Source organism: Camellia sinensis, chromosome 12, assembly GCF_055761805.1.
Source record: "Camellia sinensis isolate YWXY chromosome 12, ASM5576180v1, whole genome shotgun sequence".
In the NCBI taxonomy this organism is placed as follows: Eukaryota; Viridiplantae; Streptophyta; class Magnoliopsida; order Ericales; family Theaceae; genus Camellia; species Camellia sinensis.
In genome coordinates, this window is record NC_138972.1 from 57,352,158 (window position 1) to 57,424,246 (window position 72,089).

At 36.0% G+C, this 72,089-nt stretch overlaps 3 protein-coding genes across 18 annotated transcripts; 2 read left to right on the top strand and 1 right to left on the bottom strand.

Annotated features, from left to right (window-relative positions):
- Window positions 1-7,626: 7,626 nt before the first annotated feature.
- LOC114289906 (putative disease resistance protein At5g63020) lies at window positions 7,627-29,818 on the top strand. 2 transcript variants are annotated; one of them, XM_082898668.1, is made up of 3 exons: window positions 7,627-7,906; window positions 25,796-25,896; window positions 27,055-29,818. In XM_082898668.1, the coding sequence occupies exon 3, from the start codon at window positions 28,397-28,399 to the stop codon at window positions 29,525-29,527; it is 1,131 nt and encodes a 376-aa protein (XP_082754794.1). In that variant the 5' UTR covers window positions 7,627-7,906; window positions 25,796-25,896; window positions 27,055-28,396; the 3' UTR covers window positions 29,528-29,818. The 2 variants fall into 2 exon arrangements, with proteins under 2 accessions (XP_082754794.1, XP_028089539.2); XM_028233738.2 differs by having other exon boundaries at window positions 27,055-29,521.
- Window positions 29,819-31,777: 1,959 nt separating this feature from the next.
- On the top strand, window positions 31,778-46,124 carry LOC145803587 (uncharacterized). Its single transcript, XM_082896898.1, has 5 exons — window positions 31,778-31,831; window positions 35,040-35,177; window positions 41,133-41,580; window positions 45,679-45,750; window positions 45,889-46,124. Exons 1-4 carry the CDS (start codon window positions 31,778-31,780, stop codon window positions 45,699-45,701), a joined length of 663 nt encoding a protein of 220 aa, XP_082753024.1. The 3' UTR covers window positions 45,702-45,750; window positions 45,889-46,124.
- An 838-nt stretch (window positions 46,125-46,962) lies between these two features.
- Window positions 46,963-55,446, bottom strand: LOC114317827 (uncharacterized). 15 transcript variants are annotated; one of them, XR_014346450.1, is made up of 12 exons: window positions 54,849-55,446; window positions 54,712-54,761; window positions 54,325-54,369; window positions 51,906-52,449; window positions 50,928-51,118; window positions 50,178-50,353; window positions 49,497-49,566; window positions 49,361-49,400; window positions 48,984-49,043; window positions 48,347-48,545; window positions 48,161-48,232; window positions 46,963-47,428 (listed from the first exon to the last, which is right to left on the bottom strand). XR_014346450.1 is itself a non-coding variant. In XM_082898675.1 (9 exons), exons 4-9 carry the CDS (start codon window positions 52,021-52,023, stop codon window positions 47,329-47,331), a joined length of 552 nt encoding a protein of 183 aa, XP_082754801.1. In that variant the 5' UTR covers window positions 52,024-52,449; window positions 54,325-54,369; window positions 54,712-54,761; window positions 54,849-55,446; the 3' UTR covers window positions 46,963-47,328. The 15 variants fall into 15 exon arrangements, 10 of the variants coding, with proteins under 10 accessions (XP_082754801.1, XP_082754798.1, XP_082754797.1 ...); XR_014346449.1 differs by lacking the exon at window positions 48,347-48,545; XR_014346448.1 differs by lacking the exons at window positions 49,361-49,400; window positions 49,497-49,566.
- Between the last annotated feature and the right edge of the window lie 16,643 nt (window positions 55,447-72,089).

Below are 72,089 nucleotides of genomic sequence, written 5' to 3' on the forward strand. Positions count from 1 at the left end.
TACAAGCCTTTTTTATGTTATGCACAAAAACTAAATCAGCAAGTAAGATAGGTAAAAGACTAGTGCAAGTTTGGGGAAACTAAAGTAAAATGCTCACCCTTGAAGCACACTTCAAGAACAGCCAAGGAAGCCCCCTTCTTTTGATCAAAAATAGCCCAAAAACTCAAGAATCAACCCTCAAAGTCCTCAATCTCGGAGCAAGGTGTAATAGTGTGTGTATTGGTGCAAAAGTAAGGTAAAATCACACTTTTAGGCCAAGAAACACACACAAAGGAGGAGAGAGAGGGAAATATAGAGATAGGGTGTATCTATATGTGTAAGCTCTGGTTTTGCCTTCAAAGTCTCTAACCTAGAGCAAAGAGAAGGCCTCTCCTCTTATAGAACTCCCTCTTGCAAAGCTTATACAACAAGCTTGCTTAGAGGGAAATCCCTCCATACACGTGTATGGAGGGAAGCAGAGTTGGTGCCAGCTATCACAGCTGGCACAAAATATCTACATAAAGTAGATGAACAGTGGTCGGCTGCCCAAAAATGTCATTTTGACAAAATTTAGTGCCGACTGGCAACAAACAATGCCGACCGGCAACAAAAAGTGCCGATGGCATCAAAAACCAGCCGGTGACCTCTAGCCACTGCCGGTGGTGTGTGGGGATGCCTCACAAGGCATTCCCTGCCCCCTCCAAGGCAAAACACAAGTGTTTGGTGCAAAACCAGACACAAAACGGTCGAGTTCGGAGATCCTGAGGCAGGGCGCGTAGCCGAGACCTCCGGGAACTCCAAACGAACACAAACAAGGGTAATCACCGAGTGTTCAAACGGTGACGTCCAAGTCTTGAGGACGGTCAAAAATGGGGTGTCTACATCATGAAATTCAAACTTTTAAAACATGGACAAATGAGATGTTTAATTATGAAATCATGGTGATCTCTCAAGTCTTAGCAAATATATACACTTTCATGAGTGAATTCTTAGAAAATAAACTCAAAACTTGCATGCATGTGGAAATCTTTTCTAAAATTCTTTGTTAAACTTCAAAAACATAGAAATCACTTTCAAAACTTCATGACTCATGCATGCATATAACTTATAGCTTCAAATTCATCTCCAATGACATGTACGATGCTAAAAAATGAGAGTTCATGACAAATTCATGCATGCATGTATGAAATTGACCTCAATTCACACAATGTTAGCTTAATTATCTTATTATTCACATACTCTTCTTGAATTCACAACTTTATGACTCAATATCATGAATACAACTCTAAAAATCATTTTCAAGAATTGAAAGGTAAATACTCACCTAGAGGCTTCAAACCTACTAGTTCTTGTACAATCTTGATGAATTCAAGCTATGTCTTCAAGTTCACCTTCAAACACACACTTTCTCACTCTACATTGAGCTCACTCTCTCTCTAAACTTAATTTTCAGATTTTTGCACTCTCAAATGATGAAATTGAGCTCACAGATGAGAGAGAGTCTCTATATATATAGCTAAAGTGGCATAATATAATAATTAGAACATTAGGTCAATTAAATACAACTTAATTTGTCAAACTAAATCAATTTTTAATTAGACTTACCAAAGTGTTTTAAATATTCCAAATAACATATTGATGTACCCAATTCCTATTTTGAATGTCGATAAGGCTTTTAATTTCTAGATCAAAGCAGAATTCCAAACAGATACGTATACGAGGAATAGATAGAAGGTCAAATAGCATACAAAACACACAATGAACACATAGTTTATTTTAATTTCTTAATTAACATTCTTAATTAACATCCTTAATTACTAATTAAGAGCATATTACGGATTGTGGTCATTACAATATCATATGCCATTTTGTAAGGTGCACATTGTAAACTTTTCCTAAACATGGTACTCTCTTCTGCAGTAATCAATACTACCATTGCACTCTTATATTATCATTATTTGGTAGAATATTTTAAAATTTTGCAGCTTCACCTCTTAAAGTAGTTTTTATAAAAAAAGATAGAGACCTCTTGCATCTATAGCTTTTCCTTCTACAACAATTCTTACTACTTAAGCAAAATTTTTAGGGGGATTTACGTGTAGGTTCTAATAAGTGAATTTATTGTCCAATAGGTCCTATGATAATTGATGACATTTTTTATTAGACACTATTAAAAAATGTCACTAATTGTTAATTTTTAGCAACAATATAAAAATTTTGTCATAAAAAATGTCACTAATTATAAGTTTTAGCGACAGTTTAAAAAAATCGTCACAAAAAGTGTCATTAATTCACAACTTTTAGCAACAATTTAAAATTTTGGTTACGGAAAAACGTCACTAATTGTAAGTTTTAACGACAATTTATAAAAATCATGACAACAAAAAGTTACTAATTGTCAATTTTTAGCGATATATATAAAAAATCATCATAAAAAATTATTTTTAACGACGATTTTACCAAGACTTATTTTAATAGGACTTGATGAGAGTTAAGTTTATCTATTAGGACCTATTGATAGTTTACCCAAATTTTTATATCTTCTTCTATGTTAGTTACACAAGATTTAGACTTCTTCTTCTTCTACTTCTTCTTCCTTTTTTTTTTTTTTTTTTTTTTAAGAATAAAGAAATAATTTTACATGAATTTTGAATGATGTTTTTTTTTTTTTTAAACTTTATTTCATTCTTAGAATGTTTTTCTTCTTGATCTCCAAAGATATTTATAAAATCAGAATTTTTTGAAAAATTGAAATCTCCAAATGTTATATTTCGAATATTTCTGTTTTCTTTCTGATTGATAGCTTTAATTCTTTCAACTCTGTTGGATCAATAGAAATAATTATTGATTTTTTTAGCGCTTTCTCCTTTTTATATTTATCCATATATAAATTTAAATATTTTTGAATATCATTCAAGATAATCCTTCTAAAGGATTTTTTGGTTCAGATGTATTACTTTTTCATCTTTTGCAGTTTTTACAGTTTGTTTAATGAACTATAAAAGAAGTTCTAAATTTTTTAATAATTTTTTTATTTTTATTTTTAAGGAATTTTTAAAAATTTCTTTTAATTTTTTAGATATTTCAATAATCATAATATTTTGATTTCTGGAAATATTTAGAGTTTCTTTATTGGCATCTATTAGATTATTGAAAAATGCTTCGGACCCCCACTGGGGGTCGACCCCTAGTGAGGTGGCGCGCCCTAGTGAGGTGGCGCGCTGTAATTGGACAAAAAAAAAATCTGTTTTATTTATTTATTTTGAGTTTCAGCCAGTAGGGGCTCGCCACCTCACTGGGGTCTGCAGCATAGTTGAACCCATAGTCCTGTAATTTCAGGCTTACTATTTTCATAATCAAGATATATAAAAAAAAAATCTACATTTATTATCTCATGCATTAAATATTGAATTTTCATATTTAAAATTTTTCCTAAATTTAATTTGTAGGCTCTAATATCAAGATTGATGATCTCCTAGAGTTTTATAAATGATAGTTAAATATTCCGAAATTATACTAAAGTTTAACTACACAAAATATTAACTATAAAATTATATTAAAATTTTGTCATTAATTTGTAATTTATGATGACCTATTGATGTTGGTGATGCAGTTTGCCACGTATGTCGAGGTCTTTTTGAGTTTGCCAATTTCGTGGATGAATCTTTACTTTATTTTTATATGGTTGTTGGCCAAGTGGGAGTTACATTATTAACAGTATTATTTTATATTATATTTTTTATTTTAAAATTTTTTGGTGATGTTCATACTGAAGGCAACTAATTTTTAAATGGGCTAATTTTACTTTTTGTCCCCTAAATTATTACTAGTTTTTTTATTTTATCTTTAAACTATTGATTTCGTCTATTTAATTTCTAAAATTTGTGATTTTTGTCTGTGTATTAGCAAAATTTTAATTTAATAACTTGGACAACTTAAATTATATCCAACTCCAATTAAATTGGATATGGGACATAATTTGTTCAAAATAATAATGTTTTGTTATATGATTTAAATTGTTTAAATTTTGAAATAACTTTTTTATTATTATTATTATTATTATTATTATTATTATTATTATTAAATTTGGTTTCAATAGTTATTGATTTATATAGTGGTCTCTAATTAGAAATACATAGACAGAAATCACAAACTTTAGGAACACAATTGATATAATTGAGAGATGAAATAGAAATGAGAATAGTTTTGGAGATAAAAGTGAAATTAATTCAAGATATATCTCTCTATATATAATTTTTTTTTTAAAGAAAAGAAAAAAAAAAAAGGCAGGATGTGTTTAACATAGTTGACTAATTTTAAAATTACAAATTTTTTTTTATCTGGTTGTTGTGCAAGTGGGAAATATTTCCTATTTTTAAAATTTTTGGTGATGATTCTACATACGACAACTAAATTATAAATTGGATAATGTGTGGTTTGTTTGTGGGAGCAATGCAATCTGCAGTCACCGTGATCGCTAAGGAGCTTAAAATCCAAGAAGGCTAATTTCTAGTGAAGAGACTGTTGGAGCTTTGAAAGTTCTTGAAAAAAAAAAAAAAATCAATATGATAAGAATAGGAGGATGTAGAGTAGTAGGTAAGAAGAGAACATAATCTTAAGAATAATGATATTATATCGAAGATAATATGAGTTTGTGAGTTTAATTGGTTCAACTTGTTCATAATCATTTTGTTAGGGTGTTTACGATTCAATTAGTATTAAAGTTGTTCATAATCATTTTGTTAGGGTGTTTAAACTTTAAACTTTAAACTTTAAAATTATAAATTTTATAATTATAGCGGAGCGGTTCGGTTTGGTTGGCGGACTAAAAATAGATTTTTCGTCGTTGAAAGTAGCAGAATTGGCGACTAAAATTCAATTAGTCACCAAAAGTGAACACTTTTGGCGACTAAAACAGTTTAGTAGCCGAATGCAGGGGTTTTAGCGACTAAAAGTAGGTTTAGTCGCCGAATGTAGGGGTTTTAGCAACTAAAAAAATTTTAGTAGCCAAAAGTATACGTTTTGGCGACTAAAAAATAGTTTGGTTGCCGATTATACGTGTTTTACCGACAAAAATCAATTTCGTAGCCAAAAGTGAACCTTTTTGGCTACTAAAAAAAAATTAGTAGCTAAAAGTCAAGAATTGCCGACTAAAATGCAGTTTAGTCGCCCAAAGTACAGGTTTTGGCGACTAAAATTCAGTTTAGTCGCCAAAAGTGTTACCCTTAGGCGGGATTCAATTCTTTTAGCGACAAAACAGAAATTAGTAGCCAAAAAATATAGAATTCGCGACTAAAATTCAGATTTAGTCGCCAAAAGTGCTATCCTATTTTTTTTAGTAAATAATTTATTTTTTACATAAAATATATTAAATAAAAATAATTATTTATATATATATATAATTTTGTATTAATACCGGTCAATATAGTATATAAATAATATATGTTGCATTCATATTCATGTGATGTTGTAGTGGCGTAGTGGGGAGAGAGTGTTGGTAAAGGTTGAGAATGTTGGGAGGTTGGTGGTTCAAAACTTGGGAACAATAGAGGCAAATTTTTTTTTTTTTTTTTTTTTTTTTCTGAAAATGGCTTTTGGCAACTAAAGTCTGTGGTCGCCGAAAGATTGGCTATTGGCGACGAAAAGTTTAGTCGGGAAATGTATAAATAAAAAAAAAATTCACTATTGGCGACTAAAAGTTTAGTCGCTAAATGTATAATTTCCAAAAATGGAATTGACTATTGGCGACAAATTCTTTAGTCGTTGAAGACCTGTACATTGCCGACTAACAGTTTTTTAGTCGCCAAAGGTATTCGCGACAAAACCGGCGACTAAAATATTTAGTCGGGGAAAGTGAAAATTCGACATTTGGCGACTAAAAAAGGACTTTTGGCGACTAAAAATTTAGTCGCCAAAGGTGTGTTTTCTTGTAGTGGTTAGCGGTTAGAGCGGTGCGAATTGATATGGATCAATGCGATTTTAACGGATTGGCCGATATTTTACACATGTTCTATTGTTGTAAGGGTGCCATATTTTAAGTGGGGATTGTCTCCCTGTGGTTTTGTTTTCTTTTTGTTTGCTTGGTGTCTTACCAACCTTGTTTGCTTGGGATGTAATTATTCGATTATCATCAATGAAGTTTTTTTTTGGCTGATTAAACAAAAAGAAAAAAGAAAAAAAGAGCAGTATGTGTTATACTTTTAGGTATGAAATTGTGAAGTTAATCAATTCAGTAAGTTAATCTTAACAAACTCGATGATTATTTTCTATTAAAAACCTTAACGGCCTTATCAATTAAATCAAATTGACACAAAATTTAAAATTAAAAGTTAAAATTGAGCCAATTAAAAATGTAAGAACCTAAATAATACAAACGATAAAATATAAGGATCATCAATCTAATTTTCTCTTAATATTAATACCATCAAAGTATTGAGTATTGCACTATTTTCAATTTGGGTAAAGTTTAATTTAGATAGCCTCATCAAATTTATCTTATTTTTTTAAGACAAATAAATTGTATGATATCAAATATTAATTAAATACTACCACATAACTTCTCTTATATTTACGTAATTAAAATTTTAATTTGTTTCATTATTACTTTTGTCATAACAAGTTATTTAAGAATACACATCATCTTATGTGTACTATATACAAATTATAATATTTGTGGTATTGAGATTCCTAACAATTACACTAACCTCTTTTCATTTTTCTGAAATTATACTGATCCTCCTTATGAGTAACTCTCCCATTATTTACAGGAGAAGTTAGTGTAATGTCAGAAAAAAAGAGAGGCCAATATAATTGTTAAGAACCTTAGGGAGGTGACTGTAATTTGTCTAATAAAATATAGTGCCAGTTTCGATGCAATCAAAGTTCAGATACAAAAGGGATGGGTGGATCGACTTTGGTCATTTCTACTTTATAAAAGAAGCTAAAGTGGTGTTTGGTTTGTAAATTTGAAGATGGATTTGAATTATTATTATTTTTTTTAAATTACTTTTTAAATTCATAAACTAAAGTGGAACATTATATTAGTTACTTGATTGAAAGACCACAAAATAATTATATTAAAATTGTATTTGAATTATGAATTTGTGTAAGAATTTATAAAACAAAAAAGAAGAAAATAAGTGAAATATAAATAAAATATAATTTTTTTTAGAAATTAAAATCCGAACACAATATAAAAATAATTACTTCATAAAGTGTATCTAAAGTGGAACATTATCTTTAGTCTTACAAATTTAAAATAATTATACTCATTCATTAAGATTTTAATTTTGATAAAACTTTTTCATATATTTATTAGTTATTCGTTAGGCTTATGAATTAAAAATTAATGTTATAATAATCGCTTTTACACAAAATGATGTTATGATTTCTGTCTTTACAACGATTGAGTGCCGAACATCTCAATTGAGAGTGTTAATTGGACAACTGAGCTAGTACAATTCGTTAATCCTCTGTTGTATTACAAAATGAATAAAATGAATCATCTAAATAGAACTCGTGATGGGTCCAATTAAGTTGTCCAATCCCATAGTAGAGTAAAAACAAGTTCTGAACTCTTGTTTTAAGCCAATACACCATGACTCATCAAAAGAATATTGATCACCTTTTATACATCACAACCAAAGTGGGAAGGACAAAATTGGTCACAACTCACAAGTAAAGCATTCAATATTCTTTTTTTTTCTTTTTTCTTTTTTTGAACATGACAATTGACAAGTAAAGCAATAAATATTCGAAAACTGAAATCTCTTTCAACAAATTCAATTTTTCAATTCAAATTCTCAATTTCCTTGTTGGAGGTGAAGACTGAAGAAGAGGCTGGTGGATAGCTTTGCTCATATTCTTCACTACTGGGCGGGTTTCTAAGCTGTGCTTGCTCTTTCTCATCTATACAAGAGAGACGCAGGTAAACACTACAATAACTTTTCTTTCTTCATTTCTTCTTCAAAACTGCATTGCAGCTGTTTTCATCATATAACCTTGCTTATCCACACACACTCGCCCACACACAAGGTAAATTACATTGACCTATGAGATTTGGAGAAAATATACAATTCTGTAGTTTTGATATAATTATACCGACCTCACTTTCAGTAAGGTTAAAGGGACCGAATCTAATACAAATAGTGTGAAAGCACAAGGATAAATTGATCAACATAGTGTGATCCCTATAGTTTGATCCAAATTTCAGTTTAGTCCGTAGAATTTTAAATTGAACAATTTTGTCCCTACACTTTAAGTTTAGTTTCAATTTAATTCTTCAGTCCAAATTTGGCGTTAAATTAACAAAGGCAAATTACATTGCTAATCCATGTATTTTGACCCTTTGCCATTTTGGTAATTGTAATTTCAATTGGCTCAATTTTGGCTTAAATTTTTTTCCTTTATCTTAAATTGGTTCAATGATTCCTATTATTAGTATTTTTCTTATGGACAATGTGCACATAAGCAGGATGTGTCACTACAACATTTTCTTAGTTCAATAACACTTGAAAGTGCCACAAAATTACTCCTCTAATAATATTTTTTAGTCTTGTGACATTTTAAACAAGTGTCATTTATACCCATGTCACAGTGATATTAGTGGCACCACAGTGACACTTGCAAGTGTCATTACACCATCATGACTAAAGACTTTTAATGAGACTTTGATGTCATGATAGACATTATTCGTGACACTACCAAACGCCATTAACAAAAGACTTAGTGGCACTTCAGTAACACTTGTAAGTGCCATTATACCATCAAAGCTAAAGATTTTCAATGACACTTTAATGTCATGGTAGACACTATTCGTGACGCTATAAAGTGCCATTAAAAAAAAACTTACAACCTAAAAAATGTCACTATATGCTTTTTTAATGGCACTTCTTTATTGAAATGCCACTAGAGTTTTTATGTTTGTGGCTTTTTGACATTTTTTTAAAACATGCAACCAAATATTGTTTTTGTCACATTTTCTAAAAACATGGCACTGTTATAGTGCTACTAAAGTGTGTTTTTGTTGTAATGTGTCATGCTTTTAGGGGCGAAATTATAAATTTGATCAATTCAGTGACTTAACCTCAACCAACTCAATAATCATGTTTTGTCAAAAATCCCAATTACATTACCAATTGGATCAAATTAAATGTTAAAAGTTGTGCAATTTTAGGACACTTGTCAATTTTCTAAGATGGCAAACAGAAAAAGTTAATAGAAATTTAGATGTAAGGGCCACATTGAAACTAGATTTAAAATGTAGGAACCAAATTGTTCAATTTGAAACTATAGGGACTAAAGTTAAATTTGGATCAAAGTACATGGATAAAAAGTGTAATCCATGTAAAAGAGAAAACAACATCATTTTTCATCCATTTGACGTATTGAACTATTGTTGGAAATTAGGTTAAGTATTATGTAAATTAAAATCTTAAGGAAGTCTAATGTAATTATGCTAAAATTGTAAAGTTTACTGTATTTTTATCCAAGCTTCAGGGACCCAAAAGAAAATTTTAAATCAATTATATTAGAGTTAAATACACAAATGATCCCCAAAGTATGCATCTTGTGTCATTTTGATCTCCAATGTTTCAAATTTGTCGATTTGGTCTCCAATCTTTTAATTTTGTCACTAAATGCTCTCTACCTCCATGTCTATCTAGAATTGATTACAGAAGACATTTTGTCAAACCACATTTACATATTAGTAAAATGAGAAACAATAGTCTCCAAAGTATATGATTTGTTTCAATTAGGTTTACAATGTTTTAATTGTATCAATTTAGTCCCTAACTTATTCATTGTTGAGAGGGGAATTTGTGCCGCGATATTTGTGCCGGGCTAAACCAGACCCTTGTTGTTGGCCGGGCTATGGATTGGAAGACTACATAGTTTGGGCCGTGCAAAGTTCGAACCGGTCAAAGATGTTACTTGGTTTGGCCAGGCAAACTAGGTCCAAATTGCGCGTGGACCGAGCTACGTTTCAGTGGACTGAGGATTTGGGTCAAGGTTGGGCTAGCTTGGTTGTCCTCCAATGGTACTCTGAAGGGTGGACTTGACCAAACTATCATTTGAAGACAGGCCAAGCACAATTGGGCACGTGGTGTTGATTGGGCTATCTAGAGTGTCGCACAGCGCTAGCCTGGCAGCATGCCACGCTAGGTTTGCCCGGTGCTACGCATTGCTCAGTTGTCTCAAAGAACTAGCAAGGTTAAAGTAGTACATTTGCTCGGTTGAGAGTCGCACAAAGAGTTATGCCATATCACCTGATTTGCAGTGATCAAGGTGTAAAGGATAAATGTTATCCTGTAGGAAGATGATTCTTAGTGGGACTTTAGGAATAGGAATTAGAGTTCTACTAGGAGTCTCCCTGCAAAACTTATAAAAGCTTAATCCTAACCTAATTTTAGGTGTTGCAATTTTAGTACTGAATTCATAGAGTTTTTCCTTCTTGTTGATCCTATTTGCATAAGAGGGGTTTCTGGTACACATCCGTCGACTACCTCATGTTTCTGTGGTTTTAGGCCAAACAACGATGTTTGGAGGAGCGCAAATTCGATCAACAGGATTACACAAGTACTAAATATTTTGTGCTCGTACAATTGACGCCGTCTGTGGGAACAATCCTAGAACAAACCTTTTGATCAAGCTCTCTTCGACGATTTTAATGGCAAACAACAAAGATCTACCTGTTTCCACCATCGACGACCAAATGTCAGAGGCCAACAGGAGGCTTTAAGATTTTCCTCCTACTCCTTCAATGGATTATTTGGACACACAATAAAAGAAACCCCCATAGGGGTGCGCGAGAAAAGCATGGTTTGAGCCCTCGCCACTCCCCAAGCCCAAAAGGGAAAAAACGACATACTAATTCTCAAGTTTTGGAAGATCAAGTGAGAGAGCAAGAAGAAATAATCAAGAAGATGGTGGTGGATATGGAGATTTTGAAGTGCCAAGTGAAGGGCAAATGTGTCACTAGGATGGAAACTTGCTGAAAGCGCACTGGATCTTATCATTCTGGAGGCCAAGATGAGCATGCCATGTCTGAACCTTCTGAGAGTAGAAGCCTCAAGATAGGCAGCTCTCAATCAAAGACGTTGAGATCTTGTCACTCTAGGTTTGAAAGGATGAGGACAGAAAAATCATATTCCGAGGGGAGTAGACATTGACTCTTGTGCACTCACTAGAAGTCTTCTCATTATACAGAGTTGCCTAGATTAGAGGACTTGCAGACTATTCTTAATGAAAGGGCACAAAGGAGAAAAGTCGCTCACGCGCATGACTTCCATAAGGTGTTAACTTTGTAGAGATTGGCTCCTAGGATGCATGAAAGTGTCAAGGTTGCAATGCCAATGCCACATCTTACTTACGAACTAGCAGACATAGCATTGGCGAGGTTGTAAAGTACATCATTATCGCCAGAGATCAAGAACGCACCTCTCCTAGCAGACTTTAACCAGCCAAAGTTCATAATCTACGACGGGAAGTCTGATCCTTATATGCATCTTAGAAACTTCTAACAAGTTATGGCTGTGCACAGGAGGAAGGATGCCTTAATGTGCATCATGTTTCCATGAAGCCTATGGGATTTGGGCTTGACATGGTTTGATTAGTTGCCTAAAGGTAGCATAGCTTCGTAGGCGCAGCTTGCAAAGGCATTTGTTACTCGATTCAAAATAAACACCAGGATGCTTATGGAGGTTGATCAATTGTTAGCCATTGACATGGGGGAGCAGGAGTCGTTGAAGTCATACAACAATAAATATTGGAAGACATTCAATCAAATTGGTGAATGTCTTACCAATCTAGTAAGCACTCTGTACAGGTATGGACTACCAATCGGGCATAAACTAATAGATTTAACGACCATGATGCCACCCCTAGCCACAGAAGCTCTAATGTAAATGGTTCACCAACGTATAAGGGTAGAAGAAGATGTTGCCTGAGAAAAGGCGAAGTCTAGCACAACAGAGATGCCATAAAAAAAGCCTCAGCCTAAGTTAACATGGTTGGCAAGAATGGAAAGCCAAGCTACAAGAGCCGCGATAACAACCAGGGTGGCCCACCCTTGAGTAGTGAAGAGAACAAGGCAAGGAAGTTTGAGGTTTGCATCACCATCTCTACGATGTTCAATAAGCCCATATATCGTATCCTAAGCGAAATCCGTGATGAGCCATTTATTCGATGGCCAACTAAGTTCAGCGAGGCATAGAAGGGATACGACAAAAGGTACCGATGTCCTTACCAAGATGAGAAGGGGAACCAAATTGAGGACTACATGTCGTTGAAACAGCACTTGGAGGAGTTGGTACTACGAGCTACTTGGACCATTATATTGAGGGTGGAGCTCGGCCAGTTCCCTTCAAGATAAGAACATGCCGGATGGAACACCACTTGCTGGTCCACTTCAAGGTGTAATTAATGTGTTTCATGGGATCATTGAGCCCAAGTGAGTTTATGAGCTTAAAAGAATGATAAAGAAGGCTAAGCACATAAGGAATGCACTCAGTGTTTAGCTAACTTTCAAGAAAGGAAAGACAGAGGGAAGGAATGTGGTTTTTTTTTCGGTGATAGAGATTTGGCAAGATTATAGAATCCCCATAACGACGCGCTAGTGGTTACCTTGCACATCAAGAATTTTGACATCAAGAGGATCTTGATCGACTAGAGTAGCTCATATGAGATCATGTACTATGACATGTTTAAGCAGTTGAAGTTGGATAAAAGAGACTTGGCTCCCACCATGCCTCTTTTGGTGGGTTTTAACTCTATGCCTAAATGGCTGGTTGGCAAGATCATTTTACTAGTTAGAGCGGGCTCAGTGGTCAAGCAAGTGGAGTTCTAGATTTTGAAGTCCCTTCCGCTTATAATATCATTCTTGGGAGAGCATAGTTGTACACTATGCAAGCCGTAACATCAATATACCATCAGGTAGCATGGTTTCGAAATAAAGTTGGGGTAATTGAAGAGGTCTTAGGAGATCAAATCATATCGAAGTAGTGCTTTGTCACAGTGAATGGCAGCCGCATTGCCAAGGGATTTGTTCAGATGGTAGAAGAGTCGAGGAACAAGGAGATGTTTGAGGACGTTAGCAAGGAGGCTAGGAAAAAGGTCGTAGAGGAGCTGGTGAAAGTAAGGATCGATGAAAATGACCCAAAAAAGTTCTTTTTACCAGGCTCATCTTTGTCCAACACTAAAAAAAAGGAAATCATAGATTTCTTGATCTCAAATATTGAGGTGCTTGCTTAGACACCATATGATATGCCTGGCACTAATCCCAACTTCATCTGCCATCAACTCAATGTCAACCCCCATGCCTGGCCAGTCATACAGAGAACTCGTAGGTCGGCTATACACCACGCGAAAGTGGTGGCCAAAGAGGTGGGGAACCTATTGGAAGTAGGTTCGATTAGAAGTTCATGATCCAAAGTGGATCTCAAATACTATTGTTGTGCCAAAGAAAAATGGTAAGTGGAGCGTTTGTGTTGATTACAAGATATTCAACAAATCGTGCCCATAGAGCAACTTTCCTTTGCCAAGGATTGATTATTTAGTAGACCTAACGTGGGGCACAACTGACTTAGCTTTCTAGATGCATGTCGTGGATATCATCAGATCGCTAGTATGAACTGGATTAGGAGATCACTTCCTTTATAACTCCAAGGGGGTTATACTATTACAAGGTCATGTCCTTTGGCCTGAAGAATGCAAGGGCAACGTTTCAAAGAATGGTCACCAAAATGTTTGCTCCACCGGTAAACAAAACAATGGAGGCATACATTGATGACATGGTGATCAAGAGCAAAAATAAGTTTGACCATTTCAGCGACCTTGCAGAGATTATCCAAATTTTAAAGACTCACAAGTTGTATTTGAATGCATCTAAGTGGGCATTTGGTGTGGGATCAGGCAAATTCTTAGGTTTTTTAGTGAACAACAACGGAATAGAAGTAGATCATTCCCAAATTAAAGCCATTCAAGAACTGGAGAGACCAAATACTATAAAGGAATTGCAACAGCTGACAAGATTAGCGGTAACGCTAAACAGATTTATAAGCCGGTTTTCAAACCATTGCAAACCATTATTCCAGGCATTAAAATCAAAGTTTATATGGAATGAAAAGTGTGACAGCGCTCTAGAAGATTTGAATACCTGGAGAGGAACTATACTTGTACCTTGTAGTCTCTCAGCATGCCATTAGTGTAGTACTAGTGTGCAGAAGAAATACAACACTTTTCAATCTTTTATGTGAGCAAGACTATGTTAGGCGTTGAAATAAGATACCTTCCATTGGAGAAGCTTGCATTGGCTTTAATGATGGCATCTAGAAAGTTGTTGCACCATTTTCACATGCATACAATTATAGTCCTGACTGAATTCCCATTGAAAGCTTTGTTTGAAAGGATGGACTTTTCTGGAAAAACATTTAAAATGGGTAGTGAAGTTGAGACAATTTGATATCAAGTTTTAGCCTAGAATAACTATAAAGGCCCAGGCATTGGCAAACTTTGTCGTAGAGTTCTTTCCAGGAAGTCATTTTGTTTGCCCGGTTGATTTGACTGAAGAAATTGAACGTGAGGGGTAAATGTCGTGAGAATAGCGCAGCCCTTTGCTGTCTTCCAACTGGTTGAAGCTTTACCTCAAATGGATGAACCGTACACAACACCATTGAGTTTGGCAATAGTGGCACAGTCTATTGAATCCAATGATGCACTGGGGGGGAGGGTGAAGAGGTAAATTGAGCAAGAGAGAGCACAATTTGCAATGACGTGCTTGGAAAGGAAATGATAGGGCAACCAAGCAAAGAAATTGGCGAACAAATAGCATTGTCGTGATCAGATGACACGATTGAAAAAATAATTGTAGTACTAGATCCAAAAACATTTTCAGATCAAATTGTTTGTTGGAGAAATGTAAAACTATTTGTAGATGGAGCTTCTAATAAACATGGAGCTAGGTTTGGAATTGTACTTCTCTCTTCGAATGGTTTGACTGTTGAGCAAGCGATCAGACTTGGATTTTAGCATCTAATAATGAAATAGAGCACGAAGCATTTTTTGTCAGTTTGAAATCCGCCTTTTGCTTAAATGCTACCGAGCTAAAAATGTACAGTGACTCCCAGTTAGTAGTCAACCAAATATCTAGTGATTACGAGGCCAAGAACGACATAATGGCCAAGTATCAAAAGTTGATCAGAACAGAGATCAAGAAGTTTGACGTTGTAAGAATAGAACAAATTGGTAGAGAAGAAAACAGTAAGGCAAATGAGTTAGCTGGTTTTGCAACCATGTCAGACACATCCATTCCCAACCCTTTGCTAATTGATTTTTTTACCAAGGCTAAGCATTAAAGAACCTAAAATAGCATAAATATTTTGTGCCGAGCAAGGCCTTTCATAGATGGGCCCCATTATCATTTTTCTAAAGGACTGGATTTTGCCCAACGACAAGAAGGAATCAAATAAAATCTGAGCAAAATCACAATGGTTTTGCTTTTCCCATTAGGAACGCTTTACAAGAAGTCTTTTACCGGTTCATATTTGAAGTGTGTCCATCATAGCAAGGTTGAAGCTTTCTTATTTTAAATTCATGAAGGAACGTGTGGAAGCCATCAAAGTGGGAGATCATTGGCCTACCAAGTTATTTCTCAAGGATATTGGTGGCCATACACGCAAGTAGAGGCAGAGAAGTATGTCAAAAAATGCAAAAAATGTTAGAAATTTACATATCAAATTTTCTAATCGGCCAGAGAACTTCTACCTTTAACTAGCCCTTGGACTTTCGCCATGTGGGGTTTGGATATTATGAGACTGTTTCCAACTACACTAGGGAACATAAAGTTCTTCATCACAGCAACATACTACTTCACTAAATAGGTTGAAGCAAAAGCACTTACATCCATCAAGGAGAAAAATGTGTAGAGATTTGTCTAGTAGAACATAATTACTTGGTTTGGAATCCCTAAAGCTCTGATATCAAACGATGGTACCCAATTTGATGGAAAGATCTTCAAAGGTTTTTGTGAAGAGCACGAGATTGAGTTTTACAACTCCACGTTGGCCTATCCTTAGTGCAATGGTCAAGCAGAAGCTTCAAACAAGGTAATCCTGGATGGCCTGAAGAAAATATTAGAGAAAGCAAAAGGAAAATGGGTTAAAAAACTACCCCATGTCTTTTGGGCCTACCGAACAACCCCGAGACAATCGATTGGAGAAACTTCATTTGCCTTGGCTTATAGCATGAATGTTGTCATTCCTTTAGAGATTGGTTTGTCTACCATCATAAGTGAGAACTTTCATTCAGACTTGAATAGAGAAGCAATAGCCTTGGAATTTAACCTTATAGAGGAAAGAATGAAGAAAGCTCTTATTCAAATTGTGGCATATCAACAAAAGCTATCTAGAAAGTATAACAAAATCGTGCATCCAAGGCAATTCAAGATGGGAGACGAGGTTCTACACAAAGTTATGGGCAACACTTTGGTACATGGTGATGATAAGTTAGGACCAAACTATGAAGGGCCTTACATGATTGTGGGGTTAGTTGGAAAAAAGGCATACAACTTAGAAAACATGGATGGCCGAGCTGTTCCAAGCCCATGGAATACTGTCAATTTGAAGTTGTTCTATTTTTAGCTTTTACCCTTTTAATTTTTTAACTTTTCATCAATAAAATAAGTCGACAACTTTTTATTTACTACTTTGTCATTTTTAGCATGATGTACTTAGATAGAATTACCGAGCAGTTTTAGAATGGTCCAGGGGCAACCAATTTTGTTGTACAATTGATAATCTTTGCCAAGCAACTTCTGCTCCGCAAAGTAGATTGGGATGTTTGTCCAACTTTGAAAATTTTTGTTGGGCGGCTTTTGCTTGGCAAAGTAGGTTGGAGGGTTTTTCTAACTTTGAGAATCTTTGTCGAGTGACTTTTGCTTGGCAAAGTAGGTTAGAGGGTTTTTATAACTTTGAGAACCTTTGTCGAGCGGCTTTTGCTTAGCAAAGTAGGTTTGAGGGTTTTTCCAACTTTAAAATTTTTTTCCAGGCGGCTTTTGCTCGACAAAGTAGGTTGGGAGGTTTGTCCAATTTTGAAAATCCTTGTCGAGCAGCTTTTGCTCAGTAAAGTAGGTTGGAAGGTTTGTCTAACATTGAGAATTCAGACCAGGCAATTATGCTTGTTATACCAAAAAAGCAGACAAGTGATTTAGCAATACTTGCAAAAAAATTATTTCATTCATGTAAATTGAGGTTATAAAAGATGGGACCATCAACCTGGTTACAAAATTTCATTGCCAAAAAAAAAAAAAAAAACCGAACAAACAAACAAAAGTAAAAAAATATGATCAATTTCTTCATCAGCCATGTTCTCCTGACCAGCCGCAACATTCTCTTGGTTACTGAACTTGAACTAGTTTTGCACGACATCTACTTCCTCTTCCTCATCATTCTTTAGTGCCAAAGCTTTGAAGATCTTGTTGGTTAGTCTGGAAAGAAATAGAGGGTGAAGTGGTGAATATCTCAGCATCACAGCTATGTTCCAGCTTTTTGCACGCTACCTTCCAGCTGGACTGGAAGAAGATATCCTTGGTGGCATCGATTTGCTTGGTGTAGCTTTCCTCGGCCTCGTTGAAGCCCTTATCTTTTGTACATAACAACCTTTTTGCTATTTTAGCTTCTCAAACTCCGTCAATGCAGCATTCCTTGTCTTCTCGGCATTGGCCACTTTGTTAAGAAGCTATGCATTGTCAACATTGGCTATCTCCAAGGAGGACTGGGATCGCCCTAGCTCGATTTCAAGAATTTTTATGTGCTTAATGTTGTCATGAACTTTCTACCTCAGTTTCACCAGGTGCTCCATAGCCACATGGGATTTTTGAATGGCATGCAATAGAAACAAGAGTTGGTGAAGGAGGTTGAGCAAAAAAGTAAAAATATGATCAATTGAGGAATTACATGGACTTCACCACGAATTTGATACCTCGGGTGTTAGGGACATGGTTGCACTTTTGCATGTCAGCAAACAAGAGCAAGGCATTTGAAAGATTATAGCCGAGCAAAAGCTCATTGTCCTCGGCAATGAAGTTCGCTTTGGTAATAACTTTACATCATTGTATCAAGGCTGGTTTCTAGGCTAGGGTAGGGGTGACTTCAAAAACTAACTGATAGGTGCTTAGTTCGGATGTGAGATTCACAGATAGATCAGATACACATGCCCTTTCACTAGCCCGATGTGATTCTATGCTGATTGATTGGATTGCGGTTGATGCCAAAGCTAACACGGTTCCTGCACCTTGCCCGGTGGCTTGGGCTAGTAAAACAGTTGAAGTGGTGGATTTTTCCTTGGAAGAAGCAAGCATTAGATTCTTGATTTTGTTTCGCTTGGCCATGTTTTCTTTCTCGATCAGGCATATTAAGGGGACGTTTGAGAGAGCTGGGTCTAGAGAAGGAGAAGGCTCAGATAAGAAATTTGTTACTTTGCTTTTGCAGAGTGCAGAATAATATAGTTCAGCTCATAACCTAGGAGGTTTTGACAGTCACGCTATTTGCACTTCAGCATGACCCTGATTGCGTTTTCATTTGGATATGAATATTGAACTTGGTGTTGGTTCAAATCTACAAAAAGAGACAACAGTTAGCTCAGTGCAATGAATGCAATAGGTGATTTGCCCGGTCACTGAACTGTTCGTCTTACCCATTTTGCCTTTGTTATGGTGTATGTACCAACCGAGCACATTAGTGGTTTCATAGTTTCCGATTACCCAGAGGAAGTTGTCATCGTGTAAGCCCTTGTTCAAAGTGCTTATCTGTAAACGTTCATGACCCCTTTTGATTTTAAGGTACCAGCAGAACCTATCATTTTGGTGGTCGATGGTGTATTGCTGAAAAATCTTGACCAGATCGAGGTTTAAGTAACCTATGATTCAGCTCGGCTACTCCGTTTATTATTCTACAAGTGTTTGTGGAGACTTATGTGGGGAAAATTCTACTTTGCCTTAAGAATTCACAAATTAAAGGTTGAACTGGGAAGCAAAGACTCCCATCAACAATAGATAGCACAGTGAAGGGGCGTCTCTTGGACGCTCCAAGGTAGGATTCTTTCTTTGCTCAATTCGAAATGGACATCAGAGAGAATGTTGTAGTCTTTGTTATTGCTCCCAGCTTAGATACCAAGAAGCAATATGGACCCATGGAGCTTGGTTAATTTATTAACTTAAGAGTGGTGATTCGTGTTCTTGTAGCTTGGTTGCATGAGATTTCCCTAGGTATGAATGAAGTTTGCACGGTCTTTGAGAGCCGCTCAGCATGTTGGTTTGCTTGGTCAGGCCTAAGATTCTGTGAGTTAAGAAATTAAGATGTTATTGGTTGATGTGTTATCTCGGTTAAGTACACGATCAAGGTTTTAGCTCGGCCGAATGCTTGGGCAAGGTTTTGGCTTGGCCAAATGCCTGAGCAGGGTTTTAACTCAATCATACGTTCAAGCAAGCTTGTTAGCTTGGTCTAGTATACAATGAACAGGTTATAGCTTGGTTTAGGATTTGAGCTAGGTTGTAGCTTGGTTCTCTCTTGACGTGTCACCTTAGCATGGTGACGTGTGAAGTTAGTTCGTAGCTTGGTTTATTTCTCAAATGCTACAAACACGAAGTTTGCCTGGTTTATTTTTTTATTTTGGATTAAAAATAATCTTTTTGCCGGGTTTTGCCTAAATTCTTTGGTATTTATCTAAGAAATTAGATTGTGTGCTGAGAAACGTACGATCATGGGTTGCTTAGACCCTTAATTCAATTTAAGGCCTTGTTTTAAATAGAATTTCAATCGGTAAAAATGCTCCAACAATGATGGTGATCCTATTGCTACAAGAAAAATGCCTTGATATGGGTCTGAAATCCAAGAAGTTTGGAGCTCTAGTTCTTAGGGTTTATACCTGAGAAGAAGATGAACAGTCAGAAATTTGAATCTGTATATATGGCTTATATGTATAAGAGATGAAAGGGCTTAAGGATTCAAATTTTTGGGAGTCGTGCGTGACGGCTGCGCCAATTGCATGGAACCAATGGATGTATGCCACGTGTCGTAGGCGTGACGTGATGTTAGTAAAGCTAGTTGTATGGAGCACCAAAATGATTTAGACCGAACAGATAATAGGATCAAAGTAAGAACAGATAATAAGATCAAAGTAAAATTTATCTTGGTTGGACCAGGTAATCTCAGTCATGCTTTCATAGATGGAATTAAAGAGCAATTGAGAGGGGAATTTGTGCTGCGATATTTATTCCGGCTAAATCAGACCCTTGTTGTTAGCCGGGCTATGGATTGGAAGAGAGCATGGTTTAGGCCATGCAGAGTTCGTACTGGTCAAAGATGTTGCTTGGTTTGACTGAGCAAACTAGGTCTAGATTACACATGGACCAAGCTACACTTTAGTGGACTTAGGATTTGGGCTGAGGTTGGGCTAGCTTGATTATCCTCTAATGGTGCTCTGAAAGGTGGACTTGACTGAACTATCATAAGAAGACCGGTCAAGCACAGTTGGGCGCGTGGTGTTGACTGGGCTATCTAGACTATCGTGCAACGTTAGCATGGTAGCGTGCCACGCTGGGTTTGTGCGGTGCTACACATTGCTTGGTTGATTCAAAGAACTAACAAGGTTAAAGCAGTACATATACTCAGTTGAGAGCCGTGCAGAGAGTTGTGTCATATCACTTGGTTTGCAGTGATCAGGGTGTAGAGGATAGGCATTATCCTTTAGGAAGATAATTCCTAGTGGGACTGTAGAAATGTGAATTAGAGTTCTATTAGGAGTCTGTCATGCGAAACTTATAAAAGTTCAAGCTTAACCTAATTACAGGTATTGCAATTTTAGTAGTCGAATTCATAGAGTTTTTCTTCCTTGTTGATCCTATTTCATAACTTAGGCATCAGGAGGTCTTTGGCACACACCTGCCGACTAGCTCGCGTTTCTAAGCTTTTAGGCCATGCGACGATGTTTGTAAGAGTACAAACTTGATTAATAGGATTATACAAGTACCAAATATTTTGTGCTCGTACAAGTGTTATATGTGATTTGATAAAAATACCCTTACTTCTATTATCAATTCTAAAAAATATGGAGGTAGGGATCATTTAGTGACAAATCTAATAAATTATGGCACAAATCAGTGCATCTAAAATATCATAGATCAAAATGAGACATAATAATTTGATTATATTATCGAGTACGTAATACTATCAAATAACTTCTATTTTCAATTTGGGTATAGGTTAATCGGTCAGAGCGTTTCAAATTGATTTAAAATAATAAAAATAAAAGTTACATTAAAACTCAAAAACAATTAGAAATCCAAGCTAAACAACTACTACAAAGGATCAAAATAAAATAAAAATTGTAAAATAAAATAGGGTAAATTACAATCACCTTTCTTGAGGTTTCTGACAATTACATTGGCATTCCTTACTTTTTTTGAAATTATACTGACCTCTCTTGAGATTTACTTTCGATTTGCATATTCTCCCTTTTCGTCAATTGACCGTTAGTTTGATTAATGGTATTTTTTATTTTTTTGTGCGAAAGTCAGTGATTAATTGTTAAATTAGCACGTATAGAGATTTAAGTTTAGTTTGTATAACATTTGAAGTGATTATCTTTAAATTAATAATAAAAAAAATCAATTAATCGTTTTTTAGGTAAACAAATTAGTATGACTTATTGAAATCAAATGAGAAACACAAGAACTTATATGTATGTAATGCAATAATATATATATATATATATAGTCAAATCATGTGAGTATTTAGTTTAATACTACTCAAATAAATACATATGGTGTCTCAATTTGATTTTTATTAATTTAGATAGTGAGACTCATCAATGTATATTATTTTTTTTAAAGACAATTGAACCGTATAAAATCAACTATTGATTAAAAACTATGAAATAACTTCTATTTTATTTATGTAATTAATTTTTTAATTGTTTAATTGTTTAATCATTACTTTTGTGGTGATCAAACCCACAAATATCATAACTTGATAGTATTACCCTATATATATTTACAGTCAAACAATGTGAGTATTTAGAAATAATTTATTTAATACTCCTCAAATAAATACATGTGGTGTCTCAATTTAATTTTCATTAATTTAGATGGTGAGACTCATCAAATTTATCTTCTTTTTTTTTTTTTTTTTGAAGATAATTGAACTTTATGATGTCAAATAATGATTAAATACTGCCACATCACTTCTCTTATATTTACGTAATTAAAATTTTAATTTGTTTCATTATCACTTTTGTCATAACAATAAATTATTTAAGAGTGCATACCATTTTATGTGTACTATATATAAATTATAACATTTGTGATCTGGAAATTCCTAACAATTATACTAGCTTCTTTTCATTTTTCTAAAATTACACTGATCTCTTCCGTGGCTAACTCTCCGTCACAGGAGAATTCAGTGTGATTTTAAAAAACGAAGAGACCATTGTAATTGTTAACAACCTGGCATCTCCAACCAACTAGGCATATGATACTTGTTAGTCAAAATGCCTAATGTGACTCAGTTTTTTCAACTCCAATGCACTAGGCATATGATTAGGCATTTTGGCTCAGCTCACATTCACTAGCTACATGTAGCTAGCCTTCAAGGTTAGGCAAAATGTATTTAATCATTAGGATTATTTCCCTCTATCTTTGTTGCTGATGTGGCATTCTATGAAGTTAATAGTATTTGGATGAATAGCTAAAATAAAGAGTATGGTTGGAGTAGAAACATGAAACAGTTGACAGGCAAAATAAAATGTATACTTTATAGTAATATTTAAGCATCTCCAACGGTAGTAGGCATTTTACCTATCTAAATATTACTATAAAGTATATATTTTATTTTGCCTATCAACTGTTTTATGTTTTTACTCCAACCATGCTCTTTATTTTAGCTATTTATCCAAATACTATTAATTTTATAGAATGCCACGTCAACAACAAAGATGGAGGGAAATGATCGTAATGATTGAATACATTTTGCCTAGCGTTGAAGGCTAGCTACATGTAGCTAGTGAATATGAGTTGAGCCAAAATGCCTAATCATATGCCTAGTGCATTGGAATTGAAAAAAGTGAATCACACTAGGCATTTTAACTAACAAGTATTATATGCCTAGTGCATTGGAGATTAGATAGATAAAATGCCTACTACGGTTGGAGATGCTCTTAAAGGTGACTATAATTTATCTAATAAAATATAGTGCCCGTTTGGATGCAAGCAAAGTTTAGAATACAAAAGGGATGGGTGGGTCACTTTGGTCATTTCCACTTTGTAAAAGAAGTTAAGGTTGTGTTTGATTCATAAATTTAATGAGGAATTTAAAATGGAAAATGAAGGTTCCGTTCGGTAAGCCTCTCAAAATATAATTCTACCCATTGATTTGAGTGTGTTGTTTGTTTAGAGTTTTCAAATCATAATTCTACATCCATTTCTCAAAACTCAATTCAAAACATAATCATTACTTTTCAAAATTCATAACCAAATATATAATTCAAAACTTTTTTCAAAACTCAATTCAAATCAATATTTAAATTTTGTTAAGATTTTAAATATTTTAATATTTAAATATCTTACAATTTTTTTAATTTTTTAATTTTTTTTGAATATTTTTAAATATTTTAATTTCAAAATATTACGATTTTAATTTTTTAAATTTTAAAATATTTTATAAAAATAAATTCAAGCTCTATTTTATAAAAATATTTTTAAATATTTTAATTTTTTTGTTATGTATTTGGTTATGATTTGAGTGTAGAGTTATGAAAGTAGTATGGAGTTTCGAATTATGTGTTTGGTTATGATTTTTAAAAATAATTTAATAATTGAGTTTTATTTTATGTGTTTGGTTACAATTTGAGTGTAGAGTTGTTTTTAAATTTAAAATATTAACATTTTAAATTATTTAAAAATTTTGAATATTTAAATTTTTACGATTTAAATTTTTTGAATATTTATTTTAATTTTTTACTTATTAAATTTTTTAGATTATTTAAATTATTTAAATATTTATGATTTAAAATTTTTGAATATTTATTTTGAAAAAAAATTATTTCCTTTGTAGTATTTTCAATTAAAAAATTGATTAATGTTATTTTCTGTTAATAATAATTTTTTTTTAATTGAATTTTAAAAAGAGTTTGGTTATGAGTGTTGATTAAAATTTTCAATAGTGTGAAAGTAGTGTGTTTTGTTATGAGTTATAATAATATGAATTAAGTTTTGAAAACTCTTTCGAAAATTCATAACCAAACAAATTTTCTTACTTCACATGTCAAATCAAACTTTTAAAACTCAATTCAATACTCAATTCAACACTCTATTCAAAAACCATAACCAAACAAATTTTCTACACTCAAATCATAATTCTACAACTTACAAACTCAAAATACAACTCATACTCTCAAATCATATTTACAAAACTCTACCAAACGCAACCGAAATTTTTTTAAATTCATAAACTAAACACAATCTAAAGCGGTACATTATATTAGCTATTTGATTGAAAGACCACAAAATAATTATATTAAACGTGTATTTGAATTATGAATTTTGATAAGAATTTATAAAATGAAAAAGAAAAAAATAAATAAAATATGAATAAAATATAATTTAAAAAAAAAATTAAATCCAAAATCCGAACACACTATGGGCATGTTTGATTGGGTGGATTAGAGCATGAGATTGGGATTATTAATCCGTGGACCCAATTATCCTATGTTTGTTTTAATATTTTGGTTTAGGATTATTAATCCAATGGATAATTAATCCAACAAATTTGTAAGATTATTAGTAATAGAGTTTCGGCCATGTTTGTTTGGGTGGACATGAGCTTGGAAATTGGACTAATAGTCCAATAAAATTATTAATCCGATGTTTGGTTAAACAATTGAAGTAGGGACTAATTATTTTAAACTTGACTATTAGTTAAGATATGATACATAATTCAACGGATTCGTAGTCCTAAGACTATTAGTCATGGGAATGTTAATCCAGTCCGTCCAAACAAACATGGCCTAGGGGTGTAATTATTAATCCAATGGATATTAATACAACTGGATAGTGAATACCACACTAATTTAATAGGATTATTAATATTTCACTATAAATCTTGTGAATCAAACATGACCTATAAAAATAATTACTTTATAAAGTGTATCTAAACTTTAGTCTCACAAATTTAAAATAATTATACTCATTCTTTAAGATTTTAATTTAGATAATACTTTTTCATATATTTATTAGTTATTCGTTAGGTTTATGAATTAAAAATAATGTTATAATTATCTTTTTTACACAAAATGATGTTATGATTTCTGTCTTTAACAATGATTGAGTGCCTAACATCTCAATTGAGAGTGTTAATTGGACAATTGAGCTAGTAAAATTGTTAATTTGTTGTTGTATTGAGTTCACAAAAGGAATAAAATATATTATCGAATTATCGAAATAAAATGAATGTATTAAGTTGTCCAATCCAGTATATAGTAGAGTGAAAAACTAGTTCTGAACTCTTGTTCTAAGCCAATAAACCATGACACATCAAAAGAATGCTGATCACCTTTTATATATCACAAGCAAAGTAAATTGTGAGGACAGAATTGATCACAACTCACAAGCAAAGCTATCAATGTTCTTTTTTCTTTTTTTCTTTTTTTGAACATGACAATTGACAAGTAAAGCAATAAATATTCGAAAACTGTTTTTTTATTTATTTATTTATAATAAAATTCAATTTTCCAATTCTAATTTTCAATTTCATTGTTGGAGGTGAAGACTGAAGAAGAGGCTAGTGGATAGGTTTGCTTATCTTCTTCACTACTGGGCGGGTTTCTAAGCTGTGCTTGCTCTTTCTCATCTATAGAAGAGAGACACAGGTACATACTTCAATAACTTTTCTTTCTTCATTTCCTCTTCGAAACTACATTGTAACTGTTTTCATCATATAACCTTGCTTATCCATTTGACGTATTGAACGATTGTTGAAAATTAGGTTAAGTGTTATATAAATTAAAACCTTAAAGAAGTCTCATATAATTATGCTAAAATTGTAAAGTTTACTGCATTTTATCCAAGCTTCAGGGGACCCAAAAGAAAATTTTAAATTAATTATATTAGAGTTAAATACACAAATGATTCTCAAAGTATGCATCTTGTGTTATTTTAGTCTCGAATGCTTCAAATGTGTCGATTTGGTCCCAACCTATTAATTTTGTTACTAAATGCTCTTTTCCTCCATTTCCATCTAGAATTGATTATGTATGACATTTTTGTCAAACTACATTTACATATTAGTAAAATGAGGGAAAAAAATAGTCTCCACAGTGTGTGATTTGTTTTAATTGGGTCTCCGATATTTTAATTATATCAATTTAGTCCCTAACTTATTCAATGTCATATGTGATTTCATGAAAATATCCTTACTTCTATTATCAATTGTAGACACTAATGGAGGTAGGGACTACTTAGTGACAAATTTAATAGGTTATGGAGCAAATTGACACATTTAAAATATTGAAGATCAAAATGAGATATGGCAATTTGATTATATTATAGAGTAATACTACAAACACATCCTTATCAAGGTTCGTTTGGGATGTAGGTTGGTTTTTTGACTTTTTTGCTATTTTAGCCTGAGGCTAAAAAGTCTCGTTTGTGATGAAATTTTTGACTTTTGTGAGAAAAAAAATAAAATGATTATGGTTTGAATGTGACATTTTGTCTTATTGACTTTTTAACCTATTTTATCTTTTTATGATTATTTTAGCCCAAATCATTTTGCCAAACGAGTACTCAATCCAAAAATTACCTAGAAATTAATCTTTACCACACCTCGCATGGGCTCTACATTACACAAATTAATCTCCACCACACAATCACTCGCCCAGAATTTCCTGGGTGGATCAGGATGGGTCTCTTGACTTTTCCTATATTATATGTTATACAAAGCTCCCTTTCTTGATTTCCATTTCAATTTTTGTAGAAAAGCTCTTTGTTCTGTTCAATTTTTTACATTTTACCACTAATTGAAACAGAGGTGAGAAATGGCTCTGGATGTTGTTGCTTCGGTTGGTGAACAATTGGTTGCCCCAGTTAGCCAATTTGGATATCTGATTTTCTATGACAGAAACATTAAGAATCTCAAAAAACAAGCCCAAAAATTGAAAGACAGAAGAGATAGAGTACAAGTATCAGTTGAATAAAAAAAAATGAATGGGCAAAATATTGAACCTCGTGTTGAGCAGTTGTTGACTAGGGTGGATGAAGTTTGCAAAGAGACTGAAAGATTCCTTCGAGATGAAGACAAAGGGTGGTGTAAAAATTTGAAATCACGATACTCATCGAGCAAGGAAGCTAAGAAGAAGATTCAAGATGTGGTAGAGCTATATGAAGATTTAGGAGACTTCTCTAGTGCTCCGACGGGGATCGCATTGACATTCATATCCGCCAGAGGTTTCAAGGGTTTAGAATCTAGAAGATTGATTATGAATGAAGTCATGGAGGCACTAACAGATGATAGTATCAATATGATTGGGATATGTGGGATGGCAGGGGTTGGTAAGACAACATTGGTGCAAGAAGTTGCCAAGAAAGCAAAAGAAAAGAAATTGTTCGATGAAGTTGTGCTGGTAGAATTGTTCGTAGACCCAAACTTGACTGCTATTCAAGGTATAATAGCTGCGCAGCTGGGTTTTCGATTCAGTGAGAAAAATTTACCTGACAAAGCAAGGGAGCTACAACAAAGAATATTGAGTAAGAGAGTCCTTGTAATACTAGATGAAGTTTGGTATAAACTTGAACTGAAAGACATTGGAATTCCTTTTGGAGCTGATCACAAGAGTTGCAAAATTGTGCTGACTTCAAGAAATGAAGCTGTATGCAACGACATGCACACTCAAAAGAAAATTACAGTTCTAGTCTTACCTGAAGATGAAGCGTGGAATCTCTTCAAAGAGCATGCTGGAATTTCTGATGAAGACGAAGGTAGCACAAATCATCTACGGTCCACCCAGATAGCAGTTGCGAGGAAATGTGGAGGTCTGCCTATTGCTATTGTTATGGTTGGAAAGGAAGTCAAATCGAATGGTACAGATGAGCTTTTATGGGATTCTGCTCTTGTACAAGTGCAGAATTCTATATGCGAAAGCATCGATGGAGTGTTTACACCTCTGCGGTTGTGTTACCAATATTTTCTAAGTGAGGAAGCCAAGAAATACTGTGTTATGTTCCTTGTTTCCAGAAGATTCTAGTATTCCAATTGAAGAACTAGTGACATACGCAATTGGGCTCAATTTGCTTCAAGGTGTTACTACAGTGGGCGAAGCAAGAAAGAGAGTACACGACTTAGTTGATGGCCTCAGGAAATGGCATTTGTTGATGGATAGCGAAAGAAATGAATGTGTTAAAATGCATGTTGTAGTACGTGATGTTGCTATATTAATTGCATACTTTAACAAACAGTCGTTGATGGTAAGATTGGAAGACGGGACAGAGAAATATTTACTCAACATTTACACTGCAGGGTCATTGAGAAGCACAGGTACGTCCCGCCTGCCTGATAATTTGGAACTTCCAAATCCCCAAAATTACACTGCAATGTCATTGAGAAGCACTGGTACGTCCCACCTGCCTGATAATTTGGAACTTCCAAATCTCCAGCTTTTACGGCTAGAGTGTGACCATGAAATACCAGATTGTTTTTACCAAGGGAAGGAGCTCAAAGTTGTAGCTTTATCATATATGGATGTCAAATCACTACCCAGATCGCTCCAATGTTTGACTAATCTCCGAACCTTGTCACTGTGTAATTTTGCGCAGGGGGATGTCGACATATCTGTAATCGGAGCTCTAAGTAATCTGGAAATTCTAAGCATTACTGGCTTTTCTATGAAGGAGCTCCCGAAAGAAATAGGAAACCTTACTCACTTGAGGTTGATGTATTTGTTGAAATGCCAAGTGCATAGTATTTCTCCAGGGGTTTTGAAAAGCTTATCAAGACTAGAGGAGTTATACGTTGGCGAAAGCGTTCTATCATGGACTCCACTTATAAGCTTATCAGGAACAAAGGATAGAGAAAGCATTACTGAGCTAGCTTCCCTGCCTAGTTTAGTGGCTTTAGATATTCATGTTCAGTTCTTTCGGCCAACAGATTTGGTCTTTGGGAATAATTTAAAAAAATTCAATATAACCATTGGCAGAGGGGAACACAAAAAATACTCTAACCTTTTTATGTTACAAAAGAGGTTGGAATTATGTAATCTTAACGCAAGTTATCTCATAGAGAGTGGGCTTAAGATGTTGAAAAGCTCTCAAATTTTGGAATTATTTGATGTAGCAGGTTTGCAAAGTATTCTCTTTGATTTAGATGAAGGTGGTTTTGAATACTTAAGGAACTTGTCAATGGCACATTGTAGAGATTTGGAATACCTCATCTATACAAGAAGCGATGAGGTTGGCGTTGGGGCTCCGCGAAAAGCCTTCCCTGTCTTAGAGTCGTTGAATCTCTAGAATCTAGATAATTTCAAAGGGATTATTCATTTTCATCATCGTGGTCGTGCCCAACTAGTACAGAAGAAGGGTGGTCCAACTCTCACTCAACTTGATTGCCACCACAATCTTAGATTTGTTCAAGTGATGAAATGCAGTAAACTTGAAAGTGTGTTCTCACTTTCCATGGCAAGACTTCTCGTGCAATTGCAAACAATTGACATATATGAATGTGAAATGATGGAAGCAGTTGTTTCTAATTCCATTGAAATCAATTTTCCTAATTTGAAGGAATTAGTTCTTCGTGATTTGCCAAGTGAAAGATTAATTTGAAAAAGAAGCTAGAGAGCAAAGAGTGTTTCTGTATTGTGTGTTATATCATTACAAGAGAAAGGAACTCTCTCTTTATAGAGAGAAGCAATGTACATTGGATACCAATCCATTTCCACCGAAAGCAGAAAGAAAGCCAGCTATACAATTATCAATCAAGAAAGCTAGACAGCTATATTATTAACAAATTAACAATATTATATTAACAGCCCCCCGCAAACTCAAGGAGGGAAAGCATCTACCAAGTTGAGTTTGGAAACAAGATCAGTAAAGCGGCCAGGAGGATGAGCCTTAGTGAAGATATCAGCGGGTTGATCGACTGAAGCAATAGGAAGAAGATGAACAGTTCCACAAGTAACATGCTGGCGAATGAAATGACAATCAATCTCAATATGTTTGGTGCGATCATGAAAAACATCATTGTGAGCAATCTGAATAGCACTCCGATTGTCACAGTAGAGAGGAGTAGGAGTAGATGAAGAAACTCCCATATCAGCAAGGAGCCAGCGAAGCCAGAGAAGTTCCTGAGTAGTATCAGCAAGAGCTCGGTATTCAGCTTCGGTGCTAGAGCGGGCAGTGAGAGATTGTTTTTTGCTATGCCAAGCAAGAAGAGAATCCCCTAAGAAGAAGCAGAATCCCGTGGTGGAGCGTCGATCCGTAGGATCCCCAGCCCAATCAGCATCGGAAAAGGCACGTAGGTCAAGAGAGGAAGAAGCCGAGAAGTGAAGACCATGGAACAGAGTGCCTTTGAGGTAGCGAAGGATGCGGAGTAGAGCAGTATAGTGGGGAGTGCGAGGAGCCGACATGTACTGACTGACAATGTGAACAGCATAGGCAATGTCAGGACGAGTGACTGTGAGATAGACAAGACTGCCGACGAGCTGGCGATAAAGAGTAGCATCAGAGAGAAGAGTGCCATCGAGAGGAGTGAGACGAATCTGAGGATCAATCGGAGTAGAGGCAGTTTTGCAATCAGTAATACCAGCACGAGCCAGAAGATCGGATGCATATTTGGCCTGGGACAAATAGGAACCAGTAGAATCATGAGAGACTTCAAGGCCTAAGAAGTAGTTAAGAGTACCAAGGTCCTTCATCTCAAATTGTTGGTGGAGAAATTGTTTGAGGTGGAGAATACCAGCTGTATCATTACCAGTGATAATCATATCATCCACATACAGAAGAAGAAGAGTAGTACCATGAGCAGTAGTCCGTATAAAGAGAGCAGAGTCATAGGAACTAGAGGTGAATCCGAAGTCAAGAATGGTAGAACTGAACGTAGCAAACCAAGCACGAGGTGCTTGCTTGAGACCATAGAGAGCACGCTGTAGTTTGCAAACCTGATGAGGTTGAAAAGTGGACCCTGGTGGAGGTTGCATGTAGACCTCCTCAAGGAGATGACCATTGAGGAAAGCATTTTTGACATCCATCTGAAAGAGCCCCCAGTGGCGAGCAGTAGCAACAGCAAGTAAACTGCGAACAGATGTAAGCCGAGCAACAGGAGAGAATGTCTCCTCATAATCAATGCCGTATTCTTGGTTGAAGCCCTTGGCAACAAGACGAGCTTTGTAGCGTTCAATAGAGCCATCAGAATGTGTTTTGATTTTGTAAACCCATTTGCAGCCAATTGCAGTCTTGCCAGGAGGAAGATCAACAAGATCCCAAGTATGAGCTTTATCCAAGGCATGAAGTTCATCAGTCATAGCTTGCTGCCAAAGAGGATTAGTACAAGCCTCACGATAGGAGGTAGGTTCATAAGTAGAGAAGGCAGCAGATCCAACAATATAATCACGAAGATGGATAGGAGGTTGAGTTACCCGGCGTGGTCGACCCGGAGGAGGATCGGTGGGAGGAAGAGCCGGTGGAGAAGGAGGTGTGGTTGCAAGAGGTAGACCTTCAGGGAGAGCAGGCTGGACAGGATCAGAGGTGAGCACGGGCGTCTCGATGGAGGAGGAACCTGTATCAAAATCAGCAGAGAAAAGATCGATGGAAGGATCAGTAAATAGTGCAGTAGTGGAAAGGTCGGGTAAGTGAAAAGAGGATAACGAGGAAAACATTTGGTGTTCCCAGAAAACGACATGGCGGGAGATACGAAGACGTTTAGAGAGAGGATCCCAACAGCGGAAGCCTTTATGTTCAATGCCATACCCAAGAAAGCAACAAAGACGAGAGCGAGGTTCAAGTTTGGTGTGTTCATGGGATTGAAGTAGAACAAAGCAGGCAGAACCAAAAACCCGGAGATTGGCGTATGGAGGGGGAGTGCCATGCAGACGTTCAAAGGGAGTTTGATTATGGATGACAGGTGTAGGAGAACAGTTGATAGTGTAAACAGCAGTGAGGGCAGCTTCGCCCCAAAAGTTTTCAGGGCAGGAAGAAGAGAGAAGGAGAGCGCGAGTAGTGTCAAGAATGTGCCTATGTTTCCGTTCAGCGCGGCCATTTTGCTGGGATGTGCCAGCACAGGAACGATGAGGCAATGTACCATGATGCTGAAGAAAGGAAAGGAAATCTGAATCCCGATATTCCATAGCATTGTCAGAGCGAAAAATTTTGATGGTTTTGGAGAATTGGGTGTGGACCATTTGTGCAAAACGATAATAAATGTGTTTCAATTCAGACCTATGTTTCATGAGAAAAAGCCAAGTAAACCGGGAAAAATCATCAATAAAAACAACAAAATAGCGGGATCCCCCCATAGTAGTAGTAGGTGAGGGTCCCCAAATGTCCGAATGTATAAGATCAAAAGGTGCAAGAGAAACAGAAGTACTTTTATTAAATGATAAAGCAGGTTGTTTGGCCAGTTGACAGGGTATACAATCAAAATTATCGGGAATTACATGACCCAACTGTCCACTAGAAACCAAAGACCTTAAGCGATTAACAGAAATATGCCCTAAGCGACAATGCCAAAGATGAAAGGGAGATAATGATGAAGTAGATGTAGGAGCAGCAATTTGAGGAGAGGCAGGAACATGAAGGTGAATGAGTTCATAGAGACGTCCATGCTTACGGCCGATCCCAATAGTCTGCCCTGTCTGAGGGTCCTGTACCAAACAATCAGTAGCAGAAAATGTGACAGTTAGACCAAGTTCACATAATTGACCAATGGAAATAAGGTTTAAGGTAAGAGCAGGGATATGATAAACGTGAGGTATGGATAAAGAAGAGGTGGAAACAGTACCAACATGACGAACAGACATGAGAGAACCATCAGCAGTATGTATTGAGGGAATAGGAGGAGAGGAAGATAATGAAGAAAAAATAGTAGAACTGGAGGTCATATGATTACAACAGGCAGAGTCAAAATACCAAGAAGAGTTACCTGGAATGACAGACAAAGCAGTAGGAGGAGGTGTACCAGATGGGGAGAGAAGCTGTTTGAGCATGGCCTCTACATCTGTTGGAGAAAAGCGAGGGGTAGATGGAGTAGGTGACTCAGAGAACCCGGCAGAGGTGGCAGTGTCAGTGTGATGAGACTGATTCCCGGAAGCAGCAACAGCAGTGTGATGAGACTGATTGCCGGAACGGTGAAAGTTTCCCCGGGAAGAGCCACCGCGAGAGGAGTGGCTATTGGAGGATGAGCGAGAGGGATTGCGAAAACAATCCTGTTGCAGATGGCCAGGACCAAGTTTGTTGCAGTAGCGGCAGGATCTGACGGGGCAATGGACCAGGAGATGGGTTGAAGGCAGGCCCCGATTCTGACAGTAGAGGCAAGCAGTAGTCCGCTGGGGAAAGGATGGCCGGGACGGAGGAGTGGCAAGAACAGAGTCCACATGATGAGTTTGAAGAGTACCGAGACGAGTCTCCTCGGAGAGCAACTCAGAAATTGCTTGTTCAAGAGTGGGCAATGGATGGCGATGAAGCAGAGAGGCACGTACGGGCTCAAAAGATGAGGTAAGAGCCATGAGAAATTGCACCAACCTTTGCTGGTTGCGATGGATAGTAAATAAAATGGCATCTTCGGGGTCATGCCATGCTGGTTCGGAAAGAGCAAGCTGATCCCAAACAGAGTATATTTGCGAAAGGAAGTCATTAATGGACTGAGTGGATTCTTGGCGCATGCGGTGAAGTTGGTTCTGAAGTTGATATTGATGAGCAAGACCAGTAGTCTGGTATCGTTCTTTCAAAAAATCCCAGATGTCTTTCGCAGGAGTAGTTACAGAGTCAAGCTGAAAGCGGCCAAATTGAAGACTGATAGAGGTAATAGAGGTATTACGAAACCAGGTAATGATTTGGTAATTCTTACTGTCCCATTCCTCAAGTTGGTCTTCATAAGTAGCAGTATGAACAGGAGTTTCAGTAGTGGCACTGGCACTGTCTTTTACTGGTTTAGCCACATCCCCGGTGACAATTCGCCAGAGCTTCTTGCCTTTGAGGAAAGAGGACATAGCTTGGGCCCACAGAACATAGTTTGAACCATTTAAAATGACGGAAATGGGATGGGAGGCATCATGACGATCCATAATACTAGTTGAGTAGGGTTAAAGTAATAGAAATAGATCCGTAGGAGCAAAATTTGGTAAAACAGAGTGTACCAGTGAGTCCGGAAGGTCGAAAATAGCAAGGAAAGGTATGCTGGACAGAGATGATGTCAGCAATGATGTCAGCGGCGCACGTTAGCAGAGTGCAGGGAGGAGCACGTTAGCAGACAGGCAACGGCGCACGTTAGCAGACAGGCGCAGACGCGGCGCACGGGAGCTGGTTTGGCGCACGCGGGTGCACAATAGCAAAGCGGCGCACGGTACGCGTACGGTAGCAGGCGCGGCGTATGGGAGCCGCGGACGTGTGGGCGCGTGTGAGCGCGTGGCGGAAGTGAGCGACAGGAGTTGGCGCGTGTGCGCGCGTGTGAGAGTGGTGGCGGTCGTGTTGACGCGCCGAGGGTAAGGGCGGCGCGTGTGGGCGCGTGTTGGCTTTTCTGAGAACGGGCTTGGTGCCGTTGGACTCAGGAGAAAATTTCGAACAGGTTTATGCGCTCTGATACCATGAAAGATTAATTTGAAAAAGAAGCTAGAGAGCAAAGAGTGTTTCTGTATTGTGTGTTATATCATTACAAGAGAAAGGAACTCTCTCTTTATAGAGAGAAGCAATGTACATTGGATACCAATCCATTTCCACCGAAAGCAGAAAGAAAGCCAGCTATACAATTATCAATCAAGAAAGCTAGACAGCTATATTATTAACAAATTAACAATATTATATTAACACCAAGTATGACTACTTTTGCAAAGGCGTGAATGCAATTGAGCTCCCACAGTTGAACAATTTAAAACTCTTCAAGATGCCAAAACTCACAAGTCTTTGTGACCGAGATTCAATGACGACCATTCAACCGCTCTTCGACATCAAGGTACGCTTCTTTAATTGTTTATTGGCTTTTTGATGGCTTTCAATTTTAACTAGCAGCAACTCTTGAACTAGCAAATAATGCATCCAAAAAAAAGGCTGTAGATCCCATCCTACATTATGCTTGCCAACAAAATTATTATACTGTTAGAACTACATACCCATCTGAGAAGAAGACATAGACACTATTTATCTGATTCTAAAAATAAAAACTTCTTAGAGAAATGGGAAGAACAAGACACCCCCATTTTATAACAAATCATAAAAGCAAAATTGGATTTAGGCTGTCAACCCAAAGGTGCTTAGAAAACTAAATAGGCTTATCTTTTCTACATACATCATTGTGTTGATTATCCACTCATCTAAAGCTTAAATTCTTTAAAAAAATGGTAACTTTATTATTTGTATACTCAACATGCTTAACATGTGTGGCATGAACTGTTGTGCATATTCAATTGTTGACCACCCATGCATAAAAAGTTAAGTTGTTAGAGAATGGGATAACTTTTATAGTGTCATGCTTCTCTCACGTTCAACGTTAAATTTGAGAGAACTTGAGGGTTTCATGGAACCCACCATCGATCCTGTTTTAATGATCAAAACAGTTCATTTGTAGGGTCCTTCATATATATCATTCATGAAAAAAATTTAATTGGTCTTATAATCGTAACTTTTTCATTTTATTGTGTTTGTTTAAAAATAAATAAATAGTTTATTTTTAAATACATGTCATTCATTTTTTTAAGACATATAATAAAATAATGATGTTACAATTATTAAATCGACCTACTTTTTTATATAAATGATATGCATTAAAAGTCTTATAAAATGAACAATTTAAATCATCAAACGGGACCCGTGATGGGCCTCATAAGCCTCTCAAGTTCTCGCAAGTTTAGATTTAAGCTTGAATAAAACCCAACCAATCATTTATACGTAAGGTAGAGATTTCTCTTAGGAACCTTTAGAAATGTGTTATGTTATGTATCACTTTTAGCTTCTTAGAGGTTTGCCAAGTATCCTTCCTAGAGTTAAAAGAGATGTCTTTCTGTCTTTTAAGTTTTTTTCTCTTCCTTTGGCAATTTTTTATTTTATTTTATTTTTTTATCACTTCTTTCTTTTGTCTTTTATTCATCTTATGTAAATGCATTATTTTGTGTGTATCTTTTGAATTACTCCACCCTATATATTTATGTTTATTAATTTAATAACATGTAGAAGAAAACTACAAAAGTATAATAAAATAAATGTAAAATGTTGTTATACAAAAATAAAGACAAAAATATGACACACACACAAAAAAAAAAGAAAAAAAAAGAAAAGGGAAACGGAGAGGGGAGAGGAGGCGGAAATTTGACAATCTACTTATAGACTCGTAATGAGTCTTACAGGCCTCTCAAATTCTCTCAAGTTTATATTTAAACTTGAATGGAACCCAACCAATCATATATGCGTAAGGTAGGAATTTCTCTTAGGAAACTTTAGAATTGTGTTATGTGTCACTTTTAGCTTCTTAGAGGTTTGCCAAGTGTCCTTACTGGAGTTAAAGAGATACATTTCTATCTTTTAAGTTTTTTTCTCTTCCTTTGGCAATTTTTTTTTAAAAATTTTTTTGTAACTTCTTTCTTTTGTCTTTTATTCATCTTATGTAAATGCATTATTTTGTGTGTATCTTTTGAATTGTTCCACCCTATATATTTATGTTTATTAATTTTAATAACATGTAGAAGAAAACTACAAAAGTATGATAAAATAAATGTAAAAGGTTGCTATACAAAAATAAAGACAAAAATATGACACAAAAAAAGAGAGGAAACAGAGAGGAGGGAGGAGGAGAGAATTTGACAATCTACTTATAGACTCGTAATGAGTTCTACAGGCCTCTCAAATTCTCTCAAGTTTATATTTAAACTTGAATGAAACCCAACCAATCATACATAAGTAAAGTAGAGATTTCTCTTAAGAAACTCTAAAAAGGTGTCATGTGTCACTTTTAGCTTCTTAGAATTTTGCCAAATGTCCTTCCTAGAGTTAAAGAAATCGCTTTCTATCTTTTAAGTTTTTTCTCTTCCTTTGGCATTTTTTTTTTATCACCTCTTTCTTTTCTCTTTTATTCATCTTATGTAAATGCATTATTTTGTATATATCTTTTGAATTATTCCACCCTATATATTTATGTTTATTAATTTTAATAACATGTCGAAGAAAACTACAATTTTAAAATACTTACAAAAGTATGATAAATAAATGTAAAAGGTACTTATACAAAAATAAAAAGACAAAAATATGGCCAAAAAAAAAAAAAGTGGAAATAGAAAGGGATGAGAGAATATGACAATGTACTTATAGGCTCACGATGGGCTCCACAAGCCTCTCAAATTCTCTCAATTTTAGATTTAAACTTGAATAAAATCCAACCAATCATATATAAGTAAAGTAGAGATTTCTCTTAAGAAACTTTAGAAAGGAGTCATGTGTTCGAGTTTTGCCAAGTGTCCTTTATAGAGTTAAAGAGATGGCTTTGTATCTTTCAAGTTTTTCCTCTTGCTTTGTCATTTTTTTTTTTCACCTCTTTCTTTTCTCTTTTATTCAACTTATATAAATGCATTATTTTTTATGGAAAACTACAATTTTAAAATACTTACAAAAGTATGATAAAATACTTGTAAAGTTGTTATACAAAAATAAAGACCAAACAAAAAAAAAAAAAAAAAAAAAAAAAAAGGAAACAGAGAGGGACAGGAGAGAATATGGCAATCTACTTATAGGAGTACGTATATGAATAAACTTAGTGAATGATGTAATGCATAACTATTTGGTATATACATTCATATTTATTATTTAATAATATTTATATTTATAAATATAAAAATGTTATATTTAATTATTATTTGTAAATTTTAAATTATGTATATTTTTTGCACTCCCTTTCACGTGTGTGTGGCTAGGCTGTTCTCTATAAACAGGTCAAACACGTTATATTTATTATAAGATATTTTGCCTACTTAAAAAAAAAGGTGGACGTTGGAGAAAATATTACTCCCTCCGTCCCAAAATAATGGTCACTTTTGGGGAATCCAACTTTTTTTGGTAGTACAATTATTGCATTTGAAAAAAGTTGATTTTCCAAAATTACCCTTTTGATAGTACATTTTTTAGGAATATCAATATCATAATTGTACTTTTTATATTATTTATTAATTTAAAAGAAGGGCAAAATAGAAAATTTATATTATTTTTGTACTTGATTTTTGAAGAGGGACTAATATTTTGGGACAATGAAAAATGGAATAAGGGACTAATATTTTGGGACGGACAGAGTATAAGTCTTATAATTTTAACATAATTATACTAATATTTCTTAAATTAAATAAGCTAATGGACAAGGTGAAACTACAATTTTGCCCTTCTGCGTCATAATGAAATTTCCAATTTACCCCTATACATACAACCCTACCTAATCCATTGTCATAATCTGCTTCTTCTCTCTCCCTCTCTCTCTCCCTCTCTCTTTTTTTCATCAACAACAATGCAACTCGTCAATACCACTCCATTCCTCCGTCACCATTTTTTCTTTTTATCTTCTTCTCCATCAATAGAATGCACATATAGTCACAATTTCCATAACACATCCACCACCACCACCATTACTATGATCAACTTAATTCCTCCCCTTACCCTAACCACAATTGCCACTTCCCCCACCTCCAACCTCCCCTTCATCACCCAAATCAAACCAGAAAAAAACAGTACAAGAAAAAAAAAAAAAAAAGAAAAAAAAAAGAAGACCACATCTGTGTTTTGCCTATTATCATGCGAACCTTACTGGCCCATTGATAGATTGTATTTTAGTTTAATCTTTTAGTCTTAATGTTTTGTTTTGATTCTTTTAGCTCTCTATAAAGGTATTTATATTTTCCTCCATATCTCCTAGTATTGGAGGTTGATAATCACTAAATCTCTCCATGAAAGAAGTGGCCCGCCATTTCGCTAAATTTATCAATTGTTGGCCAAATAATTCTACGATAGTTGCCAATTGGTGCGGGGTTTGATTTATTTTATCACTAACAACCGCTTACCCTTGCCAAGACTAGTAATTCCCACTTGGTTGACTATTTTGGATTGTTTGACTATAATGTCTAGTCTGGTCTGACCCAAACGGACTATTTTGGCCTCTGGGTTGATTGTTTTGGCCACCTTTATTTTCTGACCATTACTTTCCTAACCAATTATTCGATTTTGGTCATCCATACTTTAATTTCTTTGTCCTGGGACTAGTTGAATGCCTCGACCTTTGGTTGTCTATCCAAATCATGTTTTAACTGGACATCATCTCCTTGTTTCCTTCCTTGTTCTAGCCATAATTAACACTTAGTGAGGTCTTACTGGGTATGCCAAAAAGGATTTGACTTAATTCAACATCCGAATGATAGAAAAGTAAACTTAAATATGCTAACAAGAATTGAATAATTCTTTTAGATTTAATTTAAGTCAAAAAAACAAGGTGTGTGTGTGTGTGTTTTTTTTTTTTGCTTAAAGGAAAATGACTTTTTCAACAATGTGTCAATTGATGAACCGATTAAACAGAGAATTGAGTGCAAGTAATTAAAGATTAGACATAACTGCTATTGATTGAAGAACAGCTCATTTTATTTTTTTTTCAATTAATAGAGGAGTAGCTACAAATATAAGAAATATTATATCAAATAGGCTACTACTAGCCCAACATTAACTAGAAAGTTAACAATCATCAAGCCTAAGAATCAATCACCATGTGCCTAACAACCACCACTAATTTGTTTTTTTAATAACCGGGTGTCCGGACCAGCTTACGCGCACCTCGACTAATCCCGGGACCCTGAAGTTAAGATCGGGAAAACCTCCAGTGGCCCCAAGGTTTGGAATGTTTGACCTTCGTGGGTTTTGAACTTGCAACCTCTTGGGTGGCAAGCCCTTTGGTTGCTTTCTCCATCCACTAGGCCAAACCCCTTGGGGTTAACAACCACCACTAGTTACATATAACTCTTATAATGGGAGAAAAATAAACACGACAAATAATTTAAACCTCTCTCCGTAGATGTTTAACTCAAAACCTTGTAGCACAAAGTGGTGCTACATAATCACTAGACTATAACCCCTTGGTTCATGTACTTTAATGGCGGTAATTTATTTATTTATTTTTTTTAAACTTTAAGATATTTAAAATTACAATGCAACATAAACAAGTTATTAAGATATTTGAAATCTTAGTAAACCAAGCACAAACTGACATATGGGGAAAAAACACTCACAAAACCCAAAACAACACTATATTTGGCTTCGTTACCATTTATTTGAGCTGCTTATAATTTATTTTATTCCGTGAGTCTGTATCAGATTATTTGGTACAACTTCTACTTATAATTCATTAAGCAAAAATAGTTTAAATAAACTAGAAAAAAAAAAATTAATTATCTGAAAGTTGAAGAATGAGTACTTTTGACTTCTATTTTTTTTTATTATCATCTTTTAACTTACAATAAATTATACCAAACAACGCATTTATATCTATTTCCACATCAAAAAATCAATTGTGTTTCTTGCATGATGGAATGTATGATTATTTTCCTTCTCCGTGGTTGTGTTTTCTCCCTCTGAGTTTATTAGGATTTGCTAATTTTCAATACTATCATTTTCCTTAAAAATTGGAAAATTTACAAGTGTAGTCCTTGTAGCCAAGATTGCCTACGTAAGAGCTAATGAAAATCTAATCATTTGATTCTTGATTTTGTTAGTATGTTCATATGGGGTTACTCAATTTTAGGACTACAAAAGAATCGGCACAAAGAAAGATTTGAGTGACTTCATATTTCCATATGCTTTCTTATTTGAATTCTTTGTTTCCAATCCTTTCTACAATTTTATAGAAGTTCTAAGACCACTATGGTTTTGGCTTTGACTTTAATTATTTGATTTGCAGATTGCATTTTTTAGCTTGAAGAAATTGCATCTTTCAAATTGTGTCGGTTTTCGAAATTTGTTCTCTCTTTCTTTGGCTACAAATCTTGTGCATCTCCGAGAGCTAACTATAATTAAATGCTCAACCATGGAAGAAGTAGTTGTTGAGGATGAAAATGAAATTATAGGTGAAGGAAGCAAAGGTAGAACTCCATTTCCAAAATTGAAGCACTTGGAACTCAATGATCTGCCATTACTATGGTGTTTTTCCGACATTGCGCATGAATGGGAATTGCCATTAGTGGAAAGTATCACTGTCATTAATTGCCCTAAAATGACAACATTCTCTCGTGAATTCATTCGCATCCCAAACATAGAGATTGTATTGTTGAAATGTTGGTCCACAGGTGAAAAAGTAGAAGGCATATGGACTGATGACCTCAATTGCACTATAAGAAAACAGATCAGAGGTACGTTGTCCATACTTCTAAACTTACTAATAGTGAATGCTAGAATTGTGCTTAAAGGTGCCAAACTAACGTAATTCAAAATTTGATAACAAAATTCGAATCGGATTACAGTTTTTCTTTTTTGGCAAAATAAGAACTTCATTTAGAGGAGCAAAATATATACTTATATACTTTCAAAAGTTGATAATAAAATTATAATTATTTTACTTAGCAAAGCTTGTGATCACATAATAAGCTAAACTGTCATCACCATGCTGTAAATAATAGCTTTTACCAAAAATTATAAGTGGCGGTGATGTTATTATTTTTTTGTTAGTGAAAAAGAAATTAAAAAATAAATAAATTTTTTGATGCAAAATCAAAGTTAATGAAGATTTTGATACCCAAGAGTAGCACATTAAAATTTAATAAAGATTTTTGAAATCTTGTAAGGGCCATGGCCTTCAGAGGGAGAGTCAAACAGTAGGTGTTAAGTTGTTAAACTTGCAGACAAGTTGAGACCTTTTTTTTTTTTTTTTTTTTTGTAAGTGGAAAACAAAAACCAAAAGTCTGCTCTCTAAAAACCTCCTCCCCAAGCCTCATTTTGGGTGGGCCGACCGGCCACCGCCTTTGGCTATGGCGGTCGGCTGGCCAGCCCTTTCCTGTGTTTGTTTGTTAGTTTTCCCTTTAATAAACTCGATTCCCCATTATTTTCCCACCTAGGTGTGCTTTGTCTGTTGCTGTAGATCTTATTTTTTGGTGCTTCGGTGCCCGCTATAGATGATTCATTGGGGTAGTGGTGTGCTGTTTTCATCAGAAATGCCTGGATCAAGAGTCAATATAGAGGAGGAGGTTGGTGTTGGACCGGCTTAAAGGACGTCCAGATTTGGTTAGGATCATCATTCGAGCGCTCTTTTGCTAGTAGGAGCTTGAGGGGTGAACTCTGGTTCAGATTTATGGAGAAGTATCGATGCTTTGTTTGGAGGGAAACATGAGTGTCGAAGTCGATCCAGATCTGTCTGGTTTTCATTCGAGCGCTCCTCTTCAAGTGGGAGTTTGAGGGGTGAACTTCATCCAGATGTATGAAGGTGTCTCAGCGGTTGTTCGGTGTTTGGATCATCATCTTAGGAGGTTTTGCAGCGGGTGTGTTCAGTGTTTGGATCGGATAATAAGTTGTGTTCCGACCTTATGGGTTTTCTTTTTTTTTTTTTCTTTTTTCTTTTTTTGAAGGTGCTCCGGACATGGAGTAGGGTGGTTTCGATGCAACACTGTTTGTTTAGAGAATTTATTCTAGAGCGAGGTGTTGTCCATGGGGGTGTTCGACAACTTTTTTCCAGTGTGAGTTTATTGTTCAGGTGTTTGCATAGAAGTTGGCCCTTAGGTATTGTCCTTGGATGTGTTTCGACCATAGTTTTCGGTCAAGGTAGTTTTTCCAACCATGGAGCTGTTGGCTATGGAGTTTTTCGGCCATGGAACGCTTTTGGTCGGATCAACGGAGCGTGCGGAATGCTTTCTGATACTATGGTATAGGGTTGTCAAGCGTGGCTCTTGGAATTGGTGGTGTGGGCTGTTGAAAAGACTTTAGTTTGGGTGGTGTGGGCATTGGGAGTGCAGCAGCATAGGTGAATAAAATATTTGGGTTGAATAGTAGAATGTGGCGTGTTGAAAAGAGGAGTGCAGTAGCTTGGGTGTTGAAAAAGAAAATTTTAGTTTGTTGAAAAAAAGAATGCAGGAGCAGCTTGGGTGCTTTGGCTTTGGTTTTGGTTTTGGGTTGTGTGGGTTGATTTTGTGGGGATTCATGTATTTTATTTTTTAGTTAAGTCCTTCTTAACTTTTTTTGTTTTTTAAAAAAAAAAAAATTGTGAGGTCAAGGGGTTGGTTGTATGGATGCGAGTAGCAGTAGTAGGGATAATTTGTACTTTCTGAATCTCTCTCGATACATGTCATCTTTCCGTACCTTTAATTTCATACTATTAATGAAATTTTTCTTTACTGACCAAAAAAGAAAAAAGAAAAAAGGGCCATGGCCTTCTTTGCCACCATTATGTTCTCCTTTGCCACCACAACCCACATTACCTCCTTCACTATCCCACCACCTCCACCTCTATCATCACTACCACCATCTAATCACCATTAAAAAAAAGAGTTTAAGAAAATAAAGAAGTTTGTGCGGTTCATTTATCTAATTTGTATTTAATTTAAGCCAATTTGCTTAAACCTATTTATTAAATAGGCGAATTTAACTTGAATATTTTCTTTTGAATTATTTCAACCTTTTGGAAATATCTGCTGAAAAAAAAAATGTATAATGATATGAAATTCAATACAGAGTGTATTTTTGTTATGAAATTTCATTAATCATATAATTTTGAGTCTAACTCGTCTCCAGTTCGAAATGATATAATTCCTTATAAACAATCTACAATAGGTTGGACCACAGGTTAAATTCACCTATTTAATAAATAGGTTCATAATTCCTTATAAGCAATCTCCAACCTATTTCCTTATAAACAATCTACAATAGGTAAATTTAAGCCAATTTGCCATTGTAGATTGTTTAAATTCACCTATTGTAGATCGTTTATAAGCAATAAGTTCATAATTCACCTATCTAATTCATATTTTTGTTATGAAATTTCAAGTTACAGTCACCTATTTAATAAATAGGTTCTTAATTCCTTATAAAAAACCACCAACCTATTTCCTTATTCTCAATATCGGTGCCTTCGCACATCTCTTCATTAATCATATGATTCCTTATGGACCACTATTGTAATTTGTTCAAGAAAAAACAATTATATTAACATTTTATCTAGAGTTCAGCATCTATTCCATTTATGATCAGACTAGAGAGATCTAGTCCTGCCCATTGTGGGCTCGCATTGGGTCGTCTAGACTACCTAAACCATTTACTTGGTAAGGCCTGTCAAGTACATTAAGGTTGATCGGATATTAATAGGCACTTAATCAAATTACATTTATTATCTCTTCCAAAATCATATAATTTATCGATTATTTTTTCTAAACAAATGTAATCTAATAATAAAGTGGCTATTGATATTTAAACAATTTAATTTTTTATATAAATAATATGTTCAATAGGTCTCACTAAACAAAAAGTTTAGATTGCCAAAATGGATCCAATAGGCCGGATTGGACCTTCCCAATGCCATCACGGATTGAAGTGGAGTAATTCTCTCTTCTTATTTTTTTTTCATGCTAAAAATAATGTATATATAAAGCATTGATAATGAAGCATTTCATGTAGTCACCCAAAAAACAAAAGCATTTCATGTTGACTTTAGCACCAATGAGGATCCCAAATCAAGTTTCTGAGTTCAGGTGTCAGTTTAAAAATCTCATGGTTAAGCTACTATCTCCCATATCCTGTAATCAATTTTTTATGTTATGTTTGGATTTTCAGAATTTATAAAGGATAAAAAAAATTTGAAAAGGTATAACTTTTATTTCATACATCTTATGGTTAAGCTACTATCTTCCATATCCTGTAATGAATTTTTCATGTTATGTTTGGATTTTGAGAATTTATCAAGGATAAAATAAATAAATTGAAAAGGTATAACTTTTATTTCATACATTGTTCACTTCTTATTTTTTTGGTTTTATGAATTTATAATTCAAACCCAACATTAGAAACTCTCCATTAATTGCCAACTTTCAATGGCCAACAATTCCACCCAAATAAAACTAATTGGTATTTTTAGTGTTTGCATTTTTGTTCATCTATTTATATTTTTCATTTTTTTTATATATGTAATCTTTTACAATGTTTCAAAATCATCAATTTTGGTAGAGATTTTTATTTATTTTATTTTTTTGGAACTAAAATATTGGTAGAGATTTGAAAATAAATAAATAAAAAAATGCAAAAGAAATGGAGACAAAATTTTACTCATATTTTATTCACCTTTTCTTTCCCTTCAAATTTTTGTCCAAATCCATGATTAGCTGCATCTCCTTTACACCCCAAACCTAGCTTTCGAGTGGACTATCAATTGTTCTTGAATATGTTCCTTTTATTATTCATTATTACTTTTTCATTTTTGTTTATTCATCAAGAGCTTGTCTATGAACATGTATATAATGTATTTCCTACAGCAAAAAAGGAAGTAGAACTGTAGCAGCAACAACAGCAAGAAGTACATTTTGTTTTTGCTCGTCTAGCAAGAAGTAAGTTTATCTGTTTTTTTCTTTCTATTCCATTCATGTTAGTAGTTTGTCTATAAACAATTATTTATTTTTCCATTTTAAATTTGTTTATTTTTTTTTTTTTTTTTTTTTTTTTCGGTGTGTGTATATCTCTTGTAGCGTGAAGGAGGAGCATGAGGAAGATGGAAGATGACGATGACAATGACAATGCCGAATAATGCAGTTATGAATTTCTCTAAACATTTTAGTAAGAAGTTTGTATTAAAAATATATATTTCTTCTACATTATTATACTACGTACCAAGAGAAGAATAAGTGTGTCTTAAGCCTAATTCAAACAAATTGTCTGTTCACAGACTTGCATTATATTTCTCATAATAAAGGGTTAAATGTAATAATTCTATTAATTGGGTTTTGATAAACATTTGAGGGTTGTTTGCTTTAACTCTATTTATGAATATATTATTTGTTTCATTTGTTAGCGAGCTTGATATATATTAATGATCACATTTTTAACAATTTAAACTTTTGAGACTCATGGTGTGTGAGCATTTAGGTTGAGAGAGATTTTAGCTACTGTTTGCATGAAGAAATTACACATGAAAGAGGGAAAGAACTACCGTGTGTATATATATATATATATGTGTGTGTGTGTGTGTGTTTGTGTCACTGCTGGAAAAATGACTTTTAGCGGCGTTTTAAAAACGCCGCTATATGTATGAAAAACGCCGCTAATTCCTTTAGTGACGCTTATCACCAAACGTCGAGGACGCGGCCGTCGCTATAAGTTTATGACGCTTTAAAAACGTCGTAAAATTAGTATAGGCGGCGTTTTTAAAAACGCCGCTAAATGCGATAAATAATGATAAAATGACATCATCCAATATTTAGCGACGTTTTTAAAACGCCGTGATAGATTTTTTTATTTTAAAAAAATGTCCGTTGGCACTGTAGTGGCGTTTTGAAAAAACGCCGTTATAGCTCTTTTTTTAAAAAAAAATTGTTCTGAATCTGTTATATTTAACTAAAAAACATACCTTTAATAAAGCTGAAAAATAACAATAATATGAATAAAATTTTACAACTACTTCAATATATTGACTAAATAAACATTACATGATTGTGTCTGAACCAAAATCAAACAACAAACACAATCAAAAAATAAAAAGAAAAAATAGGTTAAGTCATTTGCTTGCACATGCAGATGCAATGGAATAGTCAAGCATATTACACATCATTACACTGCAGAATAGGGATTCGTATTCAATTAATCATAATAGGTTCATGTACAACAAAGACAATTTTGAGCAGGATACATTCCCAAATCCCAGTCAACACAAAGGAATGCAGAGAGCCCGGTGAACAAACAATTTATGCTACTTCAATATATTGACTAAATAAACATTACATGTTTGATGGTTTCCATAACGATTCCCCTTGCAGTAGAAATTTTCTTCCTCCTCTTGATGATTTCAATCGAACAAACAATTTCTCAAATATCCCATTAAACAACTTCCCACATTATCATCTAGCTTTGAGTCAATCAAAAGAACAAAACTAGAGTAATGCACACCAGGTATATTACAAGTAAAATGTATTCTATAAGCTTGAAAAACAGTGCCATCGGGTTTTAATCCCCATGTTCCAGAGAGTGCATGGACACAGGTTGTCCCATGCAATTCCTTCCTTTTTGTTGTTCCTAAAGACAACACAAAGAAACACAAAATAGCTTTAACACACAAGATGATAAACATATTAGCAAAGATAGATAACTAAAAGCTCAACAGCCCAGCCTAAGCGTACATATGGGCTATCATCCAAGGTGCAATTTTTTTAAAAACCAGTAAACACCCTGCAAACAACATTGAAATTGAGAAGAAAACCAAAACAAACTGAATGGTGTAACAACTTGCAAAGGCATCAACCATTACTAATGCTATCTACTCTAGGGTATGGAGGATGTAGCATCAATGCTTTATCATGTCTGTACATATACTAGCAAGTACAAGCAGATGGAGGTGTAGTTGAACTTTATTGTTTTGAATTGAAATGCTAGCTAACAGTTTGCTAACCAGCACTAACATCTCACTAGATTTTTCTATTACTGCTCAACTATCTACTAGAGTCAGATTTTGACATACTAGTGCATGTCAGTGCTCGATTTTACAAGCCATGTCATTAGTGGTGGATATGTAAAATGAAGTGATATGTGATGCACATTTAGTAATTACTATGATGCAGAAAGAACGACATCAAGCTTGAATTCTAGAAAAGAATTCAGTTGTACTTTCGTGTATCATCTATAATCCCTAGGGTTCTTCAGTTGCAAAAATTGTCAAATTTATTCTATATAGGCTTAAATTATGACTCCTAAGCAAATTTCAGGTTGAAGCATATGGGAGCTGACCTGAAATTAATAGCAATAACTTACAGTTGTAACAATCTTTGATAATCTCCAATATTGGATGTGATAGATCCAGAAATATTGTTATTCCTCAGAATTCTGCAAGACATGAAACCACATGGTTATATTAGTTTTGTACAAGAGCAATTAAGGAGCATGAAAATGAAAAATTAAAACAGAATAGATTTGCCAGCAATAACCATATCGCCTTACAAGAGATTCAAAGACTTCATATCCTTAAGAAACGCCAATGAAGAACTTCCATTAGATAAATCACTTATCCTTCTAGATGAGCATGGGTATGTTATAAAAGAGAAGACTAGCTTTATTGATATGCTAAGATAAAGCTAACAAATCAACCACTCTTCCAACTCTAACCCAGATCCGATACTCTTATCAGCAACCCAAATCACTGCAGAGATTAAAGTTCATGAGTTTGCATCATCAAGTCTAGTGTGTAAAATGATTAAACTTTGATCATAGTACAGAAACAACTAAAATGGGAATTCAATGACACTAAGAGCACATACTCACTGATTACCATTAATAGCTAAAGAATTTCCCACTAAGAAGGAACTAAGAAAACCAATCAACATCCACAAAAATAAAAAAACAAAAAAGAAAACTAAATTACGCATAGAAAAGTGGGATTTGTGTATGGGAAGGGAAAAGTGGGATTTGTATATGGAAAGGGAAAAGTGGGATTTGTAATGGCTGCAAGTTATAATTTTTAACTTGACCAATCCAGGAAATGCATCAACCAAATGCAAAAAATTATTTCATTTAAGAAAACAGAACAAATCCTGACTTCAATGTTTCAAAACAAGCACCCAAGGAATAAGGTACTCACCTGTATAAATGTCGAAGGACCCCCAAGAATATCAAAATACTTCTTAAGCCGCTCAACAATCTGTTTAAAGGAAAAATAAACCATTAGCACTGGTGCAAGTAAATTTAGTGACAAAAATCAACTTTTTTTAGCCATGACATCATCCACAAGAACTTTAATGTTTGGTTAATAAAAAAATAAATTTGTGCCCGCATGAAATAAAAATGTTTAAAGTGAGTACACCATAAAAAACCAAATACAATGAAAACAAATCCATGTCTGAATGATAATTATTAAAACAAATCATCTTGCATTTACTTTCAAGACATTGATCGACAACATAATTCAATACCGAGAATGGTAACCAAACATGCTCCAAACATGCTCGAACTATTTACCTCTGATTATCTGATCACTCACATGTACTCATGGATGATCCTTCAGAAAAAACATTAAAAAATAAAAAAAATAAAATCATCAAATCATCCTTGGGTTTCCTATAAGAAAATTAACACAGCTTCCTCATTTTCTTACCTTTGCTTCGCCCCTTGCGGCTGCCAATTATGAGAATGGAGGATCATGTCAGAACTTTTTTGTGCAAATACTGCAGAAAGAGCAGTCAGCACATAGTGTACCCCAGGCTCCAACACCCCACATTGGCAGGATCAACAAATAAAACTACATCTAATATATAATTTTGAAAAGGCTATGCCTCTCTTTAGGCAATTCTCTATTGCTTTAATCAGCATTTAACTCAGAAAAGTTTATTCAATAGAAATATTTTCACCTAAAATTACAGTTAGATAAAATAATACATGTATTGTAATATGACAAGTATACTCACATCCCAATGGCACCAAACTTTCATGGTTAGTGCCCCCACACCTAAAATCAGCCAGTAGGAAGCAATGCAGCCACTAGATTTAAGTAACTCAACTACAGGTTAATGTTGCAAGTGTATACATCCAACCCAATCCGAGATATGCAAAAATAAGTTATGCGGTTCTCTAGTCAGGCTGATTTCTTGAGTGATAATCAAATTACAGAATTCTTCAATATTTTCAAACACTATGAGAAACATGAAATATGCCATGCATAGAACTGTAGGACAGGTAACATAGCCTACATGTCATGTTGGGGTTCTGGGGAGGGGAGGCAGGAGGATTATATAGCACAGCAGTTGAACATAAAGCTTTAACCAAATGACAAACCCACCTCAATTGCATGAATCGCAGCTTTGATTGCTTGCAACTGTGATGATAGAACTTTATGATTAGGAAACATATGAGTCTCTCCATTCTCCCTACATGTGGCAACGTGAATTGTATATCTTTCCTCCAGGTCAAAATCAAGCTCAAATGTAGTATGGCAAGTCTTACAGTGCTTCTCATCTCTCCAATACAGATCACGACAACACACCGTTAATTTTACTTCAAGAAAATTCCTTTTTCAAAAGATTTTCTATCAAAATAGAAAGATTTCTATCAGAATGAAATAGATGGAAAATGAGAAACAATGATTTATATGGATGATAAAATCAAAACCGGGAGAGAATTCTAAGAAAAGTCATCAAATCTTCGCATAAATCTTCACAAAGGAATATTAATTACATATATATATATATATATATATTATTCTTTCTTTGAAACCCTACTTCAATTTTGTGAACTCACAAAACTACAAAAAGAAGAAGAAGAAGAAGAAGAAGAAGAAGAAGAAGAAGAAGAAGAAATAAACAAATAAAAATATAGGAAGAAAAAAAAAATTACATAAAAATTCTGCAACAATATCAAACTTGATGCATTTCTAAATATATAATGAAGTCTCTCTCATGGACAGATCAGAATGTGTATGTTTAAATGAAGACCAGATTCAGAAGGGGGGGAAATGGGCACTGTTCTTCATCATAAAGAAGTTTGTGTATGTGTTGTGTATTTGTGTGTGGTTGGAGATGAGATGACTAACCAGTGACTAATGCAGTGAGTTGAGCTTGAGAAGAAGGGAGTAAGAAAGAACAATCTTGTTGAGTAACTTGCTCAGCTGTTGAGTTTGATCCATATCCACTTGGGCCTGCAACACCTGCCAAGTACCTCAGTGTTTTCTTCATCAGGACACAAAACTTGCAATCTCTCTCACCCGACAAACAACAACTGCAACTATAGTAGGAAAAAGCACTCTGACTCTGTTAGTTTAACAGTTGCTGATAAAATGAGCATATTTGAAATCTAAAAACTCAGATGAAATCTAAAGACTCACATAAGAAGGGCCTTTTAACTGCTCCTTCCTGCTCAATGTTCTATCTTGTTGTGTGTTCATAAAGAATTGGTAATTTGCCTCGGTAAGCTAGCTCCCAACATGGAGTAAAATGTTACTATCAATGTAAATGACTGCCTGATTAATCATTAGGATTGATTGGACAAAAGTGGAGATGCAATTGCCCAATTTCATTGAGAAAAAAGAAAAAGAAAAATAAGGATCATGAACTATAGGGCAAACCACATTCAGTTTAGTGAGTAAGCGAAGGGAAGATGTGGAAGTAGGATAAAGGTGTTATTTACCTTTTGCTTTAATAGTATTAGTACTACTGTACTACTAGTACTAGTCTACTGCTGCTGCTACTATAATGTTTCACTGTTGTGTTATAGTTTCTCACTACTGAATATATTTCAAGTCTGATTCATGCAACTCTGCACACCGGTGGTTCTTGATTTAGATGAGACTCTAGTGTGTGCTTATGAAACATCTAGTTTAATGGTTTATTTTTTCTTATTGGCAAAAGAAAATTCTTTATTAATGAAACACGAAGTATAGAATACAAAAGCAACATTAATAAAGAGAAGTGAATGCACAAAATATCATAAGAAAGCAAATCCATCCCAATTAGATTAACAATGAAAGAAAAAAAGAGTACTAGCCAGAAATAGTAGAAGAAGAAGAACTAACCTAAAATTAGGGGTGTGGTGGACCTTCCTCTTCCTGCAATTGATGTAATGTTGCAGCCCAAACTCATGAAGCTCAGATGGTTGGCTGGGGACCTTGACCCTCCTGTTGGCAAATGCATTGACAATGACTCTAACCATGTCTTCACCTGGGCTCTGTCTTCCTAACCTTGTGCCTATAAGTAGGAACACCAATGTAGAATATCAATAAGGACACAATGAGTCCTACTGTAGGGACACCATACCCTAAACCCCAACCCAAGTTCTCTTGAATGTAGACAAGCCCAAGGGTGGCTACGAGTCCACCAATGAAGGAGCTGAACGTCCACCAATTGAAGAAAGAGACCTTGAGCTTCTTCTCATGGGGGTTGATGTCATCAAACTGGTCTGCACCAAAGGTGGAGATGTTGGGTTTTGTTCCACCAGCACCAACTGCTATGATGTAAAGAGCTGAGTACTGTTTGGGATGATGAGGCCTTGCATACCCCATTTGTGCATGTTGGTTTCCAAAATTTAATTGACACTGACATTGTCAGAAGTACCATTCCCTGTAGTTGAGATCATTTTAAATGACTTGGTTGGCTTTACTATCAAGAAGGCCAAAGTGAAATAAAAATTGAATACATGTACAGCCATAAATGATAAATGTGCAAAAATTGTCTTGTTATCTGGCATTACAATTATAGTTTTAAATAATAGTATTGAGATATTAGTTTTGGCTGTACAATTAAATATCAAATAATATCAAACTTATATATCAGATCAGTATCAGAAGTTAAAAATCCTAATACAGCTGATATTTAAAATCCTAGTCACAACATCAAACATATTCCCACTAATTCTAGTTGTCTAAATCAGCAAAAGTGAAACCTAAGCGAGGTCTCAACTGTCCGTCTTCCTAAGGAGGTTGATCTGAGAAAGTGAGCCACCGAGCGAGGCTTCACCTTTCCATCTTCTGACCCAATGAAATGGACTTGAGGCTTAATTTTGTTTATTTAATTGATTGGGATCAAAATTAACAAGATGGTTTAACACTACTGAAAATGCACTCCGACAATAGCTTGCTAGTTTGTTCCAATGGAATTGAAGAAATTGGTTGGTATATATTTTCATGAAATAAAAAAGAGAAGAGAACTTTGTTTGGGCTATCACCTATGTGAGCTTGCAGAAGATATATGTATACATATATCGTTTGAAAATTACAATTTTACTTAAAAAGGGAAATTCTTGGTAAACAATTAAGGAGAAAAAATGGAAAGAAAATGTCTAGAAAAAAAAAATTAAAATCAGACTACATGCCATTGCAACAATTCAACAACTATCATAAATAATATAGACATTCTTTCTAGTAATGATTCTGCCAAATGCAACGGTTTTTATGGTTTTCATTGATGAGTACAACTGTACAAAATTCATATCACTTTCAATCAATTGAAAATCATTTTCATTTTTCTGTCAACTCAAGCATTAAAGTAAAAACCACTGTATTAGCTTATTAATACAAATCATGTGGACGAGATATTTATAGATCATTTCTTGATGATAGTATGATCAAGAAAGCCAAGCTAGAGCATGGACAACTGAACAATCCACATTAGCTGAATAACAAGAATATATTTCTACAAGGAGGACAATTTCTCCCCAGTTACATAAAATGGTGATTTATTGTTTGGGTCGATATGATCTTGAGATTCATATTGCCTTCAACACTTTCTTTATCCAGTCATCATCTAACAGTTGATCCAAAGACCACATTTGTCGAATGAAGAAAGTGCTAGCTAGAGAGGATCATCTTCCATGATCTTGGTATTGGATTAGTAATCCAACATAACACGTAATTCAATGTTTGGCTATGAAAATTGGGTTTTGAACTAATAATTCATTTAGACATGGTATTGCCCATATGGGTAGAATTCCAAGAAAAGGGTGAGATAAATCAAACAAATCACTAATTTGAAAATTCAGGATCATTAAATCATCTTACAATTATCTCATCAGTATCAAAACCAAAATATGAATCAAACATTGAAGGAAGCTAGATAGAACATGATCTGAGCCATTAGAAACGCTATAATGCAAAAAATAAATAAAATAAAATAAAAAATTTATAGCATCATTCATTCAAGAAATCAAACAAGACCAGAATTCAATGCTCCGTTTGGTTCCTAAGTAAACAAAAGAAAACAGGAGGTTTACATCTTAAAATTTTCTCATTTTCATTCATTGTGAACCAAGGGAACAAGAAATCTCAAGAATTTAACCGTTGGCCTTTTTTCTTTATATTTTCCAAGAATCAAATTCAACGTGAAAATAACCATTTATAAGATTCCAAATGTATTTTACTTTTCATTCCTCTGTTTTTCTCAGCAAACAAACAAAGATGATTGTGCGAACAATGCCAAAAGTGATGGAATCTAAATTACCTGTAAATTGAAATCTGTAAATAACGCTCCAAATTTGTGGCTGATCTGATGAAACCAATACAAAGAGAAACACACAAAGAGGCAGAGAGAGAGCATTAATAATTTCAAGATTAACTGTTGTTATGATGCTAAAAGCCTTCCTCTTATTTTATTCAGTCAATATAATTTCCAACTTGATCAAATTACATGATATAGTGAGCTTAAAAGCCTTCCTATTATTTTATTCGGTCAATAATATTTTACGTTATCAGTTTGCAGAAAGGATGCAAAATGTTTTTGGAACTCTCTAGTTGACATGTTGATTTGCAATGCCTTGGCCAATAAGACCACAAATAGAGCGAGAGAGAGAGAGAGAGAGAGAGAGAGAGAGAGAGAGAGAGAGAGTACAGATTAAAGTTCAGATCTGAGCTTCTGGAAATCACTGATTCTCTGAATCTCTGCAAATGAGGATCAAGTAAGAATGACTTAAAACATTGATTTCATAGATCTAAAGAGAGAGAGAGAGAGAGACGGTGGAGCTCGACCTTGCCAGTGCAGATGGTGTTGTCGATGGAGCTTCAAAATCGCTTCGATCTGAATCTTCGATGGAGTTTAGATCTGAATATTCGATGGAGCTTCGAAATCGCTTCGATGGAGCTTCGATCTGAATCTTCGATGGAGCTAAGAGAGGGTTGAGAGAGAGAGATGTGTGCGTATAAGGGTTGAGAGAGAGAAAGGGCTCAGATTTTAAAATGGAGCTTCGATCTGGAGCTTCGATGGAGCTTAGAGAGGGTTGAGAGAGAGATGTGTGCGTATAAGGGTTGAGAAAGAGAAAGGGCTCAGATTTAAAAATGAAGCATCGATCTGGAGCTTCGATGAGGGTTGAGAGAGATGTGTGCGTATAAGGGTTGAGAGAGAGAGAGAGAGAGGGGCTCAGATTCAAAATGTGCTTAAAAAAAAGCGCGTGTCTACCGCATTTGGAGGCGCTTCCAAACGCCTCCGATTATAAAACGACGTAGTTTTATTTTAAAAAAATATGCGGCGTTTATAAAACGCCGTTAAATATTAATAACAGTGACGTTTAAAAAAACGTCGTTAAAAAAACGTCACCATATCTCCTTTTTCCTGTAGTGTGTGTGTGTGAAAAAACGAACTATTTATATGCAAAGTAATTTTTTGAAAAGGATGAAAAGCTATGGAGAATGGAAAGAATAAGGAAGTGGCAAATGTTGCCGAGGGCTATATATGGTGAAAGGTATTTGTGATTCAATGTGGTAAATTGTATAGTAGGGTTGAGATGGATGGTTGTGATGGGGTGGATGGTTGATAAAGAATCTGCTGCTACTGGCTCATCTGTTAAGTCTCAAGACCAAGCAGTTCAAGAAGCTCAACCAGCTCAGCCCTCAACTGTTGCACCTGCACGTGTATCTCTAATCAGTTAGTTTTTTAGAGATATTAATCAAAGCTGTTATGTTGTTGTTATGTTGTTAGAACAGTTAACTAAAGATGGTTAGGTAGTTATAAGTCAGGTTAAGCTTAGGTTAAGATTGCATAACACTTGTATAAAAGCATTGATGTAGTCACTAATTGTTGTATTGAAAATTAAGATTAACATCTTCTATATTCTCTTTATGGTATCAGAGCTATAGGCTCTCACGAGCATCTGAAGAGTTCATCAATGGCTTTCACCATTGCTGTAGCTTTATCTTCTTCTTCTTCTTCTTCTTCTTCTTCTTTTTCTTCTTCTTCTTATGTCTCTACATCATTACCTTCAAATCTGACTTTGTTAATCTCAAATCTTAGTGCATTTGTCACTACAAAGCTTGATTTTTCAAATTACATAGCGTAGAAGAATCAACTTCAAAACATTTTGAAGGCAACAAAGCTTCTCGGTTATGTTGATGGATCTGAGGTATGTCCTTCATCCACTGTGCTTGATTCATAGAGTCTTGAAGTCTTGAATCCAACTTACACTCTGTGGAATACTATTGATGCTCATCTGCTGAGCTGTATCACTACTACACTATATCCCTCTATTTTCACATCTGCAATTCATTGTCAATCAAGTCATGAAGTCTGGATTGCTTTGGCCAAGAGATTTGCCTCCATTTCTAGGTCTTATATACATCAATTAAAGACTAAATTGAGTAAGATCACTAAGAAAGGAGTTACAATGGAAGAATATTTGAATCAATTCAAAGTGATAGCTGATTAACTTGTTTTAGTGTATTCACCTGTTAAGGATGAAGATCTTATTCTTCTAATTTTGAATGGTTTGCCTGATGAATACAATGCCTTGAAAACTACTATACGTGCTAGATCAGGACTTCTCTCTTTAGAGCAACTGTGCTCTCTACTTTGTTTGGAATCTATTCATGTAGAGGCTTCTCTTAAGCACATGCAACCTGCCAAAACTCCAGGTCTTTTTGCTTACAACACACATAGAGGCCATTTTTCTAACAGAGGAGGTCATAGAGGCAATTATAGAGGCAGAGGTAATTTCAGAGGCAGAGATAGAGGCAGGTTTCGAGGAGGTCCAGCTCATCAATCTGGTTATTCTCAGAGAGGTAATAGCTTCAGCACTTTTTAGTGGGGCAAACAAGGCTATAATAGCTACAACAACAACAACTATGCTCCTGCAAGTAGTTCGTCTACTTCCTCAGTGATCTGTCAAATCTGTGGCAAGTCCGATCACATTGCCCTAGATTGTTGGCATAGGATGGATATAACTTTTCAGAATGATCAGCCTACTGGTTCTTAGACCTCACAAAGTTCAAACCACTCTAAAGCATATATAACATTTGCTCCATTCTCCATCACTAATGTCAATTGGTTTTTAGACCCTGGAGCTACTAATCATGTGACTAATGATCTTAATCATCTCTCCTTCTATCAACCTTATCAAGGACATGAGCAAGTAGCCATTTGTGATGGATCCACTCTTCCTATTGCTCATACTGGTAAAGGTCTTCTTCTTACACCTTCATTTCTCTTTCATCTTACCAAAATGCTCTATGTTCCTACTCTTTCTTCCAATTTGCTTTCAGTTCATCAACTGACTAAAGATAACCATTGTACTATTACATTTGATGAGCATTCCTTTCTCATTCAGGACAAGGCTACATAGCAGATTCTGTATAAAGGCTTCTATTCTCAAGGACTTTACCCTTTCATCTTATCTTTAACTGCTATTGTGCCATCTTCTTCACTTGTTGTTGTGCCTTATTCTTCTGTTGTTGGCTCTTCTTCTCACATCTGCCTTTCTTGTTCTCCTACTACTACATCTTTTGTAACCACACCAAATTGGCATTTTCGACTTGGACATCCTTCTTCCAAGAAGTTGCATCACATCTTAACTCATCATCACTTAGTTCCTAACTCTTCTGCTTTAGGAAATAAAGGCTCTCATCTATGTGAACATTGTTGTGTTTCTAAGAGCCATAGGTTGCCTTTCTCTTTGTCTAATGCTATTATAAATAAACCTTTGACCCTCATTCATTCTAATGTCTGGGGCCCCTTTCTAGCATCTATTTCTAGCTTTAAATACTATGTATTCTTCATTGATGATTTTAGCAAATTTACTCGGCTTTTTCCTCTTCATTATAAAAGTGAAGTGTTTGTTAAGTTTCTTGAATTCAAAGCTTTTGTTAAAACTCAGTTCACCAGTAAACTTCAGATTTTAAGGAGTGGCAATGGGGGTGAATATCTTAGTCATGCTTTTCAAGATTTTCTTACACAAAAGGGATTGAACATCAATTATCTTGTCCTCACACTCCCTTTCAAAATGGTGTTGCTGAGAGAAAACGTAGGCATCTCATAGAAACCACTATCACTCTCATGCATCATTTTTCTCTTCCTTTAGTTTATTGGTTTGATGCTCTTGTTACAGCTGTTTTTCTTATTAATAGGCATCCTACTCTTAAGTTGAATAATCTCACTCCTTATGAATTTTTATTCAAACAAAAGCATGATTATCAGCTATTCAGGACTTTTGGTTACAGATGCTATCCTTGGCTTAAGCCTTATACCTCACATAAACTTCAAACCAAGTCTATCCCTTGTGTGTTTATTAGTTATCAGCCTTCTATCAAAGGATATAGATATGTTGACCCTAAAACTGGGAAAGCGTATATTTCTAGACATGTTGTCTTTGATGAATTATCCTTTCCTTTTCAGTCCTCATCTCAGCCTTCTTCCCCCGTCTCTCCTACTTTGCTTGATTTCTTTTAGCATGTTTCTTCAGACCAGCAATCTTTCTCAGTGCCTTCTAAAGCCCATTATTCTCTTGCTTCAGAATTTCTTAACACCTCTCCTCTACCTACAACTTCTTCTACTCCTATATCTGTCCCTCAGTAAAAAAAATTTTGTCTCTCAATAGTCACCTGATCTACCTCATCAACCACCTGCTTCTATTCATCAGCAGTCATCTATTTTGCCTCTACTTAAATCTGTTCCAACTCTTTCTGAATCATTCATTCCTCCTTTTGTATCTCAAATTCATATCTCTTCTATTGTTATTGATCTTCCTTGTTTTCCTACTCATACTCATCCTATGATTACCAGATCTAAGACCAAAAATCTCACTTGTTTCACAACTGCCTCTACCACTAACTCCACTGCTGTTGTTGAACCTCAAACCTATCAAGAGGCTGTTGTTTCTCTTTCTTGGAAAAATGCTATGTTAGATGAGTATTCAGCTCTCCAAAGACAGGGCACATGGCCTTTGGTCTCTCTCCCTCCTGGTAAACAAGCTATAGGTTACAATGGCTTCACAAACTAAAGAAAAATTCAGATGGCACCATAGCTAGACATAAGGCTCAACTAGTAGCTAAAGGTTTTCTTCAAACAGAGGGTGTGGACTATTTTGAAACCTTTAGTCCTGTGGCTAAAAAGCCCACTATCAGAGTTCTTCTTTGTCTTGCTCTTCATTATAATTGGCCTATTAAACAACTTGATATTTCCAATGCCTTCTTGCATGGTGTTCTAGAGGAAGAGGTGTACATGACTCAACCACACGGTTTTATTTATTCCACTCAACCTTCTCTGTCTACAAGTTACACAAAGCTCTTTATGGTTTAAAACAAGCTCCTAAAGCTTGGTTTTCTACATTTTCTACCTTTTTTCTTTCTCAAAACTTTGTTGCTAATCACTGTGATTCTTCATTATTTGTCCAAAAGGCTTCCACTTCCGTAACTATTCTTCTCATCTACGTGGATGATATTCTCCTCACAAGTAGTGATCCTCATTAAATTCACACTCTCATTCAGCAAATGCATACTACATTCTCCATGAAGGAACTTGGTTTTATTAATCACTTTCTAGGTATTTCTGTTATCTAGTCTTCCTCAGGTTATATTCTTTCTCAATCCAAGTATGCACCAGAAATTTTGGCCAAAGCTGGCATAGAAAATTGCAAACCTTATTCCTTTCCTATGACTTCTAAATGCTCCACTTTCTCTTCTGAAGATGTGCTCTTCAATACCTCATTATCACTCGACCAGATTTGGCTTTTGCAGTCAACACTGCTTGTCAATTCATGCAGTCTCCCTTAAATTGTCATTTTGCTGCTGTGAAAAGGTTGCTCAGATATTTGAAAGGTACCTTGGCTCATGATCTACATTTCTCTCGTGGTCCTTTTCTTCTTAATGCCTACTCTGATTCAGATTGGGCTGGTAGTACTCTTGACAGAAGATCTACAACTGGATACTACATTTACCTTGGTCTCCATCTCATTTCTTGGACTGCTAAGAAGAAGCCTACTGTGTCGAAATCTTCCTCAAAAGTCGAATACAGAGCTTTAGCTCAGACTTCAGCTGAACTTTATTGGCTTTGCATGCTCCTTACTGAGCTTCATGTTTTTGTCTTTGTTCCTACTCTATGATGTGATAACCTTTCAGCCATTGCTATGTCTCATAATCCTGTTTTTTATGTCCGTACAAAACATATTGAGGTTGACTATCATTTTGTTCGAGAAAAGGTTGTTGCTAAGTCTCTACACATTGCTTATATTCCTACTACTGATCAAATCGCAAATATCTTCACTAAACCTCTCTCAGTGGCTCGCTTTTAATATCTTCAAAGCAAACTCTTAGTCCTTCCTAGTCCTCTAAGTTTGAAGGGGACTGATAAAGAACCTACTGCTGCTGGCTCATCTGTTAAGTCTCAAGACCAAGCAGTTCAAGAAGCTAAACTAGCTCAACCCTCAACTGCTGCACCTGCATGTGTATCTCTAATCATTTAGTTTGTTAGAGATATTAATGAAAGTTGTTATGTTGTTGTTATGTTGTTAGAACAGTTAACTAAAGATGGTTAGGTAGTTATAAGTCAGGTTAAGCTTAGGTTAGGATTGTCAAACACTTGTATAAAAGCATTGCTGTAGTCACTAATTGTTGTATTGAAAATCATGATTAACATCTTCTATATTCTCATTAGATACTGTGGGTTTGTGATCTAGTATTCACTACAACATATAAGAGTTTTAGAGATTAATTTTTTTGGTTTCTAAAAGTGAAAATTTTATTGCAAAAGATATTTAAGGATTAATTTCTATCGTCGTGAGGATAGTCGCTAAAATGTTGTCCCGAAAAATAAAAAACAACGTTTTTAGTGACAAAATTTTGAAAATGTCACTAATAATTAGACTTTTAGGAACAAAATAATTTGGTCTCAAAATAATTTAATTTTTGAGACAAAAAATATGGTCCCAAAAGAATAATAATTCATCACTAATGTTTAATTTTTGTTGTTAAAAATATAATAATAACACTTTCACAACAAAAATATTTAGCCTCTAAAAAATAATTTTGTTCCTAAATTTTAATCTCTAAAATATTAAATTTTTTGTAGTGATAGTCAAGCTTAAAAGTGGATTTTACAACAAGTTGAAAGAGCAAATAATATATTGCCCATGTGAATTTCAAAGAAAAAAATTTGTTAAACAAAGTAATTGAGATGGATGGAGGGCGTAAATTGTGACATGTAATGAAGTTCATGGTTTAAATTGATGAAATTGAAATCTTAGCATTTAATTTGAAAAACACGCGAAATTTTGAATTTTTTTTTTAAAAATAATTTGTCGCATAATTTATTATTAGCAAAAAAATGCATAGAAATATGTGAGTTCAATTTTCACAAATTATTTGCACCAAACATAAATTTTACTTGCACCTAGAAAAATTAACACTTCAAAGTAGGGGTGCGGCGTCACGAAGGGAGGGATTGAGGTGGCTAGGATGGGTAGGATTTCGGGGTAGATAGGGGTAAGAAGGGTGGGGGAGTGACAAGGGATGGCGGGGAAGATCGGGGAGGGTAGCAATGGAATAGTAGGAAAGGGTCAAGGAGGAGTTATGAGAGAGTAAAGGAGGAGCTGGTTGTGGCAATTGAGGGATTTTCTATGGTGTGTTGGAAATAATGGTTTCATAGGATTATTTTGGACTAACTTTGAGCCCAAATTTGAGTGGGGTTCACATATCGTTTAAGGTGGGTCTAAAGAGGTGACGTGTTCCTTGCCGTATGGCAAGTCACACGGTGAAGACAGTTTGTCAAAACCATTTATGAATGAATGGGAACTTGACGTCATTTTCAAATTCGTGGAATGGACAATTCAAGAAGTAAAATGTGGGTTTACTTGAAATAGGTTGTCCCACATTGAAACTTTAAGAGAGCTTATGTATGTATATAAGCTTTAGGTGGCAACACTTGGGTTCGGCCCCAAGGGACACCCCAAGTTTGTAGAAGAGAGGAGTTATGGATAATATGAGCCTTAGCCCAAATCACCACATGCGCCGCTGTAGACAACCCATTTTTGACTGCCCTTAAGACTTGGGTGCTACTAATTATTTACTTGGTGATGAAAGATGTGCAGTGCAAAGGTTCGATTTCTTCGGCAAGAGGAGAGTCAAATCCCAACCTTATACCCCATTTTGGACCAAAACTATTTTGAATGGTTTTTAGACCTTAAAACCCTCTCTTTCAAAATATTTTTGAAACAAAGTTCCTACGATGTTTCGAGGCTCGCATTTCGTTAAATGTTGCGCTTTTCGGTAAACCAAGCAAGGACAAAGTGGAAATGAATGAAAGAGAGGTGAACTCTTTGAAAAATATTTCAAAACACCCTATTTATGGGTTTGGGGTTGAAGAAAATGGGAGAGGAGAGAAGAAAACTAGTTTGGGAGAAGTTCAACATGAATCCGGATAGGATCAAAACTGAGCAGTCTTCACTCAAAGAGGCATAACTTTTTGCACAGTTGGAATTTTGATGTGAGGCTGCCACCATTGGAAAGAATACTTCAAGGGTTTCAATTTAGGTTGAAGAATGACTTGCAAAGGAGTCCAGATGAAGGAGTTATGTACTGTTGAAGTCGGGCCTAAAAAATAGATTTTTCTGGCCAACCAGAGGTGGAAGATGCTGGCCATAAATGGGATTTTCTGGCCATGCCGGCCATGAATGGCCATTTTCAGCCCCCTTCCATCCAAGGGTGACCCATGCCGGCCAACAATGATCAAGTGCCGGCCATCAGTAAAGCAGTGCTAGCCATTGATGCAGAAAGTTAGTTTTTGGCATATATTTTGGTTCCAGCTATTACAGCTGTCCCTTTTGGGATATTTTCGACCAAGGCTTGCTTTCTTCTATATATAGTGAGGCTTCTCTATAGTTTGAAAGGTAAGAACAATTTAGGAAGAAGTTTGGGAGCCACTCTCTCTACAATCCACTCTCTAGATTTCTCTCTCTCTCTCTCTAAAGCTTTTGTGCTTAGAAGCTTACATACATCAATCTTTAACCTATCAACCATTAACAAGAGTGGTTCATCTTTGGGTTAAGGTTGCTTGAAGATCTCTTGGAGCCTCCTTGGAGCTCTTGAAGGTCATTTTACTTGGTTTTGTGCCTCAAAGTGTGCTTGGCTTCAAGAGGTATAACTCTCTCCCTTTAAGCTTGTTTTTCACACTTGCTTTGCCATCTTTTTGTGTTGTTTTTGAGCTGGTTTTCAATTGTAAAAACCTATGTTTTTCAGTCCTAAAAATGGTAGTTTGAGCCTATTTTGTGTTAGGGGGTTGTCTCTTCCTTTTGCTCCTTAGTGTAGACGCGCCCGGATCGTCCTGGGAAAATCCCGTTTTGTTCATTGGGCTTACTACAGTTCGGACTCAATGTCACGGTTCTTAATCTGATCTTGCAAAGTGCAATGCGAGATTGATAAATCATCAAAGAGTCCAAATCCGGCAAATCATTTTGAAAAACTGATTTTTAGAAAGAAGTGCCAAACATGGACTGCTTTACCAGATACAGAGTTGCCACCTAAATATTTAGAAAACCCTGACTCGTGCCTAAGGCCACGTGTCCGTCATCACCAAAGTTGCCTCGGCTCGGGAACTTGGGTACGATTGGGGAGGGTCATGCAATGAGCACCCCTGCTCGCCCGATCAAAGATCGGCCACTACTAAACATGATATCCTGTTTTTGAAAACATATGTGCTCTTATTCCGGTTATTAACCTAGAATTACTATGTGATGCGCACAACATACAAGTATAGACTGGATTACCTAAGTTGGAACAAAGCATTGCATATTCGTTTTGAAAATGGTTTGCTACTCGCAAGTAGGCTAAAATACGGATTTTGCTACCCTTAAGTGGGCTTAGAAAACATGGTGATTTGCCACTCTCAAGTGGGCTTAAAACTCGTAATTAATGAATTGTCCCAATTCAAGTAACCCAACCTTCACCCACAGGCATTCAGCCAGTTATATCACATAAGCAAATAGCCTCATGGCAAACATGCTATCATGGCAACACTCACACTCATGCAAGATGCTAAAGTATAAACACTCACCAAGTACTCCAAGCGAAAACAGAAACTAGTTAGTAATCAATGCATGATCCTAGTTCATGTTAAGGTGGCTAATGCAACACATGCAAAATGCAACTAAGATAGGCTCGGCTATTCTAAGATGGCATATGAGATGCTACAGATAACATGTATTCAACTCAGAATTGAAATATAATGCAATTAGTATGATGCGCCGAGCCCGGTGCATGCAAGACAGTTGAATGGATGCAAACATGCGAACATAAGGATGCTAATTAAAACATGCCCTAAGACTAATCATCATAAGCTGGTAAATAAAAAGGAGAAAGACGTGGGGTTGAAAGACATGCATCGCACAGACGTACACTTATTACAACAGTTGGCCCTCTCGACGGAGGGTCCGAATGAATAATACAGAACCAACTAGCTAATCTAAGCTAATCTAATTAAACTAGTTATTACACGACAAAATGAATTATAAGCTATAACTAATTATTACACAACATTAACTAAGTAAGCAATCTAAATGAGCATACAAACTAAATGAATGTGGGCTGCCTTAGCTCTGCTCTGAATGACAAAGGACACATGCATGCTCGAATCGCCTTGTTCGGAAATCCCTCGTGACGCCTCAACTCGCCTTTGTTTGTAATTGATCTCAGAAACTTGCACAAAGCTCCAAAGAGATGAAACTCCACCCTGGGAATCTGTGGGAGGACTGCCGACCAGCTTTTGGCCTTGGAGACCACCTGCCGACCACTTTTGTGGTGAAAAACCAGAAAAAGTGGTCGGCCAGCCACAAAATCTGGTCGGCCGACCAGTTTCTTCTCCTGGTTTCTGGTTTTCTGCAACAAAGGGAAAGAGAGAGGCACGGCAAAACATTTGCAACACACGTGTGCACGACCACTCTCCCCATCGTTGCATAAGCTCAATGGAGTGTAGTCCTCGACCTTTGGGCCACCAATCATGCATTTCAATGCATGATGGCCGAGGAGCCGAATTGCACGACTCGATGTGAAATGAATGCACACACAAGCACCTAAAGCAAACAACTCCATCATGGGTAGTCAAGAGTGCCGGGGACCGGGAATCGAGGCACGTTTCATCACTTTGAGTATGAAACGCTCCTCGTTTCTCGTGTTTGGGCTAACTCCTATCCTAAACACAATGCAACGAACATGGTATGCACAAATGCAACTTTAGCATGCAATCCTAATACAATGCAACTAAGTCATGCAAACATGCAAGGGATAACATGCAAACATGCAACTAGCATACACAATGCTATGAACTAACAATGGCATACTCAATGCACATGACACTTAGCATACACAATGCACGTAGAAACTAACATACACAATGAGATGAAAAAGGCATGCACAATGTAATGATCAATCATGCAGCAACATGGCATACTCAATGCTATGAACTACAATGGCATACTCAATGCAAAATGGACTTAAACCAAAATGGATGGGTCTCAACCACACCCAAATTAGTGGCCAATAGATGATGGAAATAAGACATCAAAACACATACGATCATGCACAATGCAACGGCCCCAAGTCTAAGGGCACAAAATGCAACTCTACAAAAGCGTTGAAAGAATGAAATATGGCATACAATGACACATGTTTCAGCTCTGGAATGACATACAAAATGGCTCCGAATCATGCAAACAACTCACGTAATGCATGTTGAATGGCTCAAGCATCGAAACTAGTGAAGTGTATTACACTATAGGCATGCAAGGCAATGCTCAAATGGCCAAACCAACTCCAAACAGACCTTATACAGGCCAAAACAGTATCCAAAATGGACTGAGATGATGGCTTGAAAGGCAAGAAAATGAAGCTCAATGCAAAGGCTCATAAATGGGGTATAATGATGCAACTCTCACACATATTGAAAGAGTGACAAACATGAGAATATGGCCAAGAAATAAACTCTGAAATATCATGCACAATGATGCTAAAACATGCAAACACCTCAAGTTAAGCATGCAAGGGGATTCAAAACTCAAGGCCAAGCAAGGCTATTACACTACCACCATACATGGAAAGCATCATTCGACCAAGGGGCCTCAAAATAGAGCTAAGGCAGCCCAAAATATGAACAAAATCAGTTTGGAGTATGGCCAAAATATGCTAGCATAGAGGGCCAAAACAACATGCATTATAAGCTAATGAACATGATTTACACTACAAGCTTGTGAAGCATATGAGAGGCTACCAAACCAGCCAAAAATAGAATCATGGCATGCCAAATGATGGCCAAAAATCCACTGAAACATGACCAATACATGCAAGAATGAGGTGTTACTTTGATAGGCTATGCAAGGGATTGTTCTACACATACAAGAGGCAAACAAAATGTGACCAAACCAGCCATAGAAAGAGTCTAGGCAGGTCCTAAAAGTCACTAAAAAGGGCCTGAACCAAGGCTAGGAAGTGTGGAAATATATGCTCCCTTGGAAATCCAAAAATGCAAGCAAACAAGGCCAAAAGAGAGAGGGTCACCCCTCTCTGATTTTGGCCTTCAAAACCACATGCCAACCACTGAAAATCTGCTGGATTTCAGTGGCTAAAGGGCCAAGCAAATCTCAATACAAAGGTCTCATGGCATGGCTCAAAACAAGGCTAAATAGAGCATGCAAGAGGGTAGATGACCCCCAACACCAAAAGAGGCTTAAACAAACAAGAAAATTACTTAAATATGAACCTTTTTTCAGTTGAAAACAAAGCTCAAATAAGCATGCAAATGAGGCTAAGAGAAGGATCAAAATAATGCTTAAAAGAGGGAAAAGTGATTACCCTTGAAGCTCAGCAAAACCAGCAAGTTTTGGGACCAAAAATCAACTCTTCAACCTCTGAAAATACCCTCCAAGAAGCTTAGATTAATGTTGGAGGTGTATGGCTATAAGGTGTGGTGCAATAGGTCAAGAACAATTCACACTTTGAGCCAAAATATAGAGATATAGAGAGAGATATGTATTTTTCCTTAGGAAAATTTTCTGAACCTGTGCAAAGGAGAGGGAGGGCCTCTCTTACAGAAAAAACAAAGCGTTCAAGCTTCTTGGAGAAGCTAAACTTGGATGCAATCCCTCCATACACGTGTATGGAGGATACAGTCTGTGCCCGCCAGCTGGCACAACTGGCATCCATTCAGTCAGACAAAACAGGAGGAAACCTGCCGACCAGAAAAAGTGGTTGGCCAGCCACTTTTAGTGGTTGGCCGACCACCTAAAGTGGTCTCCCAAAAAAAAAGTGGTCTCCAAGGGTAATTGGTGGTCTCCACACTGAAAGAAAGCCAGTGGTGTGGTAGGAGAACAGTAAATGTGGCCCAAAGACCAAGAAAACCAGTTTGCCGACCAAAAAACTGGCTGGCGGGGAGAAAAGTGATCTCCAAGGATAAAAGCTGGTTTCCAGGGATAATTGGTGGTCTCCACACTGAAAGAAAGCCAGTGGTGTGGTGGAAGACCAGTAAATGTGGCCCAAAGACCAAGAAAACCAGTTTCCCAACCAGAAAATCGACTGGCGGGGAGAAAAGTGGTCTCCAAGGATAAAAGTTGGTTTCCAGGGGTAATTGGTGGCTGGGGGGAGAAAAGTGGTCTCCAAGGAGAAAAAGTGGTTTCCAATGAAAAAAAGTGGTCTCCCACCCTTGTACCACCTCCCAAATAAGGAAAACAAGGTTCGTGCCAAAAATGAACCAAGACGGATGCAAAACGAGAGTTCGGGAGGCAAAGCGCATGGCCAGGTGCCTCGAAAACTGGCTGTTAAGCACCAAAAGTGGCATGCGACCACAAAAGTGGTCTCCCGGGTCACAGTGTCCCTCTAGATAGAGGAAACAAGGTGTGTTCCAAAAACTGTGCCAAACGGAGAATGTTAAGCTGTCCCGAGCTGAGGCGCACGACCGACGGCTCCGAAAATTGAAAACTAGTCTCCAAATGGGAACAGTGGCCTATGACCACGAAAAGTAGCCCACGGCCACTGACAGGTGGTGTACAAGACCTCTCCCTTCCTCCGGGAAGAGAAAACAAGACTTAGTCCGTGGACCGAGTCAAAGTACAAAGGGTCCGGAGGTCTGGAGGCGAGGCTCTCAACCAAAACTCTGAAACCTCAGAATGAGCACAACATGCACCATCACCGAGTGCTCAATCGATGACGTCTGAGTCTTCAGGTCGGTCAAAAATGGGGTGTCTACAGTTGCCCCTCTTTGACAGAACTCGGAAGTCAAAGTGACGGGAGTGAGTGTCAAAGCCCAGAGACGACCCATTTTTGACAAGGCCGAAAACTTAGACAAACAGGCAAGAAAGCAAAGAAATATGCCCACAGACAGGGGCAAAATGCAAGTGACATGCACAAAGCTGAACATAACTTATGATCATGAAAAGAAAGCTGTAACGAAGCAATTATGTAAAATAAATGCAACAGTTTTAAGCATGCGAATAAGAAATAACAATCCTACACATTCCAACAGAAAAGATGTAAGGAAATTATGCAATCTTAGCGAGCATGTGTGATAGATACACAAAAGTGAACGAAGTGCGATAGATGCACTAAGTGGATAAGATGTGATAGATAAACAAAGCGAGCATGTGATAGATACACTAAAGTGAGCATGTGTGATAGATACAAAAAGCGAACGTGTGATAGATACACTAAAGTGAACAAAGTATGATAGATACACTAAAGGTAAACACGAAGTGTGATAGATGCACTAAGTGAACAAAGTATGATAGATACACTAAAGGTGAACACAAAGTGTGATCGAAGCACTTAGTGAATAGAGTATGATAGATACACTAAAGGTGAATACGAAGTGTGATAGATGCACTAAATGAACATGTATGATTGATACACTAAAGGTGAACACAAAGTGTGATAGATGTACTTAGTGAACAAAGTATGATAGATACACTAAAGGTGAACACGAAGTGTGATAGAAGCACTAAGTGAACAAGTATGATAGATACACTAAAGGCGAACACGAAGTGTGATAGATGCACTAAGTGAACAGAGTATGATAGATACACTAAAGGCGAACACAAAGTGTGATAGATGCACTTAGTGAACAGAGTATGATAGATACACTAAAGGTGAACACAAAGTGTGATAGATGCACTTAGTGAACAAAGTATGATAGATACACTAAAGGTGAACACAAAGTGTGATAGATGCACTTAGTGAACAAAGCATGATAGATATACTAAAGGTGAACACGAAGTGTGATAGATGCACTTAGTGAACAGAGTATGATGGATACGCTAAAGCAAATGAAGTGTGTTAGATACACTAAAGCAAATGAAGTGTGTTAGATAGAGAAGAATAGTGTGATAGATACATAAAGCAAAATATGTGTGATAGATACACAATGTATGAACAAAGTGTGATGGATACACCAAGAAAAGCAATCGTAAACGAAATTTCTTTGAATGAACCGTACATGCAATATCGTGCATGAATGAAAAAGGAACTTGATAGGTGCAATGTAATACCATGCATGATGTTTAAAGAATGCAATAAACAAACATAGCGGTGCTTTAAAAAGCACCTCAAGGGGTGAGTGGCGGTGAACCGCTCTACTCTGACGGGGATCTCCCCTTATGTTCCTCGAATACTTACCTTTAACTCGCAGTACAAAGGTCCTGAAATGCTGACAAGGGGCAACATCGGTATGGTGAAGCCATGGATGCCGCTTTTCTTTCCGACCATATTCGCAACTTTCCCTATTCTCTAACGGGGTGACAGACTAGGTTGGTTCAGTATCCAGAATTGAGGCACATACCCGCTACCTCAACCTATGGGGCTTCCATACAGATTTCAAGCCGGGGATACACCCCTGGGTATTTAAACCAGACTTTAGTCTCGAAAATCCCGAACCTTTGTGTTCTAGGCAACCGCCATTCGAACTCTAGTTTCCACCGTCACAGTTGGTCTCCTAGGAACTCATTACAAACACTGCCAAGATACCCTTGGTGGGAAATGGTACTCAGGAAGAGCACTTCTGATCGCCATTCTGGCTTGAAGCAAACTTGATCTTGAGCTTGAGGTAGAGGCATACTCATACTTTAAAGCAATGACAAGGCCTGACGAGGTGCATACGGAATGCAATCTCGGAACTTACTGAAGTTGGAACAAACTCAGATGCCCGACATTTTTCTCTTTTCTTTTGCTTTGCAGTCTGGAACCCATATAGCTTCAAATAGGTCCTGGTTTTACTATTTTCACATGACCTGGGTTGAACCCTCCGGTTTTACGAAAGAACAAATTCTGTTTTGCACAAATGTGGAGGACGGCACAGCACTCTGAGCACAAAACGATTTTTTGAAATTGAGAGTGAGAATAAGTTCTCAACTGGGTATTGAGCCTACGAATGAACATAGCACACCACGACTCAACAACAAAGAGAAAGACAAGGTAAGACAACCTAAACACATCTATACTGTCACGACCCAAACTCGCCCCCATGGGTTAAGGACGTAACCGGCCAGTAATCCTGGGATTACCTACGGCCTCAAACCAAAATAGACATAAGTCAACAGAGTAGAGGGGCCAAACGGAAGCAATAATCAAAAACTTTGTCCATAGAGCCGTGCTTATATGCACTTTAAAACAAACCAAACTCGTATACGTTAAAAACCCACGCTTCAAAATGTACAGTACCATAAAATTCTTTACAAACAGGATCATCTAATTAAGTCAACCCATGACAGACTATTTACAAATATACATAAAGTCCTTGCCGGCAAGACAAAATATAATTACATAACAAAAAGGCAATGATAGGTCTCAAGAGTGAGACGCAAGGCTAACTTCCTCAAAACTCGTATTTTCCTAGCAGACTTCACTGGGGCTGGGTTTGGACTTCCCTTGGCTCACCTACAAACACATGAATGAGCGTGAGCGATAGCCCAGTGAATAATATCAAATACAGAAGTCATATAAACAGTATGTAGAATAACGGCCCAATTCATATTCCTACTTAGCATATTTACATTTATATCAAAACGGCCTTCGGCCCATTCATTTGTATCAAAACGGCCTTCGGCCAATTCATTTGTATCAAAACGGCCTTCAGCTCATTCATTTATATCAAAACGGCCTTCGGCCCATTCATTTGTATCAAAACGGCCTTCGGCCCATTTATTTGTATCAAAACGGCCTTCGGCCCATTCATTTATATCAAAACGGCCTTCGGCCTATTCATTTGTTCGTATCAGACTTTTGTCCACGATCCCAATTAGCAAATTCATAAGGCTTATAAGGAAATAACAATTGGACATTCACAAGCTTTCAAATATTGATATTACTCACAGTGATCGGCTTGTGGATTTGCCCTGGAACTTGACCCTACACATTTCATGAACACAAAAGGGTCACTAACAGTTCAATCCGCTCTTTAATTCACATATCTCTCTTTAGGCTTAATTCACATTTCATTAGCTCATTTACAATGCTTAACATATGCCTAAGAGTGCTTACAAGTGAAAGAGAACGGAAAACAGAACACAGAATGCATTTCCAGAATTTCAGAAAACAGGGTCCCCGCTCGAGCGTCAACTTACCCGCTCGAGCGGAACTCTAAGGCCTGCAAAAGTACTGGATAGGTGAAATTTACGCTTGAGTGTCCAATATAGCGCTCGAGCGGAAGGCCTCTCAACATAGCTCCCCGCTCGAGCGTGAACTTTCCCACTCGAGCGGACACCAAGCCTGCAAGAACAAATACTGGGAGCTCAAAATCCCCGCTCGAGCGTGAACTTCCCGCTCGAGCAGACATCAAAATTCTAGGTTTCCCAGATCGTGTTCTTGAGCTCCAATTCAACTTTCCAGCTACAATTCTTGCATGCAATGGCTCAAAACTCAAATATACACATATTAATATGATACCAATGCATTATTACAACATTAGGAAGCTCAATCTCTTATATCATTTACATGCATGCCTCAAATTAATCCCAATTCATCACCAACATATCAAATTCT

Coding starts and splice junctions, on each gene's coding strand:
- LOC114289906 (XM_082898668.1), top strand. CDS start 28,397: ATGGATAGCGAAAGAAATGAATGTGTTAAAATGCATGTTGTAGTACGT.
- LOC114317827 (XM_082898669.1), bottom strand. CDS start 52,042: ATGGTTAGAGTCATTGTCAATGCATTTGCCAACAGGAGGGTCAAGGTC. Junction 50,356..50,927: donor ACTCACTGCATTAGTCACTG/GTTAGTCATCTC, acceptor TCTGTATTGGAG/AGATGAGAAGCACTGTAAGA. Junction 48,233..48,983: donor GTCCTTCGACATTTATACAG/GTGAGTACCTTA, acceptor CATGTCTTGCAG/AATTCTGAGGAATAACAATA.
- LOC145803587 (XM_082896898.1), top strand. CDS start 31,778: ATGGAGGAGGAACCTGTATCAAAATCAGCAGAGAAAAGATCGATGGAA. Junction 31,832..35,039: donor AAAGATCGATGGAAGGATCA/GTAAATAGTGCA, acceptor ATTAACACCAAG/TATGACTACTTTTGCAAAGG. Junction 41,581..45,678: donor TATAAGAAAACAGATCAGAG/GTACGTTGTCCA, acceptor TATTTCCTACAG/CAAAAAAGGAAGTAGAACTG.